The following is a 67154-nucleotide window of genomic DNA, read 5'->3' as shown; positions in this document are numbered from 1 at the left end:
CCTAGAAGCTGACATTCATGATGGAGTGTGGGGCACAGGGACACAGCTCGATTCTTGCCTGCGGTACGGATGAGACAGTGACCTGCTCTCCTCCCCATCACAACTCTAGGTCCTTGCAAGGCTTGGGCCAACTCTCGCCCTCTAAACAAGGGAGTGGCTAGCTCTCCGGGAAAAGGGAGAGGGAAAAGCTACTGTCAAATGCTCAGCAACTGGAACAAGCTGTCCCAGTGGAGATAACAAGTTCTTGTCCTAGGCTGGTACCCCATCTCTGAACAGCATATTGTCTAATTACAGTTCATCACCATGAAGCTCTAAGGACAGCATGACCAGGAATGCCAGTCATTTCGCCTCATAATTCGCCATGCACTCTCTCTTTTAAAGGAGTACTAGGTGGCAGATGGGAATTTAAAAAAGCCTTCCCAGGCCAACAGAAACTAGCCTATCATTTGAACGTTGTGATGGACAATACCCATTGCCCTGTGGCCCGGGCTTGGAACCTATAGGTGAGCTAGGGCCTGCTAGGCTGGCTTGCCAGGGGGCCCAGGACACCAGGAAGTATGAATATCTTGAAAGACCCCAAATCACAAAATAGAGATTATTGAACCCTTTTGTTTGTTCAACTATTCATGGTCCTTACCCAGAGCAGGCCAGTGCTGGGACCCAACATAATGACCCTCTCTAGGACAGCTCAGGTTGGTAGGGGAGATGGATTCAACTTACAAGAGGTGACAAGTTCTAGGAAAGGGGGAAGAAGATGGGGGGGCACCAACCACACAGAGAAGTAGGAGAGGGTGATGAAGAAAAAAGTCCTGGGGTAGTGATTTATTTATTTATTTTTAAAATTTTTTTCTGGGGTAGTGATTTCTAAGTTTATAGAAATGATGGGTAGCAGCATTAAGTCCGTTGATGCAGGGAAGAAACTTCTAGGCTAAGGACACACCACAGGCACTGTTGTGAAACTAAAAAAGCAAACCGTAGTCTAGAAATGAAGCGATTTAGTGTTCTTACAGCACAGACAGTAATGAAAAAGTGGGACTTTGACAGTAGTGAGGGCAGAGAAGTGTGCGTGGGGCTGGTCAGGTAGGACCTCTTAAACCATGCTCAAGTTTGGACAGTATGCAGTCAGCAGGGTGGAATTAAAGAATATTCACAATCAATGTGGTCTTTGAAGTCATCTAGATTAATCCTCATCCCCAACATGAGAATCAACTCCATTTATCCATACAACAGTTTGTGGAGCACCAGACCTGTGCCAGGTTGTGAGCTGGAATGGAGATGACGAATACTCATTCAGTTGTCAGCTTCTAATGGGGGAAGAGAGACAAGTAACCAGGCAATTGTAAAGCCAAGTGAAAAGAGGTCAAACTTGAAGTCTAGTAAAACATGGAAAATTCTGGAAACTGATTCATGACTGAGTGTAAGGCAAAAGGGCATCAGGTCTCTGTGGTAGGCAGAATTCTAAAATGGTCCTCAAGATTCCTACTCCATGGTGTACATGGCTGTATAATCCCTTCGAGTGTGGGCAGAACTTGTGAATATGATGGGTTTTCGCTCTCGTTATGTTACACGGCAAAGGTAAAGGGATTATGCAGACATAATGAATCTCCCTATCAGTTGACTTTGAAGTAGTCAGGAGGGAAATTGGTCTGGGTGGACTTAAATCAGGGACGTCCTTTAAAAGAAGGTGCAGGCCTTACCTGTAGGACAAATTCAAAGCAGCACAGACATTCTCCTGTTCACCTTTAAGAAGTAAACTTCCATGTTGTGGAGAGGGCTACACGGCAGGGACTGTGGAGCAGCCTCCAGGTGTGGAGGGCTTCAGTCCTACACAAGGAACTGAATTTGGCCAACAGTAAGCTTGGAAGAGGACCCTGAGCCTCAGTTGAGATCAGAGTCTTGGCTGACAGCTTGATTTCAGACTGGTGAGACCCAGGGCAAAGGACCCAGCTAACCTACACTTCGATGCGTGAGCTGGGGAAAGATAATTTGTGGTATTTTGTAACACAGCAGGTGACTGAAAATCACACACGCCCAAACAAGCTCAGGCAAAAAGCTTCATTGGCTCACATAACTGAAAAGTTCTTGCCCTTCTGCATCCTCTCTCCCTTCTCTCAGCTGCCCACCTCTTCCTGTTGACTGTTCACCCACAGGTCTTGGTTCATAACAGGGCTCTGTCAGTGCCAGGTCTCAAGTACTTTCTACATCTGACTCTGTGAAATACAGTTGAATTGTCTTTGTCCTGGCATTTCCAAGAAAAGCCTTGACATGTCCCACTGGTTTTCTGTCACCTGCCTCAGCCCGAACCAGTCACCGTGGCCACTATGTGCTGATTGGTTTGGCCTGAGTCTCATGCTCCACCATTGAGCCGGGGTGGAACTCTGTACAAAACTTGGGCTGAGTGTGAGAAAGAGGTGGAGAGCCTAATTTTAGTGATTCCCCTAGGATTCCCAACACACCTCTTTAACTGGTTTGCCTTCAAAGAATCCTGCTTCATGTACAGCATAAAGACCTTATAATAGTGGATTCCCATTTTCTCTCTTCTGTTCTTCATGCGGTTGTCATACACTTTTTTTTTTTTTTTTTTAGATTTTATTCATTTGACACAGAGAGAGACAGTGAGAGAGGGAACACAAGCAGGGGGAGTGGGAGAGGGAGAAGCAGGCTTCCCGCGGAGCAGGGAGCCCGATGCGGGGCTCAATCCCAAGACCCCGGGATCATGACCTGAGCCGAAGTTGGACACCCAACGACTGAGCCACGCCGGTGTCCCTATTACACTTTATTCTTAAATCCCTTCTCTTCTTCTCCCACCCCCAATCCCTACCCTGCACTTGTAGAGAACAACTTAACTACATTCTGTCACCAGCGATTAGTTTGCATTTTCTAGAATTTTATATGGACGGACTCAAACAGTATGTAGGCTTTTTGTCTTTCACTCAGCATAATTATTTTAAAATTAATCCACGTTAATGCATGTACAAGTGTATTCCTTTTATTGCTCAGTATTTCATTGTACAGATATACCACCATTCCCTGTATACTATTTTTAATTTTTACATATGCTATAATTACACAATCTAAAGGATGGCTCCTGAGCCAAGAATGGCTTTAACAATTTTAAATGATTGGGGGGGGGGGAGGCCAAAAGAGTAACTTGTAGCACATAAAAATTATGTGAAATTCAAATCTTAAGAGTCCATAAAGTTTTATTGGACACAGCCATGCTGACACACCTATTGCCTAAGACTGATTTCGTTCCACAGCAGTTGAGTGCTTACAACAGAGATCATAGGACATGCAAAACTTAAATTTACCTGCCCCTTTACAGATTTCCTGACCTCTGTAGACTTATTTTAAGCAATTAAGTTTTAAATTCTACTTCCATTTATTCCATTTCCAGCACTCTTAATTTCGTCGTAGACCCACATTTCTGTCTGGTTTCACATTCCTTCTGCCTAAAGAACTTCCGTTGATATTTCTAGTTGAAACAGAGGTCTTCTGGCAATGTATTCCCTCAGTTTTTCTTTTTCTTCTAAAGACTTTATTTCCCCTTCATTTTCAAAGATATTTTCACTGGGTGTGGGATTCTGGGTTGACATGTTTTCTTCTTTCAGTGCTGGTCACTCCACTGTCTTCTGGCTTGCATCATTTGATAATTTTTTGCTTTCTCTGTAGGTCATTTTTTTCTCTGGGTTGGTCTTTTAAGGTTCTGTTTTAGCATTTTTTTGTTGTTTTAGCATTTTGGATAGGCCTAGTATATACGTATATTTTGTTTGGTGTTCTTTGAGCGTCTTGGATCTATGGCTGTCTGTCCTTAATTTTAGAAAATTCCCAACCTTTATTTCTTCAACTATTTCTTTGCTTGTGTGATTTCATTTGGCCTCTTGTGCTCCAACAACCCTGGGCAGCTGCTCCAACTTCAGCACGGGTCTCAGAAGGAACCACAGGGAACAAACGGGAGTCCGATCAACACAGGAGCCCAGCCCAGCCTCAACCTAAAGCAGAACTGTTTGGCTGAATCCAGTTTAGACAGTTGAACTACAGTTACAGTTGACCTAGAGATTTGTGTGAGGCAGAAGTGTTTTTGGTGAAAGGTTCAGAGAGCCAAAGAGAGAAAGAAAAAATTTATAATGCCTGGCTAGAAAACTGGACATAACAGCTATGCAAAGGCAGGAAGCAGAACTGAGCCAGGAGACATGGGTTCTGACCCCAGATGCAGGCCCTGGTGGCTCAACTGTGCTAAGGCTGGGCCTCTTCCCTAACCGGCTCTAGCAGCCCTTCCTCTGGGAAGGCTTCCTTGACCATTCTCTCTGCCCCAAGAGCTTAGGATTCCTTCCCGCAGACTGAGTTTTTGTGACATTTATCTTTTTTCTTTCAAGATCTTATTTGAGAGAGAGAGAATGAGAGAGAAGCAGGGGGAGCGGCAGAGGGAGCAGAGAAGCAGGCTCCCCATTGAGCAGGGAGCCCGACGCTGGGGACTGATCCCAGGACTGTGGGATCATGACCCGAGCCAAAGGCAGACACTCTGAGCTACCCAGGCGCCCCTGTGACATTTATCTTAACCTCACCTCCCAGCGGCTACTACAGTTAACATGTAGTTTTCTTCCATTTTTTTTTTCTTGGAGGCAGCCTATTTCAGTTTCTACCTTGAAAGGCCCTGAGGCTATCTCCCATCTCTCTGGGGGCATTCAAACCCTAGCCCCTAGCCTCTATGGCCCATCTGTATCTATGCCCAGTGTCTTGGGTGGGGGTCACTGTGACTTTGATATCCAATTACCTTCAGAATGAATTCTTCTGTCACCTGGAAACCTCCATTTCTTTCTTTGAAATTGGCTATTTAAAATAAATTGTTATTTTAGCCAGCATCCTTATGTATTTAGAGCAGGTTAGGTGGCTACCTGCTTAGTCTACCATGTTGACTGGCAATCTGATTTTTCCAGGAACTCTTTTTAGAAACAGTTGCCCATACACATAGTTTTGTTTCTCACTTTTCTATTTGACAAGAACACATTTCCCCTTGGGTTTATGTCTCATCTCTTCCAATCTCCACTGTTTAGCACAGGGCTGGGCTCATGAACACCACCTAGTGTTTGTTGAAGGGCATCTGACATAAACAAATGAACTCTGGAAAGACCAGTCAATAAGGTGAGTGTGTAAGAAACCCTGGGCTGAGGAGGATGGAGCAGAGTGGGTGAGCGGGGAACAGAAGAAGGTGTGCATCAGAGTGTGGGGAACTGTGTGTATGTAAGCTTCTTCACAGGAAATTCACTGTGGAGTTCCGAGAACTTTTCACACAGAAAAAAGCAATGTCGTCCTCCTTCCTTTCTAGGTAAGTCTACAAATGTTTATCTATAGCTGAGACTGACTCACAGGGTGGGATCAGGAAACCACTTACCAGTTGCTGCTTTTCCTTTTTCTTCTTTAGAGAAGGCAAGAAAACTGTCAAAGCAGATGATGCAAGAATGAAGCTGACTCAGAAATACTCAATCCCCTCAGGAACTTCTCCAAGAAGAGGACTGGCCATTTTATTAGCTCCCATCTGGAGGCATTACATTGAGACCACTAAGAATCCCTGGTGATTACGGCCACAGGGAGGCAAATCCACACTGTAATTTGCTACACTGCAAGAATATTTAGTTTTCAGTAGACAAATTAAAAATTCAAAGGAGATAGAGTGATAATCTTAGTGAAATGGGGTGGGAACAGACAAGGCAATGTTGGCGTTCATGCAAATTACAAACGACTTTCATCGTTGAAAATCGGTCACATTTAATGGATGGATTTTTTTTCTTAAAGAAAACACGTTACCATCATCTACTGTGAAATTGAGGGAATGAATGCACCAACCTATGGCATCCCTATACACGTGATGTTCGCTTTCTGCACATGAATCTGCACAACTGTACAATGGAAATGAGCATTTAGTCCAACTATAGTGTGTGCCAGGCACTTTCCAAACACTTATCATTGAATGTGAACCACCACCCTATGAAAACAGGTATTTAGACCCCAATTTTACAGATGAAGAAAGTATTAGAACATCTGGGGCAGAGAGGAAAAGAGGACATGATCAGGAAATAAAGGCAAAGGGAGCTTAACCTGGGCAGTAGGCTCACGGGTGTGTTATAGCCTCAGAGAGGTTAAGTAACTGACCCCAAACCACACACCCAGACAGAACTCTGTTTAGAACCAGGACATCTGCAGTTCTTCTAGGTTACTTCTCTGAAGTGGTTCAATTTAGCACAGAATCATAGTAGGGTACAAAATCTAGAAATAGTACTTGAATACATTGACTCCAGAGCCAGACTATCTTGTGACACTCTCTATACATCTACTTTACTTTGAGAATAGTCTGAATTTCATATTATTATACACAAGTGGTGGAAAGCAGGGCTGTTAGCATCAAAGTCTACTAAATTGGTCAGGCTCATTGCTTAGTCTTCAGCCACTTTTATTTCACCAAGGGCTCATTAAATAAACATTTTCAGTCTGACCCATGACTTTTAATTACAGCTGCAAACTTAAGGGCAAGAGTCTTCTGACCTTGAGATGCTCTTTATGCAATAATACGTACTTCCATTACTTACTGTGGGGGGGGTGTGGGAAGGTGGAAGTGGGAGTGGAGCTGGAATTACCTTTGACTGAGCATCTGTTATGCACCTGGTATGGTGCTAGGCATTTTCCATGTGCTACTCTATTCAATCCTGAGGGATATTGGTGCACTTTAAAAAAAAAAAAAGTTTTTATGAGGATGCACAGATTAGTACGATATATAAGGTCAGCAGGGAGCTTACATGTAGGCGGGGAGAGACAATAATACAATACAAAGCTCAGGTGTTACAAGACAGAGGGGAATGGGAGTAGTGATGGCAGTAGGGGGAAGGAGGCTGAGGGGACTCGAGATTGGGTGAATACCTGCTTGGATCAAGGTTTTTAGACTTGTTTTTTGAGGAGGGAACCAGGGACTACTTTACTTCAAAGCCTTTTGGTTAACTTTTTCCTCAAGCAGGAAAAGGCCCTGGGGAAGACAGCCTCTCTAGCAAGCATGTCCCATGAGGAAAATCAGCCACAGTCCCTGGAGCTGAGGCACAAGGGAGGAGGAGATCACCAGCTGGGGGCAGGCAAGGACTGATGGCTGAGCAAATATTCAACCCAACCCTAATCTTGGGAGAGAATCTGCTGGTGGGAGTCTGTAGGCAGTGGTAAAAAAAACTAGATTCTTCAGGAGATGTTCAAATGGTCAGTTCTAATTATAACCACACTTGACAACAGGTGAGGCAAGATGAAATTTAAAGACTGAGAGGAAATGAAAATTCCCCAATCTGTCAACCAATCTCCAATTTTCTCGACTATTTTAGGACTATGGTAATTAGCCATACCCCGAAGACAATTTTACAAAATAGATTCCTCTGTCTCTAACAGGCCCACTCTAGCAATTTAGTCTTCCTGTCTCATGTATAAAATGGAAATAAAATTAAAGTTCATGAAAAGTTAGGGTTAGAGATTACACAACAGTTCCTCTTAAACCATGTCTCAACTCCCAATATTAATAACAAGTGGATGTCATAAAATAGTACGCAGTGAACATTTAAAGGAAACTAGAAGTCTGAGATAACAGCATTTCCTGATTTCAATTTTTAAAAATTGTGGTTAAATGAGAATGATCAAATGGCAACTCAAGTATATAATCTTGCAGAATTGGCTCATTTGGCACTGAGAAGCAAGTAAACTTTTTCACCTCTTTTACCGGCCCTTTGAACAGTTTGTTTAAGCTACCAAATATGTTCCTATAAGCTCTCCAGAACATCTTGAAGTCAGGACTCTGCAAGTTGCCTCCAGGGCTAAGGTATCTCCAAGGCTGACCGTCCACAGGGCTTACTACCATTCACTCGACACCGATCTTTTCTGCAATTGAACAAAGCCGTCTCTGTGGACCTTTTTATTTAAGCACCAAACTTTCTAAAATCAGTATTAGAGCTAAAAAGGAACTCAGAAGACACCTCACCCAACCTCACCCTGACCGAGCAGAGGACGAGGAGGTCCAGAGAATGGACTGTACCGTGAATCACTTGCAAAGTCAGGACCCAGAACCAATCCTCCATACCAGGGCAATTAGGTTTATCAAGAGCGTAGCAGGTGCCAGATACTTGACATTTACTCTCATTCAATCCCAAGAAAGCAGTGGCCCCATTTTATAGATGATGAAACAGATTCACAAGTTAAGTAACTTGCCAAGTAGCCCAGTAAGTGACAAGGGCAGGAATGAAACCAATCCTGTTTAGCAACACCACCATGCTCTCTTCACTGACTCTTCAGGTCAAAAACTTCCAGACTTCAGTGCTCCTCAACCAATCTTAATCCATCCCATTTCACATCTCCATCAACCCAAAATTAAATTCAAAGCACACGAAAGCTAAGCCATCTATCACACACGGTGTCGGTTGGAGAAGCATACTGCTCAGGCTGCAGGGACATTTCATTTGTTTAAATGTTTTTATTTAAAAAAAATTAAAGACCTTCATGGCACAACTTCTTCCCAGCACAGTTATGTTTTAGTTATACCAATTACAATACAATTACAACCAATAAATCAAGGGGGCGAGGGGGAACTTCTGACTTCAAACTTAAAAAAAAAAGGGGGGGAGCCACTTCAAACAAAGTTAAAAAAATACTTAAAAAACCTTTCAGAGTAATTGCCAACACAACTGTCTTATATTGGCATTCCATTTCCTGCCATCTAATCAATGCAGACACAGGTAGTGCTGAGAAATAAAGTGTCCCAATACAAGGTATACAGATGAGGTAATTTACAACAACACAGAAGTTGTTACTCTGTAAACCCTTGCCCCCCACCCACCCACCCAACTGGGTCTTCTTTTTTTCATGCTTCTGCAGTGACTCCTTAAGTAGCATTTTAAAAACTTCTATTTATTTTAAAAGGTTCTTGGGTGGCATTTCAGAGTCCTCTGCATTCACCTTCCGTCTCTTGCAAGGTCTGATGTGTTTTTAGGAGGTCCAGCTGTCTGCAGCTCCCCACATCAACCTCAGCCACAACATTCTCTGAGCTCTAAGGGTGGGATGTGAAGTCTCGATTTACAACCCTCCTCCCCACCTCAAAAGAAAGAATTCATTAGTCGTAAGTGTCCTGTTCAAATCACAATCCAGTGCAAACGTAATCACAAATTGCATCTCTGGCACATCCGGTGCTTTTAGCTTCTGCACAAATTCAACATGGTAACCCCCACAGCATTCTAGGGCATAAAAGGGTCAAGAACAATAAATATCCACTGTTAAGTGGCCACAAGAAAGAAAATCACCCTGCCACACAGGGTGTGTGTGGCATGTTTTCCCTATGGTTGAGAAGCATTATAAAAGGAGGCTTTAGCTTCCTCTAAAGTTTACCGTTATATTCACGAAAGCCACCACCTTGATCAAGTTACTAGAGCCAAGATGGGTTATAAAGTTAGATAAGTTCATTAAATTCAACTCGTGAAACAATTATGCTTGTCTATGGCGCCCAGGCGAGAAAGGCTTATGATCTATAAAGGTAGGAGAAAGGGGAACTAAGACTTTAGGCCTTCAAATATGTTGGAAGAATTTTTCCTAGTTCCCACAAGCAGCTACTGTAATGAAACAGGAGAAATACAGAGCTGATGGTTTTGCTATTGTGCTTAAAAAACTAGGCTTCCTCAGTGAAGCACCTGATAAACTTAGGTGGTTGGATTACAGTGGAAAATCCACTTTACACACACACAAACACACAAAAACTGGCGACTTTTCCATCCCCAATCCCTGCACTGCTGAGACACAAAATGAGTTTTATGGCAAAGGATCCTTAATCCCCAGAGACGCTTTGGCTTGTGGTGCTTTTTTAAGGCCTCTCTGCCCTGCCCGGTACCATGGGTCGAATGAGGGGATGTATAAAAATGGGGGCCTTGGGAAGCCTCCACGGTACAGGGTTGCAGGCCCCTCAGATGTGAACGTGAGACACCCACCCAGCGAGACCTTTACACAGGGAACTTAAATCTAACCTTGATAAATAAAACCAAACGTTTATTTACACCAAAGAATTCCAACACTGGATCTTTCACATATGAAGGACAAAGTATTATATATATACACACAGCAAAGGGTGGCAGGGCTGTAACAAGAGAGTTTATAGTTTTCCCACAATTACAGGTCTACCATTTCAGTTTCACTGGAGATAGTGGCTCTGCTCCTACCTCTCAGATACATTTACAAGACTGAGGGGCAGGTCTTCTCACTGGATGGCATGTGAAGGAAGGGGAAGAAAGGAAGAAAAGAAGGTAGAAAGCTTAAGATGAAACTCGGCGTGGCCACATCTTCCATTAGCTCTTACAGAGTTGCTAGCATGAAACCTATATAGACAATGTTTTTCTTTTGTAAAAAGCAATAAGTTAAGCCCAGTAACTAACTGAATTCAAAATGGCCAAGTCAAAGAAAACTGAGAAAGAATTTTCCTCCCCCTCCCCCCAGCTATAGAGCACATAGGGAGATGACAGGGGAGAGGGCCAAGGTAAGGAGCCCAGGAGGGAAGGTATTATAATCTTAAACTGAACTGGAATTAAAAGTAGAAGTGAGCTGGATTTAGGGTTAGGTCAATAAGACATGATTCATACTGAACAGACGTTTTCAGGACCTGTCTGCACTTTGGGTAGATTTTCAGCATCTCAATGAAACTAAGACATATTTCCACGAGATTCACCAGGACAACCCCACTGAAGCACTTGGAGTAGTGTGAGAAAAGTGACCAGCAGTACACTGCTCTTGTAGCTTGGGCCCTCCCTTCCTCCTTCCTTCCCACCTCCCTTGAAGAAGCTAAAACATTTTTGTAATCTCTGGAGAAGAGCATGAGATATAAACCCCCCATAGTGTGGGATGGTGGGGGAGCAATGGTGGACATGGGAAGATATCTCCACCCAAATGCAGCAGCCGGGATTGAGGCTGGTTCATCTTTGTTCTTTAGTGATGAGAAACTGAATTTGAAAGGGGGGGAAAATTTTGTCCGTGAAATATTCCACCTGCAGGTAATTTTTCAGGGAATCCCCTGAGTTATGAAAAGTTCGAGTTAAAAAAAAGAAGGAAAAAAAAAAAAGAAAATCAGCCTATTATAATTTTTTTTTTATGACTGAACTACTATAAATCCACAAGCAACGGTTCAGACACGGTGCTTCTGAAGTATTTCACCCCTCCCCGCCAGGCGCAAGCTGCATCAAGGAGAGCGCGGACTCCCCCACCTCTGCTCAGGCATCAGGAGACAGAAGGGGCCATTACTGTTGAGCGCCTGCGGCAGCTGGAACAGGCATCCCAAGGGGGTTGGCCGCAGCAATCACTGGTGAGCCTGCCAGAGGTCCAAGGGGTGAAGGGGTTGGCACTGAAGAAATCCCTAAAAGAAAACAGCTAATAGTGAGCCAGATATCAACCATGGAAATCTTAGTCACCAGTTTTACATAATACCTATTTCAAAAGTGACACAAGTTATTTTTTCTCTCTCTGTAATCTCTACACCCAACATGGGGCTCAAACTTACAACCCCAAACATCAAGAGCTGCAGGCTCTTCTGACTGAGACAAGTCAGGAACTCCACGAGTGCTTTTTCTGAAGGCCTCTACTCGCCCAGATTTTTACACATTAAATCTAATTTCAAATTAAAATTAATTTCTAATCAATTTAGGAGACAGGTAAAGAAATCCAAGCTTGGAGAATTTAAGAAGTCTGTACAAAGGACACAGCGAGTAAGTGGCAACTATGCTTGAATTAAAATTGACGCCTGTCTAGGGCAGAACTATCCAGCCAAACTTTCTGCCCTGTAACCTCTGTTAATACAGTGGTCACTACCCATATGTGGCTACTGAGAACTTGCAATATGGCTAGTGCAACCAAGGAGCCATGTTTTAAATTTTATTCTATTTTAATTAATTTAAATAGTCACATATGGCTAGTCATGGCCCTACTGAAGAGCACAAGGCGGGAGCCAAAGCTCATGCATTCTTATATCATGCTGCCTAGTTAAGCTGGCAGCTTTCAAAATTATCAAGTCATTTTCAGTGAGGAAATGCTAAAATAGTGTTTTAGAATTTATTGCCATTTATTTTTTTCTACTCATCTAATGACCAGAATTACCCTCAATCTGTCCCCCTCAATTATCCAGTTAATTTTCAAATTGTTATATATGTATTTTTTTAAACAGGTAAATATTCACATGGTACAAAATACCAAAGGTTCAGAAGAGTGTATAGTAAAAAATTTCTCTTGCACTTTTGCTTGGCCAACTTATGGTACCATTTTTGGGGTGTATCCTTCCAGAAATATTTTATGCATATACATGAATATAACTGTGTAAGAATGTGCATATAAAAGTCATATATAAGAATGTGATTATATAATTATATATTATGTAACTGTATAAGAATGTGCATATAAAAGTCATATATAAGAATGTGATTATATAATTATATATTACGTAACTGTATAAGAATGTGCATATAAAAGTCATATATAAGAATGTGATTATATAATTATATATTCTTGCCCTGGTCTTGGACATGGTTCTGCATTTTGCTCTTTTCATTTCACATTATTATTTTGGAGTTGGAGCTAAAAAAGAACATGAAACGCTCATTCTTTTCTTTGGCTATACAGCTTTCCACTGAATGGATGTCCCATAATTGATTTAACCAGTTTCCCACTGGGAGCTGTTTTCAATGCTTTGCTATTACAAATAAGCCCTGGATATGTATCATTTTGCCCATAGGCAAGATACCTAGAGGATAAGTTCTAGAAGGTAGCCAGTTCTTAAAAAAACAAAAACAAAACAAAACAACAACAACAAAAAACAATTGTGACAATTCTTTGAGGGTGTCTGAGTAAATATACTCACTACCACAAGTACACCCGCATGGATGTTGCCTACATGTGTAATTCTTAGGGGCTGAGCCTATGTTGGCTTCCTTTACAAAATTGTGTACTCTGTACAAAAACTCGCTCTTAATTCACGATGACTCAACAATAATGAATAATTTCATATAAGCCTTTACAATTTACTAGGCACATTACAGATGCTCTGGAGAACGATTCTTATGCCTATGTATAAACCCCACCTTTACCCCCACCCCTAATTTCTTAATCTTGTTTGTGAGGTTCATGCAACTACTGTCACTCTAAACTATGAGATGAAAGGATCTCTTTTTACTCTTCATGGTTTGTTGGGACTTTCAAGTCCCTCTGTGAAAAATTTTTCGGACTCTGGCCTAGAAGAGACTGTTGATACCATACTCAGTGTCACTAAAGCATACCAGGTGTCAAAAAGCATGCTGAAGCCTGGTGAGGAGACCACACAGGTCAGCAGTCAGGAAGATAATCATTATGGAAAAGAGAAGGGCCACAAGAAACTAGGCCACAAACAGGGAGCAAACCTAAGAATAACAACTGACTTCTACTTTTGTCCCCCCAGGAAAGTTACCAGTGAACTAACCTGACATCATATTGGCGCTGCTGACAGGCGTACTGCCCCCCGGCATGCTAGATGAGCCCATTCGAGCCTGGTCCTTCACAACAGTATCTGGAAAAGACAAAAAGGGTTAGGTTCGTGACACTTGAAGGTAATGGTCTGGGGCCTTAAAGCAGCCATCCTCAATCTTTGTTACTTTATTTATAGTCTATGTTATTCCAGAGGAACGGAAGGTGGCAAGAGCCTTCACCATGAATTAGACAAGTGATATAAAATAGAACTATCCTTCCTGTCAAACTGTGACAGAAGCCAACTCTTAAACCAAACTGGAGGAAGATGTGGTAATTATCCACAGCAGAGCTAATTTAAAACAAAAATGATCTTGTTAGTTTTTTTTTTTTAAGATTTTATTTATTTGACAGAGAGATACAGTGAGAGAGGGAACACAAGCAGGGGGAGTGGGAGAGGGAGAAGCAGGCCTCCTCCCAAGCAGAGCCCGATGTGGGGCTCGATCCCAGGACGCTGGGATCATGACCTGAGCCACCCAGATGCCCCGATCTTGTTAGGTTTTAATGAGACAGTACAATCTATCCTGGCCAAGACAATAATATATTATCAGACTGAACTGCTTTTATTGCCATCCACAGCTCAGCTGTCAAGCATGGTGCAAAACTGGCCAAAGCTACAGGTTTGTGCAGGTTGATGCTATGACCAGACTTCATTCTCCACTTCAATCACCCTGTCAGTTTGCTTCAGGTACAGAAGACTGGGCAAGATTGTAATCAATTCACTACAAAACCATCTCACCACCCCCCAAGGAGCGATCCAACATTGAGGCTAACATCACAGTGAGGATGGTGTGGGACTAAGTGGCATTTACACCCAGGACAGCACAGTTAGCTATGCTCACAAACCTAGGTCATGGTGTTCATATGATAATATGTTCAAGCCTCCTTGGCCTTCTCCAATGAATGAGTGCCAGACAAGGTCAGACAAAGGGCTGCTGTTCTAATCCAACCACTCCAGACTCAAAAAGTGTCACCCACACGGGAAGAAAAGCAGTTTACTTGGGAGTGATCATGTGGCAGACACTCTGTTAGAGAACCAGAAGCCTCCCAACAATTCTGCAAGACAGATGCCATCACTAAGGGCAGCTGGGATTTCAACTGTTGGGCCCAGAGCTTACTTCACAACACATATTCTCCCCCGCCTTGTAGAGTCGGCTGGGTGGGCCTGTACAAGCTTTGCGGACTGGACAGTTGGACTCACAGAAATAGGGGTGCTCCATGGCCTCTCTTGCGGTAAGCCGTGACTGGTGGTCATATCGCAGCAGCTTGTCCAAGAAATCCAAGGCCTCAGGACTGACAAGGTGCTGGTTTTCACTGTGGACAAAGCGTTCCCATCGCTTACGGGAGTGTCTGTAGAGCCAAAGGGGGAATGAGAAATGGACCGAGGGCCACAGAAGCCCAACATTTCACTTCTACATTTTCTTTAGTGGCTAGCCGCCCAGCCACTAGCAAAGAAAGATCAAAGCTCAAGAGAGTAGGTCTTGTACCACTCTGCCACTAGGGAGACAACAAAACTAATTGGAGAGACTGGAAATAGCAGTGTTGCAGAAAAGAGAAATCTGGGTCCTCATGATACTACAAAACGTAATTCAGGTTACTTTACAGGATTAAGTGCTCCTGTGTAGCAAAGAGGTCAGGTGCTGGGTTAATCAGGCCTCTTTCCCACCCCCACACAAATTCCTGACATCTCTACCACTTGGTCAGCAAAAGCCTTTTCATCAGGCAAGTCCACCTCCTCCAGTTAAGTGGTTAATGAGTTTGTATTTTGTCTAGTTCCTATTGTCAGAGTCGACTGTCTGCAAATCAGTCTTGAAGAATGCATTTCCTTTTTCTATTACTCTTAGGGTTTTGTCATTTGGAGAAACAAGCTAAATCAATAGATTTTGATTTTTGACTCAATTGTAACCCTTCTCCTGAAACCTACAATTTGTTCCCTGACAGAATCTGCCAACCATACTCTCTACACTCAGACTCCTGGTAAGTGAATCTGGGAAATGGGCCATTCAGTTCAATGCTTTTACCACAGGCCTACCCATGCAACACCCTGCATCACCAGACCAATGACACACTTGCAGTGTTGGCAAAGAGAATGTAATCTATTTTGAGGATCCGAAGTATCTGTTTACAGCCAAGTGCTTAAGGCACAGAAGCACAGATTTTGACTTACCTGCCCAAGATATCATTGAAACGTGGATCTAATTCAATGTTGTATTTGTCAATATAGTCATATAAATCTTCTGTCCCCAGAACCTTGGCTATCCTCACCAACTAGGATCGAAAAGAGACAAAAACACACACCACAAACACATTACATAATTAAGTCAACCAGCCATAAGTGAATTAACAGAAAAGGGTAGCCATGGTTAAAGGTATGAATGTGAACTCGTCCCAACTTATTTAAAATTTCTGGGTGCCTGAGTGGCTCAGTTGGTTAAGCATCTGCCTTTGGCTCAGGTCATGGTCCCAGAGTCCTGGGATTGAGTCCCGCATCAGGATCCCTGCTCGGCAGGGAGTCTAATTCTTCCTCTACCCCTCCCCACTGCTTGTGATCTCTCTCTCTCTCTCAAATAAATAAAATCTTAAAAAAAAAATTTTTGTGGGGAGCCTGGGTGGCTCAGTCGTTAAGTGGGGGCCTTCAGCTCAGGTCATGATCCCAGTGTCCTGGGATCAAGCCCCACATCGGGCTCCCTGGTTAGCAGGAAGCCTGCTTCTCCTTCGCACACTCCCTGCTTGTGTTCCCTCTCTCGCTCACTCTCTGTCAAATAAATAAATAAAATCTTAAAAAAAAAATTGTGCATGGCAAGAAGGGATTTCCATATAAAAATCCCTAATTATTATCCAATATGAAGGTGCAGGAAAAAAGCAAATGGTCTTATAACTTTGTTCCTTCCCCCTTGAAATGTCTTCCTGGTCAAGCTTTATTTCCCCCACCACACAACCCAACCGAAGATGTCACTTCTTTTGGGAATATGCTCTTGTACATTCAGACCACTTACTCCCACTAACTGCCTTTTGTACCTGTCTACACCTCTACTCTGACATTTATGACTGCAACTTATCTCCTTACATGTTCTCTCCCTTACTGGATAGACTATGAACCATTTGAGAGAAGGGACTATTCTTTTCTTTTTTCCCTGTGTTCCTCAATCCTGCATGGTCCTGACAATAGAGTTACTGATTCAGGTGGTATTCTTTGACTCATTAAAAATGGGCATTGTGCTCGAACAAGGCAACAGTACCTTCCACAAGGTCCTAGAATCATTCCAGGTTCTCTTGAATGAAATGGCCCCTTGATCTTCAAGGGGAAGTGGAGCTAGTATAAAAAAACACCATCTATATTTCTACTGACAAACATCAACTTAATCCATAAAAAAAGACAAAAGGATCATAGAAACACCACATATAAACCAGTATATTGGAAGAAACATTCCCAACATGTTGGGGAAAATAATGAAAGCTCACCACTAGGAGATTCTAAGGTAATGTTCCATTTCTTAAACTACTCTTCTTTTATTTGTATATATGTTTTATAAAACAATTTACATGTGTATTCACAATAAAGCAAGCACCGCACATTAAGAAGAATAGGAGGAAAAACTCTGATTTCAAAAGGCTAAACTGGTAGCTCCCAAAATACCAATCTGAAAATCAGTGTCAGCTTGGCTGAAGAAGTGATAAACTGGAAATTATTCTAGGGGCCCACCCTAAGAGATTCTGAATCAAGGGGTCTCAAGTGGGGGCTGGTCATCTGTATTTTAACAAGATCCATAGTAGTTTGTAATGGGTAGGCAGATCTGGCCATCACTAAGTTAGCCTAGTAGGTTCCCTAATGGGAACAACATTATCACCTGATCATAATTATCATGTCCGTGGAAAAATGGCTCCTTCCGGAAGATCATACTTGCCAGCATACAACCCAAGCTCCACATATCCAAACTATAATCGTACATCTGCATTAAAGTAAAAAAGTCAGTTATCATATATAAAATGAGTGAAGTATCTTTTCAAAATAAAAATTGCTCTTTATGCTTAAAAAAAAAAATACACACACACACACACACACACACACACACACACACACACACACACACACACACACACACACACACACACACACACTACTCCACTGACTCAAAATCCAAAAACCAGTAACACCCTCATGTATTTTCAGTCTTTTTTTCTATGCCCCCACCCTGTTTCAAAACAATCTGTATACTATTTGGAATTGCTTTTCCACTTGCCTAAGGTCCCCAATTATTAGAGCCCATGTAAAATTTTTAATACATAGCATTAATAATGCATAAATGTTCCAAAATTTAATCTTTATCCTATAAGACTGTGTTTTATTTTTTATCACCATTATAAATAATGTTGTATGGAATATTTTTATGCACAGAATGTTTTTTGAATTCAGGCTTATAGTCTCAGGATTCCAGAAAAGCAATTTCTAGGACAGAGTCTGAGCTTTGTAAGGTATCTGATAATAACACTTGGGAGGACCAGTTATGAAAGGTAGTCCCAAGGACTTTGTTTTTGTGAGGAGAAAGAGGGTTTTTTTCCTTTTTTTGGTAAGCAGAAGGTCTCTTTAGAATACAATTTAGGAAAATCATAAGAGAACATTTTTGAGTTTACCTTAATGTTGGTTAAACCTAGCTCACAATTCTCAAACTAGCTCTGGAATTTCTGATTAGAAAAAGTATCTTTGGTGTATCTTTTCTTCAGTTAGATCAAATGCAGATCTAGTCTTACTCTCCTGACATTATGGCAATAAAAATAACATAAATTATGATGGATGAACTGAAGTGATTCATATTTTACACTCATGAAAGGGACAGCCATGTATGTGCATAAATAGCCTACTCAAAGGCACGAAACGACATTTTTCACAGTGAAAATTAAGTGAAAAACACAGGACTGAAATTTTATCTGTCCTTCTTTTCTCACCTGATAGTCTACAAGTAGCTCAGGACCTTTGAAGTATCGGGAAGCAACTCTGACATTATATTCTTGGCCAGGATGGTAAAACTCAGCCAAACCCCAGTCTATTAGTCGTAGCTGAAAGAAAAAAAAAAGAAAGAATAAATCATGAGTAATTTTATCTTTCAAGCTACCCCTCACACTGTCATCAGAGTACTCTTAAAAATACCAGCCATGTCACTCTCTTCAACATTTCCAGTGACTACCTAGTGCATTTAGGATGAAAATCGAACTTCTTGGGGCGCCTGGGTGGCTCAGTGGGTTAAGTGTCTGCCTTCAGCTCAGGTTATGACCCCAGGGTCCTGGGATTGAGCCCCACATTGGGCTCCCTGCTCAGTGGGGAGCCTGCTTCTCCCTCTGTCTCCCCCCACTTATGCTCATGATCTCTCTCAAATAAAACCTTAAAAAAAAAAAAAAATCAAACTTCTTGGCTTGGCATACAGGGTTCTCCATGATCTAGTTCCTGTGCTCCAGCAAGACTTATAGTTCCTAAAAAACACCATCCCAGGGGCGCCCAGGTGGCTCAGTTGGTTAAGCGACTGCCATCGGCTCAGGTCATGATCCTGGAGTCCCGGGATCGAGTCCCGCATCGGGCTCCCTGCTCAGTGAGGAGCCTGCTTCTCCCTCTAATCCTCCCCCGTCTCATGTATTCTCGCTCTCTCAAATAAATAATCTTAAAAAAAAAAAAAAATCCCATTTTGTAATTCTGCATACTTTCTCAAACTGTTCCTCTGACTAGAATGTCTTCCATTGTCTAAGCTAGACCCCTAACTGAACATATCCCCATCTTTTGAGATATTCAGGTTAGCCCTTCAATGAAGTCTTTTCTAAATTAACCAAGTAGAACTAATCCTTTCCTTTAGCCCCCTGAACCTCAAATATATTTAATAGAATCTACAACTCTTTATTGTATATTTGTTTTCCACCTTTTTTTTCTATTATGCACTGTAAGCTCCTTGAGGGAAAAGACTGTGTAATTCACTTATGCAATTTTTACAATTCAACAAAATGCCCAGTATGCAGAAGAAAAATATTTGTGGGGTGCCTGGGTAGCTCAGCCTGCTGGGCATCCAACTCCTGATTTTGGCTTGGATCATAGTCTCAGGGTTGTAGGATTGAGCCCTGCATCAGGCTCCATGCTCAGAACGGAGTCTGCTCGTCCCTCTCCTTCAGCTTCTCCTTCAGCTCCTCCCCCAGCTCTCTCTCATAAATGAATGAATGAATGAATGAATGAATGAATGAATAAATAAAATCCTAAGAAGAATTTGCTGAGTGAATGAAGGGAAAAGCCACACAAACAACTCCTATCAAAATGTATCCACAAAATCAAAAAAGAAGTAGGCAAGCCCAAGAGGCAACCTTATCTGCCCACTGTGCAAAGCACAACAATGATCTGAAGTATGAGCCGTAGGGCCTGAGCAGCGCCTGACACTCTGGCACCAACTCTAAGTTCACTGTTAACTAGGTACATACAGTGTTTTCCCTGTTTCAGTAATGAAGGGAAATGTAACAAAAGGTACAAAAGAAAGCATAACCTTTGTTATGCTTTTTCTTTTTACCCCCTTAACATTAGTGCTTCAGAGCTCCCTTTGACTTTCTTTTCTTATTATCAACAAGTACTCCAGATGACCATTTCTGGTCTGTGGCTTCACAGCACCTCACAGCCTTTTCCACTTATACTCTCTGGCCCATGCCTCCTGACCCCTGACTCTTGCAATCACCTAACAGACACATCAAAACTAATTTTTTTAAATTTTTATTTATTTGAGAGAGAGAGAGAGAGAGAGAACAGGCAGAGGGAGGCGCAGAGGGAGAGGGAGACGCATACTCCCCATAGAGCTGGGAGCCGACTAGGGGCTTAACCTCAGGACCCCGAGATCATGACCTGAGCTGAAGTCAGTTGCTTAACCGACTGAGCCACCGAGGCTCTCCAAAACCAAACCTTAGATTATTCCCTGCAAACCTGCTTCACTCAGCCTCTCCCTTCCCAGTTAAAGGTAATTCTATTCATGCTGTCATTCAGGTAAAACATTTTCACCCTGGATTCTTGTTTCCCATACACTGTACTGCAAATTTGTCAATTGGCTCTACCACACTCTGCCATCACCACCTCCTGTCTGACTTACTGCAATAGCCTTTTTTCCTAACTGGTCTCCTTGCATTCACCCCTGTCCTCTACCGCTGTTCTCTACAGAGCAAAAGCTTTCATTTAAAAACGATCATAAATTCACACAAAGTTGGAGATGTTCTGTATATCCTTCACCCAATTTCCCCTAATGGTAACATGTTGCATAACTACAGTACATTAAAACCAGGTAATCGATATTGGCACAATTCAGACAGACCTTATTTTCCAGTTTTACATGCATGAAGGCATGCAGTTCTGTGCAACTTTATCAATGCGTAGACTCACAGAACTTCCAGAAGATACACAACTGTTTCATCACCACAGATGTCCCTTGTGCTATCCCTTCCCCTTCACTTCCTAACCCCTGGGGCAACCCCTCTGTTGTCAACCTCCAATTTTGTCATTTTGAAAATGGACTCAGTGTAACTTTTTTTTTTAATTTTTTTTTAAAGATTTTATTTATTTATTTGAGAGAGAGAGAATGAGAGATAGAGAGCACGAGAGGGAAGAGGGTCAGAGGGAGAAGCAGACTCCCTGCCGAGCAGGGAGCCCGATGCGGGACTCGATCCCGGGACTCCGGGATCATGACCTGAGCCGAAGGCAGTCGCTTAACCAAGTGAGCCACCCAGGCAGCCCTCAGTGTAACTTTTGACTGCTTTTTTCCCCTCAGCATGAAATCCAACAAGCTGTGCATTATCACTAGTTCATTCTTTCTTTTTTCTCTTTAAAGATTTATGAGAGAGAAAGAGCGCGCTTGCAAGTGGGGGGAAGGGTAGAGGAGGAGAAGCAGACTCCTCGCTGAGCAGGGCTCCCAATGTGGGGCTTGATCCGAGGACCCTGAGATCATGACCGGGGCCGAAAGCAGACACCTAACCGACTGAGCCACCCAGGTGCCCCAATCTGGCATTTTTCAAAATGGCTGTGCCACTCGATGTTCCCATCAGCAATGCATGAGATCAAGTTTCTCTGCATCCTTGCCAGTATGTGGTATGGCCACTTTTTATTTTAATTGTTCTAACAGATATGTAATGAATTTTTTTAAATGTGAGAATATGTCAATTTTCTGCTCAAACCCTGCAAAAAAGCTCTGCATCTTCAGAGAAAAGGCCTGAACAATGATCTTTAAGGTTTTACATGATCTGGTTCTCTTTACCTCTTTGATCTAATTTTGTTCCTCTCCCACCTGTTCATGCTTTCCAGCTCTATCTGTTCCAACATGCCAGGCACATTCTTGCCTCAGGGCCTTTGCACCTGCAATTTCTTCCATCTGGGACACATTTGTTTTTGTGATTACATGGCTGGCTCCTTCCAAGTGTTGTTAAAACGTCACCTTCCCAATGAAACCTTCCCTCTACAACCTTGTTTAAAACCACAGTACCCTCCACCGTTCCCTATTCATGATTTATTTCTCTTCCACATCACTTTTTAAAAAAAAAGATTTTATTTATTTGAGAGTGTGCAAAAACGCACGCACATGTGCAGGAGTTGGAGAGGGGCAGAGGGAGAGGGGACTCCCCACTGAGCACGGAGCCCGAAATGGGTTTGATCTCAGGACTCTGGCATCATGACCTGGGATGAAGGCAGACGCTTAACCAACTGAGCCACCCAGGCGCCCCTCTTCCACAACACTTTTAACTTTCTATCCCACCAGCCTCCCACAAATGCAAGTTTCCTATGGACAAGAATTTTTTTTTGTCTATTTGTCTCACACCTACTACATCTCCAGCCTCTAGAACAATACCTATTACATAGTGTGAATCTAAAAGAATTATTAGCTGATGAATAAATCAACTATGTCTCCAAAGTCTACAATGGATAGCCATCTCTGCCTACAAAAGGTGGGCTTGGTCACCTTAAAAAACTGACTATAAAGCCATGTGGTCAGTGCAGCTCTATTAAAAGCATCTGTAGAGTTCAGGGACCTCATGACACCTGCAACTAAGCAGCAGCATTTTCTGAATATTTTATCTGTATTACAACTGTGTATAGTTAATTCTCACAATAACCTAGTGGCACACAACCCTATTTACATTTTACAAGTTAAGAAAAAGGAAGCAAATGAGAAAGGAGTTTCCTCAAGAGACTAGTTATTTAATAAATGAAACCAGAAGCCAGCTCTCTTGCCCAAAGCTAATGTTTTGCCCACTAATCGGTTTCCTTCCCCCCTTTTTTTCCCAAAGTAAGCTCTAGGCCCAACGTGGGGTTTGAACTCATAACCCCGAGATCAACAGCTGCATGCTCTACCAACTGAGTCACCCAGGGGCCCCAGATGTTTCCTTCTTGAGAGTATTCTTAGGAATATGAATATTGACTTCAACATTCTGATTCATTAATGAGTTCATTCACTTACCAAACATTTATCAAGTGCTTAACAGGTAACAGCGACTGTGATAGATGTTGAAGATGGGCTGATAACTCTATCATACAAATAAATAACACTTGGCAGTCTATCACTTTACCTTTCTGTGCTCATGATCAATCATGACATTATGGGGCTTCACATCTCTGTGCATAATTCCCATGCTGTGACAATAATCCAGGGCCTGTAGGAGGAACAGGTAAGAAAGAAAGAGCTTGCTGAAAAGTGATTTTCTTAAAGTCATCTTTTTCCTCCACAGTTTTCCTTCTAGCCTCACCCCTGGGAGTCAAGGTTAGGACAATCATTCCCACCCTATTCTTCAGACACCTGTTCAAGATCCCATAGTCAAGCAAACTCACAGCCTCTGAACTTCAAGTTCTGTTCCTACACTGTTGTTTCAACTTCCTTTCTGTTCAAAAACATCCAAGGTGTATACCAACTGCATTACTTCCAATCTCTCCCCCCTTACCCAAAGGCTGGATTATTTTCACAAACACAGGCCCCTCAGAAGAAAACTGGTCTGTCCTATAAACCTCTCATTTGAAGAACAGTAATTCTCTAGCAACTAAGAGTCCACAACAGAGGCTGGCAAACCACAGCCCATGGGCCAAATATGGCCTGCTGCCTGTTTTTGTGAATAATGTTTTATTGTTAACACAGCCATACTTATTTGTTTACATATCGTCTCTGGCTGCTTCTCTGTTACCACAGCAGATATGAGTAGTGTGAGAAAGACCCTATGGCCCACAAAGACAAAAATTTTACTGTTTGTCCCCTGTACCTTATTTACGACATCAAATCTGATTTGAAAACCATGTCCAATCTGAAACTAGGGTGAACTGAGCAGCATAACCTTTGGGGTTTGCTAATCCCAGCCTTCAAGCCAGCTGATGTCACTGGCCAAGTTCCTGTCCTTCCTGAAGGGCAACTTGGTTTCTTATGGTTCCCAGGGTTAGACAAGTGTATCCTTAACTTTGTGAGGTCCTACTTGCCACAATACTGCATGAGCCAATGGAAAGATCAAATATCTCTGCTGGCATGGTCTCTTTAGGGCACTACTAAGGTTCAAATGCAGGCTTTATAGCAACCGTCATTTGGTAAGAAACTTTAGCCACCTCGTAGCAATTTTCTCATCTATAAAGCTGATCTTAATGCTTATTAGGAGCAAGACAATTGGTGATCCCACTTTAGAAATCAAAGTCCACTCTCAGTCAGCAATCTCTTTAGAAGAGATTTACATAATCCTTAGGACAATGACCCTTTGAGGGCTGAGTTAGTTTACTGTTTCACTTGTTGAATTTTAAGTATACCAGAAGCTAGCATATCAGAAGTTATTTTTGTAAGTTTTGACAATTTAATTGTAACTTTCAAAGGAGGATGACAGAGAGAACAAATATTTTTTAAAGGGGTCCCAGCTCACTTCTAAATGCCGTTTCCAAAGCATTCTAAATTACATTCCTATTGGACCCTATTCCATAATGTTTACATTACCACACGGGCTCTGATGCTATTAACTTACTAAAACCTTTTATGAGGAGGCCCCCTTCTTTCAACATACTTTTCAAAGGTAACTCACTGGCTTTTCCACAGTTAACTGGACTATTTAAAAGAAGGAAGATCAAACTAAAGATATTTAGTATTCCAGGTTCCCTTACCTTCAGAATCTCATACATGTAAAATCGAATATCATAGTCTGTTAACGTCTGGTACAATTGCTGTTAAAGACAAATGCAACATTTGAGCCATGAAAATAATGCTGATAGGAAGGCAATTTCTCATCTTTGTAGTAATTCAAACCAAGGCTTGGCTCATTTGCCACTGTTCCAAGATCTGTCTGTTCACTGGTCTCTACTTCTCCAACAGAAAATTTGCTTTTTAAAGGAGATACTCTGGGTCTTTATATGTAGAAATGAAGACTTACTTAGACTTGTATCGCTCAAGCTATAATCCACTTCTGGATTTCAATTTATATATGCAACATGCATTGATGTTATACACTTGCTACAGTCTGCTTTTCACTTATCTCCAGACCTTCTCATACAAGGCATTTTGGCAAATATACAAACTCCTTAGTAGGGAACTAACCCATTTTTGGCTTACATAGTTATAGGCACTGTGGATCAGCAGTGCGTATGCAAGATGGCTTGCTGACAAATCAGTCAATTTAACAGAACTATTCCTGTCCCAATTTGAAAGTAAACTCCAAACAACTGTCATGTATCCTTTCCTGGTTCCAAAAAGTTGCAGATTTTTTTTACATCTACATATCATTAAATGGTTAGTGATATCCTCTGACAGTTTTCCTTGAAGTTATTGTTCTGATTCTAAAATAGTTCTTTTTCCTTCTCTCAGTAAAGGATTCACCCATTTATTGATATGTAACATTCTTAATACTGGACTGGTGCAGAGGCCAAGTTAAATACCTTTACAGCTTGTAACCCAAGAGAGTGTCCATATTCCTGTGCTGTATACCTGTTTGGTGTTAAGAACTATTTGAAATAAGTAGGCCACTGGATGGGATGGATGTCAGAGATCTATTGTAGAGGTTTGTATTATACCAGAATTTACACCACCCTTCTCTACCCACCCCCTTTTAAGATCTATAGCCCAGAGTTTCTGAGGAATCCCAAGGTATAAGCAGTCCTTGTTTGTACATACAAAATACCTTCCTTCTTGAATAGTTGTTTTAAAGTGAAATGCCCTACAGCCAGATCCTGACTGAACATGTGCTGTGGCCTTTTATTAGGTTTGATGTCTGTAGAAACTGTCAAATGAATGGTAAAGGTGGTGAGAAGTAAATGTATTGGTAATTAAAAAGAGCATAAAAACAAACGAAAGAGCAAAATATCAAGATGTGGGAAGTGGACACTGCTTGTACAGGAGTTTCTCTACCTTAAAATTTAGCACTGTAAGGATGAAAAGCTCTTTTTAAGCAAGTCAGAAGGAAACTCTTCTAACAGTAACATCACTAAAAGGCTTTCCATGTGGTCTAAAAACCCAACACCTTGAAATGGTTATGTATTATACCTTGAAGTCTGTGTTGTTTACGTGTTCAAAAACCAAGGCAGGGGTTCGTGACTAGGGGAAAGAAAAAGAAAACACACATTAGCAACAACCCTGGCAGCTTTAGTGGGCACAATGTTTGCGGATACTACGTGGTGAATTTGGTAGTCCTTGCCTCAGTAGTAGGAAACCCTCTACTGCTACAAGCCCTCCCCACTCTGATCATCACCACACTTAGGTCATTTTTGGGATGGATTTCAAACAGAAGACATGGAGCTGAAGTCTCACCAGGCTGTAGGCAGCCCGACAATGCGCCCATCGCCCATCGGCATCGGACCTGAGTTTGCAAAATGGATTAACACATTTCAGTTTCCAGTGCTATCAGTCTCTTAGCCTAGAAGAATAAGAAATAGTCTGTGGGTGGAGGTCTCTTTGAAAGAAAGACCCAAGCTAGTTAAATGGTATAACTGATCAAGCACTTTTAAAGCAGGACTTAACGGTTGAGGGGGGAAAATAAAGAGGGCAGTTGTGCTCTGGGTCAAACACCAGCTCAGCCCTGGTGGGCCTTGCCAGCGCCTACTATACTCACCACAGGGTCTTTTACAATGTCTGCCAGTGTGATGATATTGGGACCGCCTCGTAAATTCTCCAAAATCTTTATTTCACGCTTGATTTTCTTCTTCTTTACTGGCTAAAAGGATAAAAGTATATTAGTGAAATTATTTCAGAGTATTTCAATACGTAATGTAATACATAAATGGCTTACTTATGAACTCTTTGAAGGAAGGACATGTGTCAGTCTCATCTCTGAATCCCCTTCTCCTAGCCCTGTGCCAGCTATTCTGCGGTACTTAGCACATGTAGAATTGAAAGGAAAATCTTCATCCCAAAGACCAGACCTCTGCAGAACTAGCATTTAATTCCAGTTGTCAATCTTAGCATGTTAACTTTTTAAAACTATACAAACTAGGAATGTAAATGGTAACACTAAGATCTAGCTTATAAAAATCTCTCTGTCAATCAGGATGAAGAATGGGCTCTTCCCATTCCTTCCTCTAAGTCTATAAACACCCTAGGGGCACCTGGGTGGCTCAGCTGGTTGAACCTCTGACTCTTGGTTTTAACTCAGGTCATGATCTGAGTTGTGAGACTGAGCCCCACGTTGGGCTCCGTGCAAACCGTAGAGTCTGCTGGGATTCTCTCTCTCCCCCTCCAAAATATAATAAATAAATAAAATCTTAAAAGCAGTCAGGACCAACAGCAAGGATGGCCAAACCATCTTTGTGCAGCATAACTTTGTGGGTTAAATGCTGGCTGTGGAGTCAGACTGTGTAAGGTGAATCACACTGTCATTACATGCTGGCTGTGTGCCAACAGCAAATTACATAAGTTCCCTAAGCCTTTCATTATGGTTAAAAATGATCAACAGGAGTACATATATCTGAATATGGCTGGGATATAACCCATAATATCTGTCTAGCTTTATTGCCAATATTCCTATAAATGAACCCCCCTCCCTCCATTTTAAAAAGACCACTCTGCAGAGCCCCTTGAGTATATTTTCCATGTGCCTTTGTCCTCATCCATCATTTTTACATCTATTCGCATACAGACATCCTTTTCATTTTTCTGAGGAGGGCTTTGGTCCAACTGCACTTCCTCCACAAAGCCTTCCTTCTAAGTAGCTAGGGTACTGCTAGTCTATAAGAGATACAATGCAAGCCACATGTGTATTTTAAATGTTCTAGTAACCACATTAAAAAAAGTGAAAAGAAACAGACAAATTTCAATATATTTAACAAAAATGTATCCCAAATCTTACCATTTCAACATGTAAATATAAAAAATTACTAATAAGCAATTTTGTACTAAGCCTTTGAAATTGAGTATATTTTATCCTCAGCATGTCAATTTGCACTAGCCACATTTCAAATGCTCAGTAGCCCCATGTGGCCCATGTATGTAGGTCTTTCCTAGGGTGTCAGTCACCTCAGACTACTGATACACTGCGTATGATTCTTAGAAATTGTTTTAAGTATGTTATCATCTCTTCATCAACATTAGTGGTTACTAAACTTCATGATCAACAGTCACTTGGATTTTTAAATAGACAGTTTCCTAGGTCCCACCTAGAACTGCTGAATCAGAATCTTGAGATTGGAGCTAGAGAGCAATTCTTAGATACTTCCTAGGTTGATACTCCAGGTCTAGGAACTACCAAACCGAATTGTAAACTCTTGTACCGTAACCTCGCCTTAAGTCCTAAGCACGTGGTACAGACACAAGCAAGCAAGTCTTGGATACAGACCATCCTCAAAATCTGGCTTTGTAGCTATGCAGCTTTGGGAAAAGCACTTAAATGTTTCTGAATTTACACTTGCCTTGAAGAACTGTTGTAAACACCACAGTCAGAACAGGGGCCAATTCAAATTAGACAATAAATAGAAACTGTTACTAATAGAGACTCCCACAGTCCACATTTGATTCAATCCACAGCTCTTAGCCTTGCTATCAGAACTCAATACACTCTGACTGGGAAGCAGGCTAATTGGAAGTTTTCTCTTTTTGCTTCAACTATCAGAACTTTAACATCTGCTAGAGTATCTGGGAGATCTTTCTACCTTCCAGGGACTAACCCATCAATCTAGCCTGTTTTCTACTAAATCACTATTTCCCAACTGCCAGTTTTTTGGTGAAAAGCTACTGGTTTATGAAACTTTCCTCCTTAAAATCTATAAACTTACAAAGCTGGTTTGTGATAGACCAGACAGGTGACTTAAACCCTAATTTAATGTGATCAACACAACTATTCTGTTTTAATAAATAGGTGGGAGAGATTAAGAACTTTAAATACAGTTTATGAATGAACTTCACCTATACTTATAACCATCTATATAATTACAGTAAAATATACAGTACAGTTAGGAAAAGACTGAGCTGAAAAAAGTCTTTTCAACTCCCAGCCCCCACTCAAAATACAATTACTCCCAACAACCTAGAAGAAATAAAAATCATGTAACTTTTAAGACTGGAAGGAAATGCAGAGATATTTTCTAGGTGACCACCAATTTAATCTCCCTTTCCAAGTTCACCTCCCCTGTATGGTCACTTGACATCTTCCACATGAAACAGTTCTCACTTGTTTCTTCCTCTTTTCTTATCTTGTGCATTCTAAATCACACTCCCCTCTTCTCCACTCCCACCCACACCTATTCACATCCTCCTTCCCTTCAGGGACTGAAAACAGCTCCTGGGACCTTTTCCTGACCACCACCTTCTTCTCAACTGTGAAACCTACTGTTTGTGCCTTTTATGACTCTAGATAACCTATCACTTTATCATATCCCTTTCCATGTAAGTATCATCCTACAGTTACACAGAAGTTCAGCCTCCAAAGTGTTATTTCTATATATAATTTTTTATTTGATCCTCATATCAACTCTGAGAAAGACAGGGAAAGCAAGATTATCTCATTTGCACAAATGAGCAAACATCTTAAGACAGTTAAAAGGACTACCAAGGTTAATTACTTTTAGAGTTTGGATTAGAATCCACATGTTGTGATATCCAGCCTACTTCTCTTTCTACGTGTGATAAGACAGATAGAAATACTTAAACTTTCTGTTTCCCATACAGGTGTGCCATGGCACCATAGCAAATTCATGGGGGCTCTGTGAAATTTTTAAATTTTGAGGGAAAAATCGATCAATACCCAGTATCTGCCAGATAGAGTACACTACCAACTTGAGATAGTTCATAGTTTCAACATTAGATTGCACTACATTCCTTTTGATGACGTATTTTTGTGAAGCTGGGTTTTTAGCCGCTGCTGTGATAAAAAGCAAACACTGTACAAAAATCAATGTTGAAAAGGAAATGAAGCTTTGGTGTCCAACTTATTCCAACATTTGAGAAACTGTGCAGTGATTGACAGGTGTATGTACATATCCCAATACTAATTAATTATGGTTATATAAGAATAAAATTATATCTTTCTTTCAATCTATGTATGTAACATTTTAAATGGCACCCAAGCTAAAATAAACACTTTGTTATTTGGACTTAGCTACTTAAAAGTTACTTAAACAAGGCGCCTGGGTGGCTCAGATGGTTAAGCGTCTGCCTTCCGCTCAGGTCATGATCCCAGAGTCCTGGGATCGGGTCCCACATTGGGCTCCCTGCTCCTTGGGAGCCTGCTTCTCCCTCTGTCTCTCTGTCTCTCATGAATAAATAAAATCTTTAAAAAAAAAAAAAAGTTACTGAAACAATATGGGTGGCTATCAATTGAGGAAGTCTGGGAACCTCTACTTCTCAGTGTCAAATATATAAAAGTTCCCATGGCAAGGAACTATATGCTAAGTTCCTAGCATCTGATATTGCACAGTACAGTTATAACTAACTTACAAGTTGCATATTGGTAGCCTTTTGGCCAAACCTGGCCTGTAGAGCATTTTTAAAAACTCTTGAGCCAACATTTAACAATCAGAGTAATTTATATATAAATATAAATTTCTACTTTCTTTTTGCAAAGAGTATCAAGTAACACTAGACTTCACTACTGCAAAGCAATTAGCCGGAGCACACACCGCAATACCCATCACTCACATCCCCCAATATGGGCACTTACATCAGACTAGCTGCATTGATGGCATCTGCCTGCCATTTAAAGGCTTTCATTTCTGACTCCTTATCCTTACAGAGAAGAAGTAACAACTTCTTGAAAACAAAAGGATGGACTGTAACTAAAAATCTAGGAAATCAGTATTAGGCAAGACCTAGAAGAGAGAAGATTGAACCTTTACTCCCTTCCTCTATCACAATCTAGCTGTATGACTTGAGTCAAATCACTTATCTTGCTTCAGTTTCCTGATCTGTCAAATAAAGAGAACCTCTTCTAACAATTTCACAGGATACAATAAAGATGTTAAAGCACTCCAAAAACCCTTTCAAATGCTACTTTTAAAAAGGTATTTTTAAAAAATTTTTAAGTACTATTACTTGAAAAAAATCTGAATTCCAAATATCTCTGAAATTATACTCTCTTCTTATACTCACCTTGAGAATTTTAACAACAACTTTTTCATTATTTGTGATGTTGATAGCTTCAAACACTTCACTGTATTTACCCCGGCCTAATTTTCGAACCAGCTGGTAGTCATCTTGATTACTGTAAACAGAAAGACTCAAAGTCACAATGATTTTAAAAGTTCAAACTATAGGGCACTAATTAACTTTAAAAACTCTACTACCAGGAGGAGTAAAAGAAATGAAAGGTACTTCAAATAATCTCTGTACTTTAAAAATTGGGCCATTGATTAAAAATGTGTGTTCCAAGTTCTAGAATTACAAAAACTTAAGCCTTTCATTTATTCTTTCAAATACCAAATTGTTTATATTTCTACTGGCATAGCACACATACCTAGCTTATATTAGGGTTTGTTGTGTTTGTGTCCAACAACAAACAGCTTTCCCTTAGAGAATAATTTTTATATATTCCTGTCCTCTCATGCCTGGCCCAGCAGAAAGTCAATATGTATTGTAAGAATATTTCAATTCGGGCGCACTTTGGAAGCAGCTGATTTTTAATGGGCCTTTTTGCAGATAAGTGGCTTTCAACATATAGGCTTAACCTCCCACTTGCCCTCCAAGGCAAGCCCTGAGAACAGTCCATGTAGTGGAGTTTGCAAATCACACCACAGATCATGAACCATAATAAGGTGTCCCTTCCTCACTTTTACCCATATTCCAGGACTACTAGCATCATCAGAGGTAAAAAATAAGGGAAATGTCAACATTTTCTCCCTGCCTCTGATTACAACGTAGATGACGTTGCTTTAAAGAATGACAAACATGGTCCTTTTCATAAGGTCTAAATTCTATTTACTCCTGCTGGAGACACTGAAAATCCAAATAACAAATTAGCCATCCATTTTCCTCAAGCAGCTAAAAAGAAAGTGAATGAACAGATAAGGCAAAAGGTGCTAAGGACAATGGACAATGTATTAAGGCAGGTCAAGGGGAAGGAAGCTCTTAGTTGTGGTTGAATTCTCCTGTGGGGTGGGCACAGAAAACAAATGCAAGCAAGCAAATAGCACCATGCCAAAAACTCAAAAGGGTTGTTGAGTGTTATTTAAGCACAACTAAGTGCAAAGCACTCAATTTGAAGAGAGTGGTTGAAATTTCCTTAGCAAAACACAGGTATTCCTAGAGTCCAAAGCCTGTGGTATGAGGGGAATTGTTAGAATATCAATTATGACATTTATTGATACCACTGGTTCTTGATGGTATCTTTGAAGCAAACTGCCTCTCTGTGCAGAGGCAATGCACTTACTGTTAAAAATCCTGGTCCCATCAAGCTGACAATACATCCTTATGCCAATTTTGGGAGACTACCTTTAACCACTTACAGGCTATGTACATGTGAACAGACAGAAAATATAGCATATGGGAGCTGTAGCTTTATGTGTTTTCAAATGCTTTCTTTGTATTTCATGTCAAAAGGCTTTTATCACAGTAAGTATGACCTGATCAATTAACTACATACATGCTGGGACAACAGATGCAAACATCCAAAAGAGACCGCACAGAGAATGAGGGGCAAACACAGCTGTTCAGGTAGACTGCAACTGTTCAAAATGGAATTTGGGCTGAATTCCATGTTACACATGGCTAGCCTCGTGATAAGGGCAAATGCTGATAAGGGTTTAATTTTGCTTCTATCATAAAGAGGACGTCTTTGTGAGATCTGTTTCATCCTTCAGTATCATCATGGGACAACATTCTCTGACCTCAAAAATATTTTATGGAAGAGTTTGGTGTTTTTAAAGTCTCTCAAGTATTAATTCTCACCTAACTGTGAAGCCCTTAGCTGAGATGAGCTGACAGGTAACTCTTTGTTATCAGCCTTTTATCCAGAATATATAAGTCCAAGGAAAGAATAAGAGACGGAAATAATTTTTACATGGTAAACCCATCAAAACTCTTAATTTGCCAAAGCAATACCTTGCTTCTCCACTGCAGAAGTAAACACAAATCAGGTTTCAATCTTGAAGTTTATAAATGCACAGTCAGGAAGGATTCCTGATACAAATTACTCAACAAATCCACAAGAGTCAGCCCTTTGAGTGAGGACAGTGAAGTAAAAGGAAACAATTACCCCCACTCCACCACGTGTGACTCATAATCCCAGTACTCTCGGGGTCTGTGTGTATTAACATCTGTGTAAACTCTGGCCCTGCTTGGCACGGGTCCCGACATGTCAGACAGGTTGGCGAACGAAGGTGGACTTGATGTTTGGAGATCTGGTGGTCACTGTGTTCAGAAGCAGCTGGGGGTAAGACCTTGTTTCAGACCTCTTTTCTTTAAACTGCGAACACAAAGTGCATAAAGGCCAAGGAATTATTTTTTAAAAGCATATGAGAAGAAGAAAAAACCATCTTACAATAATGGCCTCAAATATACCTCTGGCTCTTCTACCTGTTAACCAATGACTAGGTCCCAAATGTGTTAACCACAGTGTTTCCTATAACTTGGAAAGAAAATAATAATAATAATAATAAACCCAAGAAACTTACTTAAAATTAAATTGGCCCTAATTGTACTCTGCAAAGTAGCTTGTTACCTCCCCATCTAAAGTCTGGATGTTCTTTATAAGATAGCCTGGAAGGGAAAAATGGCATCAAGGATAGACCCATCAACATTACTACCATTTACGCAATCTACACAAATTACTGGCAAGAACAGCTTTCTACAGCTCAAGTAGAAGTGTTAAAAGGTTCTAGAATAGCGGCAAACCGTCAGGCTGTCTCTAATGGTTGATGAAACCAGGAAGGGAATAAAGACTTGTTCTCATACATCAAAGTTCACTGTCTTTTTATATTGATCCAAATCATTTGGGGAACCTTGCATAATAATCAGCAGATCCTTAATTACCATTTGAAAGACAATTTCATTAAATTTAAAAACAAATAATTTCCTCTTGATTTAATACAGGAGTAAGCTTAATAAAAACTGGTAGAAGACAGTAATACATATTGCCTGACCTAATGCAAAATTTGACATAGAAGGAAAAGTGATGAATTTTAGAAACAAGCTTTCTACCAAATCAGTAAACTAAGTCTACCTAATTGGTAAACTGTGATGTCTTCCTGACCATTCCAATCTATTTATCTCCTTTCAACGATTCCTATAGCATTTGTTGATTCCCTTTACTCTGCATTTAATTAAAAATGTATTGAGTCTCCAGATTTCATAACCTGAGAACACATCACCTATGCAGTTTTCTGGCCTAGATTGTGTAACCTCAACTTAATTACAAGGAAACACTGGACAAACAGAAAACGAGGAAGCCTCTATAAAAAAAAGGGGAGGAGGGATACACTGTACTCAAAAATGTCAATATTAGAAAACAAAAAAGGAAAGCAGGACAGAAGACACACGACTATATACACTGTCCTATTCGTAGGCTGTACCCTGTACTGGAGCAGGGTAAAGGATATAAGCAGCAGGGCGCCTGGGTGGCTCAGTTGGTTAAGCGACTGCCTTCAGCTCAGGTCATGATCCTGGAGTCCCGGGATCGAGTCCCGCATCAGGTTCCCTGCTGAGCGGGGAGTCTGCTTCTCCCTCTGACCCTCCCCCCTCTCATGCTCTATCTCATTCTCTCAAATAAATAAATAAAATATTAAAAAAAAAAAAGGATATAAGCAGCAGCACTACCACACCCACTGCTCTGCAGCAGACAGCCTCTCCTCTGCGGCAGACAGCCTCTCCTCTGCTGTCCTGCCTGCTGCTACTTTGCAGTGTATTCAATCAACTTCTACCTCCTTTAGGGGGCGCCTGGGGGGGTCCAGGGGGTCGAGCGGCTGCCTTCGGCTCAGGTCACGGTCCCACCATCCTGGGATCGAGCCCCGTGTCGGGAATCCCTGCTCAGCGGGGAGCGTGCTTCTCCCTCTCCCTCTGCTGCCCCCACCAGCTGGTGCATGAGCACGCACACGCTCTCACAAATAAAATCTTTAAAAAACAACAAAACAAAAAAACCTTCTATTGCCTTTAAAAACCAAAACACAAAACACCACGCACACCCACACACAAATACTATCAGATCAAATGACAGAACATTTAGATGGTAGATTAGGTGTACACAAGAGTACACTCACAAGCAAATGGGGTAAAATATAAAATATTAAAATAGTAGGGGCGCCTGGGTGGCTCAGTCGGTTAAGCATCTGCCCTCTGCTCAGGTCATGATTTCAGGGATCCTGAGACTGAGCCCCATTGGGATCCCGGCTCAGTGGGGACTCTGCTTCTCCCTCTCCTCTGTCCCTCCCCCCAGTTCCTGCTCTGTCTCAAATGAATGAATAAAATCTTAAAAAAAAATCATAATAGGTAAATCTGAGTAAAGGGGATACAGATGTTCTTTGTACCACTCTCATTTTTGCTGAAACGTGTTATTCTTAAAAACTGTGGTAAAACATAAAATTTACCAATTTAACCATATTTTCTTTAAACAAATACAAAAAAATTAAAGGAGAAGTAACACCCAGCCTTGGAGGGCCAAATCATGGGTGGATATGACATCATAAACCGAGACTTCATTTTTTCCTGGAAATCACCTGAGTCAATGGAAAACATTCCCCAACTCCTATTTACTAGTTTGTGTATCTATCAAGCTATCACCCAGCGTTCCTCTGCTTTCTTAAGGCCTTGGCATTCTCTGTGAAGAGCAGAGCAAGACTATTCACTAATGAAACTCCTGAGATTCTCAAGTACTTGTTTGACTGACCCTTGCAGCTTTGTGCCTCATCAGCTGGGACCTAATTTATGAACTGGTGTACTTGATTCCCCACTGGGAGGACTAGTAGCAGTTTTGCAGCACCTGAAGAGGTGCTTCACTTTACTAACATGCATATCAAACAATCTGTTTATAGTAAGAGAGTTGTTCACATGAATGTCAAATGGTTGGCCTTCAGTACATAGGGAGAAGAAATGGGAGAGTTCTTTAACTGTACTTCAGTAATCTCAGATAAATAAAATGGGGCAAAGAGGGATGGGGGAGAGTGATAGGCTGGGGATAAAGAGGGGGATGCAAAAAGACAAGAAAGGGAAATCATCATAAACATTATTTTATTCAGAAATAGAATTTCACTTGCAACCTCTCTAAATGTGTATGTATATTTATATACAGCCTAACATGAAAGAAAGGGATGGTCTAGATTTCTCAATTATTGGCTGGTTCTCTAATACATTACTTCCTTTGTCCATCCCTTAAATATATGAGCATCTACTATGAAAAAATACTATGCTAGGTCTTGGGAATAAAAGGCAGAACAAACGTGAGACAAATATGCCTTTAAGGTTTTATCTGCAGTTAAGGATAATGGAAACTCATTGAGGAGTTTTAAGCAGGAAAGTTCACTCTGGCTGGGTGTGGGACAAGCAGAAGAATAGATTTAGGGAGGAAGAAGGCTGTTAACAGTAGCATATGCAAGAGCGATGATGAAAGCCTGACCTACGGTGGTAGCAATGGAGGTAAGTGCACAAATTTGAGGAACAAAATTTATGGTATAAAATCAATAGCTCCAGGTGGACTGGATAATGGGGTAAGAAGTGGGAGATGACTTTCAGATTTCTGACTAGAGAGATTAAAAAAAAAGATTTATTTTATCTTAGAGAGCGCATGCATGCGAGAGCGCGCGAACATGAAAGCGGGGGGGTGGGCGGGTAGAGGGAGGAGAGAAGCAGACTGCCCCATTCAGGGCTCAATCCCATGACCCTGAGATCATGACTTGAACCAAAATCAAGAGTTGGACACTTAACCAACTGAGACACCCAGGGTGCCCCTAGAAGGGCTTTTGATACCACTCATGGGGATAGAAAACTTCTGGAAGAGAGCTCATAGGTCAGGTTTTGGACTTAGGTTAAAATGGATGAGACATTAAAATGGATACTGAATAAGCAATTAGATATTGCAAGTCTGGAGCTAAAAGAGCCTCTCAGCTTTAAATGTCTAACCTTCCAGTTCTATGAGGTAGACATTTCTTTCCTTCATCTACAAATAAGAAAAACCCTAAATAAGTTCAGTAGCTTGGCCATGAATATCCAGGAGAGATTTGGGATTCAAAGTCAAGGTGGCTGGCCTACAAGGTTCAAGTGTTTTCACTGCTATTGAACTTATCACTTTGTATCTCATATACAGCAGTCTTCAAATCTTAATTTCCTTATTTCTTAGCTCTCTGAGGTCACGATGCATGTCTGATTTATCTTTTGCCTTTACAGTACCCAGTTCAAGGCTCTGCATCTTGCAGAGTGTTCACTAAATATTATTTGTTGATCAAATCAAGGTTTGTTTATTTTCAAAAAATGAAATGAAAATGAAGTTTGCCTCCAAAAGGTAAGGGCCCCTATTCTGGCCATGTGGTACGCAGCTAGGAGAACCAGAAGACCAGCTGAAGGGTTCTGGAGTAGCTGTCCCCTTTGCACACACATTCTCTCCCAGCATTATAGCTTCCTCTGTTAAATAAAGGGCCACAGTTAAGATTTGTCTTTTTCTCCCCACAAGAGTTAAAACTAAGAGAATACTGGAGAAACCTTATTTTAGCAATTTTTATAAACAGCTTATTTAGAAATTAGGTAAAGTGTCTGAGTCCTAGATATCCTGAAGGTCAATTTTCCTATCCAGTGTTTATAATACAAGGATACCTTAAGAAAATCTGACTTACAGAAAAAGTATTAACTTTCCCAATAATTCCCACTTTAAGTGACCTAACTTCATCCTTACTGCTCTCATGTAATTGCATAAAAGGAGGTTAATGATTTCATATGACTACCTCTACCTAAAAAACCTTCAGACTGACTCTGAAGACATGGCTATATTTTGTTTCTTCAATGCTCAGCCTAACAGAAGCCGATTAATCAAAAATTTTGTCAATAAAATTTTCCCTACTAAAGTCAGACCACACCTACAACTAAAGCCAGCTATACAGGTCTGTTTGACCTATTCTTTAATAAAATGCAAGGGAATGAAAACTCCATCTAACCATAAGGATAAAATGTATACTGCCAAAATCATATTTATCAACATAAATGGAATACAGAACTAATTAATTTCAATAAAAACTCCTCTTGCCCTCCTCAACAAATCTCCCCCTCTAATCTCTTCTACTCCGTGTTTCTGTTTTTCAATCTAGCAACTCAAAAGAAAATTAGAGGCTTAGTAAATGGTCCAATACCAGAAAACTGCATGTCCGATTAATCATTTGTGCCAATGTATTTTTACAGATGAATTCCCTAGTGGAACCAGAAAAGATTATTCTCAAACTTTAAATTTAAAAAGTTAAGTCCAATTTCAAACATTAATACAGTTATATTAGTTCTTTTAACCCTAATGTTTATTAGGGTCTCTATCTTAAAAAAAAAAAAACCCACAAAACTCTCCCATCCCTCGATCAACCACAGTGAATGAACAGCATCTCATAATCATCCAGAGAGGGCAAAGATTTCTAAAGAATGAGGAATTTGCTTACATTGCATGGACTGCATGATTTAAGACTGCTTGTTCAGAGGAAAAGCAGTTGTATAAGGAAAACAACACCTTCTCAGCACTGCTGCAGAGAATGAATTCTTCCTAGCAATCAGGCAGCATAAACTGGCAAGAGAAACAGGATTTATCGAACAAACTCAGAGAGAACGTATCGATACTTGCACCTTGTGAAAGCAAGACAAATCATAGAAACTTGCCTTTTCCCCTTTCTTTCTCTTTTAAAACTCTACACCCAATGTGGGGCTTGAAGCCACAGCCCCGAGACCGAGACTCACACGCTCCACAGACTGAGCCAGCCAGGTGCCCCACCTTTCCCCCTTTCAAAGTGGCACTGCCTAGAAGGCCAAATGAACACAAAAAAACAGTAATTAATACTATCTGAATTACTTGTTTCATGTGTCCATAGTTGCCCTTAATCCCTCATTCTTTCTTCCTTTCAAATCAAAAGCAGAATGTTCACTCAGTAAGCATTTACTAAACAATTATTATGTACCAGGAAATGTGTGCCGATTGCCAGGAAGAGATTCTTTCTCTAGGCCCTGGAGAATAAAGAGAAACCATCTCTGCCCTTGACAAAGAAAACAGTCCATCACAATCTCAAGTGATCAGTGCTTGAAAGAATTAAGTCAGGGTGCTCTGCAGGCACTGAAGGGTATTTAAGTCACCCACCCATCATCATTCATTCAATAAATATTAATGGAGTACCCCAATGTTTGGGGAAAGCTGCCAGGAAAAAAATAACATCAAAGCTTAATTTTGAAGGATGCATAGGAACTATTCAGATGAAAAACAGTAAAACAAGAAATTGTAAAGCACAAGGCTTTAAACCAGTTAAGAATTTTAAAGACCTGTAACATTATACCCTAAAATTACCAAAGGCTGGCACAACTCGTCATCCTCTTTAAGAAGTACATCAGATCAGCAAAACCCTTTTATATCGGATTTGGATAATACTAGTACACTCTACTCGACTGTTACTAATGTGTGCCTTAAAAAAAATTATTAACTCATAACCATTGCAATTTAGATCTCCTTCTCTTCCTTTCTCCACTCATACAGACAAGTTCTACTACAGAGGTCACAAAGCAAAATGCCTAGAAAGGACAAAGAGCTAGGGGGTGTAGATCCATGAAAGTGTACTGGAGCTTCTCAGTTTTCAAAGTAAGAAACCAAGATTTTAGCAGGTAATTTTCCTGTTTTCAGTAATGGTGGGCTAGGGTCAATCTTATTTGGGTCAATCTTCCCACCGAGAACAGCTACAGAACAGATTAAACACAAATACACTCACTCACTCTCACACACATATACACATTCTCATTTTCTGTCTTAAAACAGATAAACAATTATAGCCTACAGCGAAGAGAAAATGAGAACCCAAAGAAGGAAGGAAGCAAAGAAGGAAGCCCAAAGGGTATTTGTTGATCCCTGAAAATTAGAATTTTGTCCTGATGGAAATCAAAGCACAGGGCCCTCACAAGGGGAGAAGCCTAAAAGGAGACCTTCATAATAAGCTGACTTCAGAGGGTTAGAACCTTAGGGTGAGAGTGAATAGGAAGTGGAAGAGCCAGGAAAGAATTACATCCCTATGGAGGGAGTATCAGATATGAAGCTTGTTTTAATGTGGTCCCTGGACCTGTAATGTCCAGATAACTAACATGAGTAAGCTCTCTGTGGAAAAAAAGTACCTTGTTATTATGGGCCTCAAATGATTCCTACAAATAATTTTTCAAATATAATACGCAACCTGTAATCAAAGACAACTAGGTACTGCAGGAAAAGACTACAAGACTGAGAACTGGCAGGAAAAGAACAGAAAAGTCCTACAGAGACTTCTGATCTTATCAAACTCAAAACTCCAAACAACCATGCTGACTGTGCTTACAGAAATGAGAGAGAAGCTTTAGAACATATGTAGGTACAGGATACTCTAGATTTCAAAAAGTAAAAAGAACAAAATAGAACTTTTAAAAAGAAATTGTGAAATGGTTTGATATACTTTTGACCAGGACTACAAGAAAAGGAGAAAATGGGACAGGGCAAAGGCAGTATTTGAAAGAGGTATAACAGCTGAAAATTTCCCAGAAGCAATCAAACACAACCACATTCCAGAAGCCCAACAAATTCCAAAGAAGATAAATAAAAAGAAATCCACAACATACAATAATAAAACAGCAGAAAAATCAAAGCAGAGAAAAGTCAGACTACATTCAAAGAAGCAACTCAGAACAGCTGATTTTCCAAAAGCAACAATGAAGCTTGAAGACAGCTTAATACCTGCAGTGTGCTAAGGAAAAAAATTTGCCAAATTATAATTCTACATCTAGCAAATATCTCTAAATAAAGATGATAAAGAACAATAATCCCATTTGGAAGGTTTGTGTTGAAAGAGGAAAAAAAGAGCAAAATAAGAAAAATGTATGGAAAAGTTTAAGCAAACATTGACCATTAATATTAGACTTTGGTAAAATTGTGGCTCCAACTTATATCATCTATGATGGTATCCACTTATAAAGCAAAAATACCATGTATTTCAAAACTAGAAAGAGGGGGAAAATGGAATGATAAAAAGAACCCCAAAAAAGGTAAGAAAAAAAGAAAAAAGAAAAAAACCCCAGAACATAAGAATATAATGGCTAGGGGCACATGGGTGGCTCAGTCAGGTCATGATCCCGGGCTCCTGGGATCGAGCCCCACATGGGGCTCCCTGCTCAGCAGGAAGCCTGCTTCTCCCTCTCCTACTCCCCCTGCTTGTGTTCCTGCTCTTGCTGTGTCAAATAAATAAACAAACTCTTTAAAAAAACAAAACAAAACAACGTAATGGCTAACCATATTCAATATCAATGAAATAAATTATCTAGGTAAAGATAAAGTCTGTCAGACTAGATTTAAAAAAAGATCCAAATGAACTAGAATAATCAAAACAGTTTTGAAAAAGAAAAATAAAGCTGGAGGAATCACACTAATTTTAAGTTATTTATTACAAAGCCACAGTTATTAAAACAGTGTGGTACTGGCAAAGGGATAAAACATAGATCAGTGGAACAAAATGGGGAATAAAGAGATCCTTAGAGACATGGCCTATTGATTTCTGACAACAGTACAAAGGCAGTTCAATGGAGAAAGGGTCATCTTTTCTGTAAAAGGTTGTGGAACATTTGCACATCCATATGCAAAATCATGTACTTCACCCTAAACCTCACACACCTAAAAAAGAAACAATTAATAATGGACGAATGGTGGATCTAAATATAAAATATAACATTTTCAAACCTTTAGAAGAAAATCTTGTGATCTGGGGACCTGGAATTAGGATTAGGCAGAGGTCGTAAAACATAATGCCAAAAGCATAATAAATAAAATAGAATAAAAATAAAAATTGATAAACTGGACTTCATAAAGTGTTAAAGTATTTCTTCTCTGTGAAAAACACTGTTAAGAGAATGAAAAATAAACCACAGATAGGGAAAATATATTTGTAAATCACATATATGATAAAAGACTTAAATGTGTAAGAAAGAACTGAACAATAAGAAAACCCAATTAATTAACAGGCAAGAGATCTGAACAGACACTTTGCAAAAGAAGATCTATGGAGAAGCCTATGAAAAGATGCACAACATTGTTAGTCATTAGGGAAAGTCAAATTAAAACAAACATGATGGGATGCCTGGGTGGCTCAGTTGGTTAAGCATCTGCTTTCGGCTCAGGTCATGATCCCAGGGTCCTGAGATTGAGCCCTGGGCTCCTTGCTCAGCGGGGAGCCTGCTTCTCCCTCTGCCTGCCGCCCCCACTGCTTGTGTGTGTATGCGCGCGCGTGCACGCTGACTCTTTCTCATAAATAAATAAAATCTTAAAATAAAAATGAGATACACTACAGATCTACTAAAATGGTTAAAATTAAAAAATAAAAACTCAGAATACCGAGGATGCAGAGTAACAGAAACTCAATCCTGATGGGAATGCAACATGGTGTATATATAGCCATCTTGGAAGAGTCTGGCTGTTTCTTATAAAGTTAAACATACACTTACCAATCAAACCAGCATCGCACTCTTAGGTATTTTTTTCAAGTGAACTGAAAACCAATGTTCACACAAAAAACCTGTATGTGAACGTTGATAGCAGCTTTATTCGTAATTGCAGAAAAAACTGATACAACCAAGATGTACAACAGGTGAATGGATACACAAATGGTGGTACAAGCACACAATGGAAAACAAACAACTGATTTGAACAACATGGATCAATCTTAAATATATTTCTTTTGAGTGAAGAAGACAGATCCAAAAAGCTACATACTGGGCTGTATGTGTGTATGGCTGGCTCAGTTGGTAACCCATGACTCTTGATCTTGGGGTTTTAAGTTCAAGCCCCACATTGGATGTAGAGATTTCTTAAAAATAAAACCTTTAAAAACAATGACAAGCTACGTATTGTATACTTCCATTTATAGGACATTCTAGAAAAGGCAAACCATAAAGACAGAGAACAGATGAGTGATTGCCCCATGGCAATGAAATGTTCTGTGTAATACTGTAGAGGTGGATTTGTTACTCTAAGCATTGTCAAAACCCATAGAACTGTACACAACGAAGAGTGAATATTACTGAATGAAAATTCCTAGCTCTGTCCACTGACAGCACCCAGAAACGGTGTCAACGAGTAGCAATGACAATAACCAGTGCCCACATCCTGGCTTCTCAGTAATTTTCTCCAATAAAAGGAATGACAGCTCCTTGGAGAAATGGCTGATTCTAGAATGGGGCAGGAAAAATACAAGATAGCCTGGCAAATCTTGTAGTCAAAAGGACATGGGAGCCAACTGGAAAGAGCATCAACTGCCAAAGCTTGAACAATCCGAGTAATAACGATGGAATTAGATTGTGACCCTAAAGGTAAAATAAATATCAGTGAGTCCACACTAAATAATTCTGAAAATCTTCCCTACATAAGAATTCCAACTTACACTAATACATGCAAAAAGAAATAGAAAATTTCCGTTAGACCAGCAACAGTAATTGCTATAGCCAAGATCCACTGACAGATGCTAAACTTGGTGAGTAAAACTTTTAGGAGAAACAGGATTATCTGCATAGCCTCTAAGAATCTCCTCCAATCCTCATTAATTACTCTGGTGGTTTAACATAGTCCACAAATGGGGTGCCTGGGTGGCTCAGTCTTTGGGTGTCTGCCTTCGGCTCGGGTCGTGATCCCAGGGTCCTGGGATCAAGCCCCGCATCGAGCTCCCTGCTCCGCAGGAAGTCTGCTTCTCTCTCTCCCACTCCCCCTGCTTGTGTTTCCTCTCTCGCTGTGTCTCTCTCTGTCAAATGAATAAATAAAAAATCTTAAAAAAAAAAAAAACATAGTCCACAAATTATTTGGTATGCCTCCCTCGAGGAGGTGGAACTTCATGTTCTTCCCCTTGAAATCGGGTTGGACTTAGGAAAGCCCTTCTAATGAATAAGTATGTAAAGGGAGAAATAATAATTTTAGAGTGGAGAAACCTGGAAACACAACCTAAACATCACTAAAGATAAATTACATTGACATCATATACCCTTGATGGAATCTGATGAGAAAGACATGTCACCTGTGGTATTCTCAAAAATTCATAACCACAATCTAATCATGAGAAAACATCAGTCAAACCTAAATTGAAGGGCATTCGATAATCTCACCAGTCTTTTTCAAAAGTGTCAGTCTTTCTTGAAAATCAAGGAAAGACTGAAAAATTATCACAGACTGGAGGAGACTAAGGAGACATGGTGGCTAATGTAATGTGGTATGTTTCCTGGATTGGATCCTGGAACAGAAAAAGCACATAACTGGTGAAATCCAAATAAAGTCCATTTTAGTTTAGTTAACAGTATTGTATTAGTGTTTATTTCTTAGTTTTAATCAAGTGTCATGGTTATGTGAAGTGTTAACACTAGGGGAAACTGGGTGAAGAGCATATGAGGACTCTACACAACTCTTCTGTAAATCTAAAATTACTTAAAAATTAAAAGTTAAATATTGAAAATACTTGGTGCTAGGGAGGATGTGGAACAACTGAACACTCTCACACATGCTGATGGGAATGCAACATGGTATAGCTGTTCTGGAAAACAATTCGGCAGTTTCTTACAAAGTTACATTTTTCACATGAACGAGCAATCCCACTCATAGATGTTCATAAAAGCCCATACCTGTATATTTACAGCAGCTCTATTCATAATCACCAAAGAATGTTATTAAGTAAATGGATAAACTGTGGTCCATCCATACTACTCAGCAATAAAAAGGAACTAACCATTGATTCAACTTCAATGAATCTCAAAAGCAACATGCTGTTTAAAAAAAGCCAGTTTCAAAATAATATATATTGTTTGATTCCACTTATATAACATTTCTGAAAAAATAAAACTATAGTAACTGAGAACAGAATAGTGGCTGCCAGAGAATAGGGGTGGGAGGCTGGGTGTGACTACTGAGGGTACATGAAGGAGATGATACAATTGCTCTGTCTTGGTTGTGATGGTGGCTACCTGAATCTCTTGTGTGTGTTAAAATCCACTGAACTGTGCACACAAAAAGGAACCAATATTACTTACATTAATTTTAAAAATAAAAATTTTAAGGGGGAAATTATCATATGCTCTATCCTAAAACATGGGATAATTAAACATAGGATAACACAATTAACTTCATGCCAGTAAATCTGACATTCCTAGAGGAAAAACTTAACCAAAACTAACATAAGAAGAAATGAAAACCTGAGTAGTCCCATAACCAGTTCAATCAGTACTGTAACTGGGTATCAGTGTACAACCTCTGCTCTATTCTAATGTCTTTCTACTGTACAGATTAACATTTCTAACACTTTTAAAAAGTTTTAAACTTTTAAAACATTAAGCAAATGAGTATTGACCATGCTTTTCCTTCTCTGTGACTTTAATTTTATGACCTCCAATAATGCTTGCTAGGGGAAACTTTACTCACCCTTCAATAATTAGCCCAGTTTTGCATCCATGATAAAGCCTTTCTATACCTCTCCAAGATGAGCCAAGTGCTCCTCTATGGGACCAAAGCACTCCCATATACTCATTACATTATCAATTGTTTTGTTTATGCCATTCTCTCTCCTCAATAGATTATAAACCCAAGGACCTAAACTGTAATTTATTTATCTTGGTATATGCCCTGTATTTATCACAGTGCCTAGCACAGGGATGTGTTCCATAAATGTTTGACAGACTCTTAAGGTAATAATATACAATATTTTGGTAAAAATCAATCTGGCTTGCATATGGACCTGCTCATGTTCAAAATCGAGAAAAGCACTTTGGCTGTATGATGGATATTTTTGATCTGCAGCTAATTTTAAAGATGTTCTTTGGTCTTACATGTAAAGCGCATCCATCACCAACACAAGAGGTAAAACAGTCATACTATTATTTCATATGAGATATGAAACCAGTCAATATGTGTGAGAGATATTTCTTTGGAGCCACAAGCTTTTATTTTTATTTTTTTATTTGAGAGAGAGACGAAGAGCATGAGTGGGAGTGCAGAGGGAAAGGGAGAAGCAGACTCCCCACTTAGCAGGGAGCCCAACATGGGGCTCCATCCATGACCCAGAGATCATGAACCTGAGCTGAAGGCAGACACTTACCTGACTGAGCCACCCAGGTGCCCCCTGGAGCTACAAGCTTTTATGAGGCTATGTGATTTACCCATGTGTACAGCACAGGGCCTGACAATCCATGATAGAGCCACAGAAAGTTATTACTGAAAGACATAAAGTCTGGATTTATAATGCACCATGAGGTTATAGAAAGAATGGGAACACTGGAACCCCTGAGACAAAATATGACCTTGGCTCTGTCATTTAACTTACCAGATTATAGTGAGGAAACTGCAGAATATAAGGATTAATACCCACTCCTACTCTTTACTATCATGGAGGTTACAGAGGGGACAACCATACTTCCTGTAGGTGACCAATAAGCAGTAAACAAAAGGGTAGGTTGTTCTAAACTTGCCAACAATAGAAAACAGGCTGGAACTTAGGGCAGCAAACACTGGCTGGATTCCAACTCTAATGATATGTGAAAGCCCATGGAGGGTCAATGACTGCTTCTTAGGATTTATATTTACCACTTTTAAACCTAACAAGTCCAAGACATAGGTATTATCTTCCCCATTTTACAGAAGGCAAATTGGAGTAATCTCTATAAGGTCACAGAGATGTGGTGATTTACTGTCTAGATTCACAGCCTACTCATTCTGTTCTACAGCAAACACTGTCCCATTTGGCTCACAACAGTATTTTTTTTTTTCAATTTTAAAAACTCATATAAAATCCACATGACCTAGAACTCACTCTTTTCAAGAGCACAACTCAGTGGTTTTTAGTATATTCCCAACGTGCAACCATCACCACTGATTCTAGAACATTTCTATCACATCGAAAAGAAACCCAATACTCCATAGCAGCCATTCCTAATGCTCCACCTCTCCCTGCCAATGTGTTTTCTATCTATGGATTTGCCTATCCTGGACATTTCATATAAATGGAATCAATCACACAGTGTGACCTTGTGTGTCTGGTTTCCTTCATTTAGTATGTTTTCAAGGTTCATCCATGTTGTGGTTTCTGTCATAGCAGTTCATGCCTTTATACAGCTAAATCCACTGGATGGTTGTACTACATCTTGTTTATCCATCAGCTGATAAAACATTTTCGCTGTTTCCTCTCCTTGGCCACTATGAACAATGCTGCTATGAACATTCATGTACAAGTTTTTCACACAGTGTTTTTAAAAAGTGAATCAGCTATGGGGCCTCTGAGTTGCACAGTCGGTTCAGTATCTAACTCTTGGTTTTGGCTCAGGTCACAATCTCAGGGCTGTAAGATCAAGCCCGAGCTGGACTCCCCGCTCAGCATGGAGTCCGCTTCCCCTTCTCCCTCTCCCCCAACTCACGCGTTGCACACTTGCTCTTGCTCTAAAATAAGTAAATAAAGTTTAAAGTGAACCAGCTATCAAGCTGAATTATATATTAAAATTTTTCATTATAAATATTTAAGTGTGACTTAGCTGCCAACACTAAAAACAAAAAAAATTAACCTTCAATTTCTCAAAAGAAGAAAAAGTAGGTAGGTCTGTCAGATAACAATTCTGTATTCCTACACTGATAAAAATCATTTCAATCGGCTAACCTGTGTTATCCAACAATGGGGCTCTAGAACCCACCCACTGGAGATGCCATAGGTAAACCTGGCTATTCATTTATCTTACTGGTCTGACTCCTGTAGGTATTTGGGTTAGCAATCCCTGCTCTATACTAAATACATATGTAAGATTAGAAAGTAAATTAATTAATACTACCTATCTTACAAAGGTAAATGGGGGAAATGTGGGCAAAGAAAATATCCAGCATTACATGCAGTGGCAAGCACATTTAAGTTCTCAATTTAAGACTATTCAGAATTCACAATATACCTTTTGCCAGTTAAGAAATGCAGAATCAAACATGGATTTACAGAAAAATTCTAATGGTCAAGACCCTTCCTCTGCACTCCAACAGCAGTCTTTGTTTACTCCTTCCATCTAGCATGGTCACTGTACTGTCACACATCCGTCTCTCTAGCTAGACAAAATTCCAAGGGTAGAGAACAGTGCCTCTGTACCCTCAGGAGTCTATCACAGAAGATGCATATGGTCCAGAATTGTTTGTTGAAAGAATAATACTGTGACAAACGATAAATCAGGCAAATGTTACAGTGCTAAAAATAATGAAAAGGGGAAATTATTATTTGGGCTACATAAATTATAGCATTAAAAATGGAGTCCATCAAAGAGATCAGATGTCCATGAAATGTCCCTGTAAATATATACAGAATGGCCTGTGCAGGTACATTTTTCGAAGAAAAGGTCTGTAGCTTCTGCTACAGACCCAGAGGAATCTGTAAACCCCAGCTGAATTAAAAATCCCATTTTTAACATTGTAAAATATCCACCTTAAAAGGTTAACTTGATAATTTACATAAATATTAAACACTTAAATTTCTCAAACGATATTTTTTTTTAAAGATTTTATTTGTTGGGGTACCTGGGTGGCTCAGTCATTGGGCGTCTACCCTCGGCTCAGGTCCTGATCCCAGGGTCTTGGGATCAAGTCCCGCATCAGGCTCCCTGCTTGGCGGGAAGCCTGCTTCTCCCTCTCCCACTCCCCCCGGCTTGTGTTCCCTCTCTCGCTGTCTCTGTCTGTCAAATAAATAAATAAAATCTTAAAAAAAATTTTTTTTGTTTATTTGAGAGAGAGAGAGAGAGCACAAGAGGGGGTAGGGTCAGAGGGAGAAGCAGGCTTCCCACGAAGCAGGGAGCCCGATGTGGGACTCGATCCCAGGACTCTGGGATCATGACCTGAGCTGAAGGCAGTTGCTTAACCAACTGAGCCACCCAGGCACGCTCTCAAACAATATTAAACAATTTGTTTCTCAAACAAATATTAAACAGTTAAATTTCTCTTTCCTGAAGGGATAGAGGAAAACAATGTATCCTAGGCTTCAATTTATGTTCTAGCATGAGAAGGAAGCTTGACAAATGATTAACAAAATGTCAGCTTCAGAAAAGATACAGTGGCATTCAGAGTCACTCAGGTGAAGACAACTGTTTTAAGCATGGGTACTTTAGTTTTTGCTTCACTGTATAAAAAAATAACCTGAATTTCTTCACAAGTGTCTAAACTTGAATCATTTATAGTCTTATTTTTTTTTAAGATTTTATTTATTGAAAGAGAGTGAGCGTGTGCAAGTGGGCAGGGAGATGGGGGAAGGAGAGATAATCTTAAGCGGACTCCAGGCTGAGCCCAGAGCTCCATCTCACGACCCTGAGATCATGACCTGAGTTGAAATCAAGAGCTAGACACTTAAAGGACCGAGCCACCCACATGCCCCTATAGTCTTACTTTTTAAAGTATCTCTCTCTTTTTCTTAAAGGATTTTATTTTCAAGCAATCTCCATATCCAATATGGGACTCAAACTTATAATCCTAAGAGTCACATGCTCTACCGACTAAGCCAGCCACACACCCCTAAAATATCTCTCTCAAATTATATGGGGAAAGAGAATTACTTGAGGGTCTGAGAGATACTTTAAAATGGTCTTTTCTAAATTTAAAGCCAAGATTATTTTAAGATTTGTGGCCTTTTGCATCTTAAAACTGTTAAAAAAAAAAAAGTTACCAAACTTTCTAAATCAGTGCTTACTGCCTTTTTAAAAGTCAAAACACCAAGAGAAAATAGTATTTGTATGGTATACTGGGATGAGTGATCAAGACTTTTGGACCCAAGGTCATTGGCTTGGATGCCCTGTAGCCTGCACAAACGGCTAGAGGGTTGAGGGGACCAGTACCTTAGCCCATCTGTAACTCCCGCTGATGTAGTACATTGGCTGAAAAATCCTGGTTTAAATATACAGAGATCACAAGCTGAAATTGCTAAAATCCGTGCAGTAGATTGAAAAACCTATTTCATAACTCCCCTTGTTTCAAGGGATATGCATGTAGTCATCTTTTGAGCTTTCTAGTCCAGATACACCATTAATGAACAATGATTTCTTCTGAGAGACCATCTATTTGGATGGAGGTAATTGGCACAAAAAAACAAAACACAAAACAACAAATACAAACTAAACCTCGCAACCCTAACGTGGAAGAATAAGCCAAAAGAAAACAGGTTAATGGAAAAACATGAATGTAATATTAAATGAGATTACCTTTCTCCCTCCACTCTATAATGATTCTACTTTCTTGTCTCAAGGTCATGAACAATATTCTCTCTCACCTATCAAACTAATGCCATGTAAGTCGTGGTGTTTTATTTTTAAATTGGGGAAAAAATATACAGGTTAAAAGGTTAACAATTAGCTCCTTGACCCCTTAACCAACTCTGACCTTCAAATCCCAAGACTCCAAGTACACTCTGAATAAGCAAGAAAACTACCCATTTAAAGCCAACAGTGTTCAGTTTCTTCTGGTCCTGTTAAGGGTCCAAATTTGCAATATACATATTCACAATAAACCTGATTAACTCACAAAGTTATTGCTTACATAAACCTGCAGAATATTTAAGACATTACAACCCAAACACATTACTGGGCCTCCTGTCTTTACTTCCATCTACAAAATTTACAACAGTCCTGTTTTAAAAGGCAATACACTCAAGCTTTACCATAAAACAAAGGAATATGGAATAACAAAAAACATTAGCATTTGGGCTCTCTGTGTGTATTTCATTTCTCTACCTTTAAGCCAGAAAAGGAATCAAAGTGTCAATGTTATGTAAATAACGGCAACAGTTGGAGATCTTCCAATGAAGGGAAGTATGATAAGGAAAGCCAAGCAGTTTGACTTGAAATAACACAGCTCTACCTCAAACACCTGACAGAAGATTGAAGTCTAGTACTGTCTCCAATAATACAGAATATAATAAATCATGGGTCTTCATCTGTGTATCATTTTATCAGGCAACACAATCAAAATAAAGTCATAATCTAAAACTTAATTCCAATGGCCACGACCCTCTGGAACACAAAGACAGAAAACTTCATTTGAGATCTAGAGTAATCTAAAGTGTAATCTAGCATTTATGTATGTAATAACTACTGCTTTCCATTTGAATGCCTCTTATAAGCCAGGCATGGGAGGAAATGTAAACTTCCATTTTATTTATTTATTTTTTATTTTAAAAAAGTTTTTATTTACTTATTTGACAGAGAGAGACACAGCAAGAGAGGGAACACAAGCAGAGGGAGTGGGAGAGGGAGAAGCAGGCTTCCCGCTGAGCAGATAACCAGATACAGGGCTCCATCCCAGGACCCTGGGATCATCACCTGAGCTGAAGGCAGACACTTAACGACTGAGCCACCTAGGCGCCCCATAAACTCCCATTTTAGAAATAAACAGGTGCAGGGGCGCCTGGGTGGCTCAGTCCATTCAGCCTTGGACTCTTGATTTCAGCTCAGGTTGTGAGATCGAGCCCTGCATCCAGCTGCTTGAGATTCTCTCCTTCTCCCACTGCCCCTCCCCCACATGCATAGACACACTCTCTCTTTCTCCCTCTCTAAAATAAGTCTTTATAAAAAATAATAATAAACAGGTTCAGAGGTACCTGGGTGACTCAGCTGGTTAAGTGCCCGACTCTTGATTTCCATTCAGGTCATGATCTCAGGGTTGTGAAACTGAGCCCCACGTTGGGCATGGAACCTGCTTAACATTCTCCCTCTCCCCCTCCCACCGCCCCACACCTAGCACTGTGTGTGTGAGAGAGAGGGGGAGAGAGAGAAAGAACGAACGAACAAACGGACAAGAAAGGGAGGAAGAGGAAGAAAGAGGTTCAGAGGTTAAATGACCTGCCAAAGATCAAAGGATTACTAAATGATGGAGGCCAGACTTGAATACTAGTCTGTTTAGGATTCAAAGCCTAAACAGGTTATTTTCACTATTTCCCTAATTCTGCACACTAATTCAATTAACAGCCTACCATTAATATTACAACGAAATGGGTTGCTTTAAATGTGGAGGCAAGATGAAGGGTGGGGATGTGAGTTTCAACAATCAGGAGTCTTCATCAGTCTCTTATCTGAATGGGCTGGCTACAGGCCACAATGGTATAAAAATTGGGTTTTAAAAGATGGAAGACCAGGGCAACTGGGTGGCTCAGTTGCATAAGCATCTGCCTTCAGCTCTAGGTCATGATCTCAGGGTCTTGAGATAGAGCCCCCCGTGTGGGCTCCCTGCTCAGCGGGGAGTCTGCTTCTACCTCTCCCTCAGCACCACCCCCCCAAACCGGCTTGTGCTCTCTCTCCCTCAAACAAGTAAATAAGATTAAAAAAAAAAAAAAAAAGACCGATTTCAAAGCAGGCGATTATTTGTATTCAGTCTATATAGTCACAAATACACAGAATGCTTTATCATTTTAAAGTACTGATAGGGTGCCTGGGTGGCTCAGATGGTTAAGCGTCTGCCTTCGGCTCAGGTCATGAGCCCAGGGTCCTCGGATCGAGTCCTGCCATCAGGCTCCCTGCTCCTTGGGAGCCTGCTTCTCCCTCTGCCTCTCTCTCTCTCTCTCTGTCTCTCATGAATAAATAAATAAAACCTTTAAAAAAAAAATAAAGTACTGATAAAGATAGGTTCATGCTCCACCTACAGGGTGTCTGATTTAAGAATACAGAGCAAACAAGAAAGTTAGTGGATTACCTGAGAAAACAGGACATAAAGATGTTAATACAGGAAAAACTTCTTCAAACATATTCCTAACACATAATAACCAAACACCAGTAAACTATGATCAAAGAACCACTGGGAATAAGACCTCTAATCCAGGTCCACACGGCTCTAGGTGAGCAAACGAACTTTCCCTGTGTCTGAGACGGGAAGATTCACTTCTCTATCTAGAACAGAACCTTAGATTCACCAAGACTAGATAACCACTCTGGCAAGGTACACTGTACTTGAGCAACTGAGGCAATCTACATTGGGTGTAACTTATACTGACCCACCCCTAACGAGCACCAATTCAGTAGCTCACACTCACCCAGCAGGACACACCAGAAACAGGAAGTACAGGTCAAAAGGCCTCATTAAAAAATAAGAACTCCTGGCAGCAGAAAATGAAAATAAAGAGTAGCAGCACTGCAAAGAACACATTGTCTCCACTACAGCAAAGAGAAAGAATTCATGTTAGTCAGGCACCCAGCATTTTATAAAATGAAAATTTCATCCTCACAGTAACCCTGAGAAAACATTAGCTGGTGCTTTAGTTATTAATCCTCACAAGAACACTCTGAGGCAAGTACTACTACTATCCTCATTGTACAGATGAAGAAACTGAAGGTTAATAAACTGTCCACGGGGGGCACCTGGGTGGCTCAGTCGTTAAGTGTCTGCCTTCGGCTCAGGTCATGATCCCAGCCAGGGTCCTGGGACGGAGCTCTGTCCCTGCTCAGCAGGAAGCCTGCTTCTCCCTCTCCCACTCCCCCTGCTTGTGTTCCCTCTCTTGCTGTGTCTCTCTCTGTCAAATAAATAAATAAAATAAAAATAAATTGTCCGTGGTAGCTGCTATCCCAATTGGAAAGATGGCAAAATCCAGGCTTAAGAGGGTTAAGTAACCTCCCTATTTGGTCACTTCGCTCCAAAGCCGGAGTTCTTTCCAACTATCCTGTTTGCCCACCCCCTGCAATCTCAGTTAAAGAACTCCATTAAAAATGAGAAATTCCCAGTCCCTCCCCTACAGATTTCTGTAGCTGTTTCAGAAACCATACCTCAGATACAAAGCCTCCCCGCCACCAAAAGATACAAAGCCAATAGGAGTTTTCATAAGAAAACATCTCAGAAAGCTACTAAGTTGTGGAATGATACATGATTATAAAATGTCATTTAATTATAAGCTTGGGGACAGGGACTATCTAAGAGATCCTTAGCACAGCACCTACCAGGTATGTAGTAGGCACTCAGGGTCTGTTGAACAAGTAACATCTTTTGACTGGTTAGAAATTCAATTTTTAAAGGAAAATAACTTATCCATTCATTTTTAACAGGGTTGCTTTCTTAAAATTTACAGCACATTAATGAGATAGCTAAATTGAGAAATGGCCATTAGCGCATTAGTCATAACTTCAGAAAAATTCCAAGTGTTCACTTTTCCAAGCAGATTAAAATGTTTCAGCTAATAAAAACCTGTCAGAAAAATCCATGAGACCAAAAAGTATAAAAAGAAAAAAGTGGCCAAAATAAAGGCATTTAAAATGTGACACATATAAATTATAAAAGATTATTTTAAACGTACCCTGGTATTTAACTCTAAAACCCTCACATCAGATAACCCAATATTTTCTATGCAAGAAAACATTATCACCACTAATGTAAAAAAAGCCTGCCCACCATAGCAACTGTTGCTAAGGAGGCTTCTCATATCTAAAGCTGAAAGACACAGGATTTGTAGAAACCAATGAAATACCACTCCTAGCATGATACTGTGAATTCTTTCACCTTAAACTTTTAAAAAGACTCAATATTTCTATGTGGGGGGAAAAATGTGTGTTGGTCAACAACTAGGTCTGCTGAAATCTACCCTAGAGAATACTAAATATTTAAGAAAAACTACCAATTATCTATAACCCAATGTAAATATATCCTTTGTTAAAATGACAGCAGTTCCTTTTCCTTAATCCTGGAGGAATTTCTTTATTTGAAAAGCTAGCTGGCCCAGATTTCTATTAAGAAACAACTAAATGATCTACTACTTTTGAAATTACTCATTTTAGGAGTTCAAAGACATGTAGGTGTACACATACACTAATTCTCTTGGGAAACAAACTTGGCCCAGGTCATCCAATGAATTGTGATAGACCAAGGATCAAATCCATTTCTCATTTTTTTAAAAATATTTTATTTTTAAGCAATCTCTATACCCAACCTGGGGCTTGAACTCACAACCCCGAGATTAAGAGTTGCATGCTCCACTGACTAAGCCAGCCAGGCGCCCCAATCAGTTTTTCATTCTAAATCAAGTATCACAGGGCGCCTGGGTGGCTCAGTAGTTGGGCATCTGCCTTTGGCTCAGGTCATGATCCCAGGGTCCTGGGATTAAGCCCCGCATTGGGCTCCCTGCTCAGCAGGAAGCCTGCTTCTCCCTCTCCCACTCCCCCCCCACTCCCAGAGAGTGTTCCCTCTCTCGCTGTCAAATAAATAAATAAATAAATAAATAAATAAATAAAATCTTTACAAAAATCAATCAAATATCACAAACATTATTACCTTAAAGTGCTAAGACCTTACCTTACACCTAATCCAACAAGTCATATCATTTGTCAGTTTCTAAACTTATACAAATTGACTGTATTATGCAGAGGTTGTCATACAGTTGCCAAAACAACTATCGTAAATGTTGTAACAGTTAACATCTATCTCTGGGGCCCTTCATATGGTAGGTACTGTGCTAAATCTGTTACATCCACTATGGCGATCCTCACAATGACTCCATGAGGAAAGTGAGGCACAGAGAGAGAATCCGTCCAAGGTAAAACCTAGAAAAAGGGCAAGGCAAGGGTGCACAGGGAATATGGTTCAAAGGCCATGAATCTCCACTGCCTGGACCAGCATTCTAGGCCAGCTCTAGGGCTGATTCTTGGTTGAGCCACTTAACCTTCGTGTGGCCCAATTTCCTTTATTCTAAACCCTAAAGTCAAAAATACAGTCTTGAAGTCCTTCATACCCTGAAATGTTCTAATTTTATAATCATCTTTCTATTCAGGTAACTAACTCAAAAAGAATTGGACTTCTTTCCTCCAACCTCTGAAGTCCTCACTAAAGTTGAGAGTCCACATTTTATTAATCTAATCAATAGGATACTATTGTAGAACAAAACCAAACAGCCTTTCTTAAAAGCTAGAACTCCATTCTGCAATTATAATTCCCAAATCTGACTCTTAACCTCAAATGATAATGACAGGGAGAAAAGACCTTACAACTCTGGATTGGGGTAGGAGGTGTAAAAAGAACAGACTACTGTACACAGGTGGTTATCAATTCACAAAAAAAGAGCACCCATTTCCATCTCCTCTAAAAAGTTGGAAATAAGTCTTTAAAGGGTTCTCATATAAACTCACTGCTTCATTCAACCAATAAAAAGTAATGAAGAAATTATGTCATTAATCCAAGACATTTATTATAGGCATGGGAAAATCACCAATTTATAGGATAAATCCTACCAAGATGGCTTAGAACTCTAGAATCTACATTTTACCAAGCTAGTCATCTAGCCAATTCAAATTGCACTTAAGTCCATTGCATGGACTTACCATAAATTTCACAGGGGTTCACTCCATTAGTCAGATTCATATCCACAACTGACAGTAACAGGGTATTTAAACTCCAAGGAAAAAAGGCATAGGTTCCACTCAACACAATTACTCTGTGAAGTCTTCTAGGACCAAATCACTTTGCAAAATAATCTTTGCTACTTTTGTTCTCTAGAAAATAATCTCCCCAAATTTCGTAAATAAAATCACCAAAACCCCCTCTATTAGTTGCTATAACAAACTACCACAAATATAAAACAACACAAACTTATTATCTCACAGTTTCTATAGGCCAGAAGTCAGGTGGGCTTGGCTGGGTCTTCTGCTTAGGGTCCTGCAAGACCAAAAATCAAGGTGTCCACCCTGCTCTCTTCCTTGTTGGAAATTCCAGGGAGAAATCTGCTTCCAGGCTCATTTAGATCATTGGCCAAGTTTAGTTTCTTGGGTTGTATGACTGATGCCTCCATTTCCTTGCTGGCTGTCAGGCAGGGCTGCCCACATGCTTTCCATGAAGCCCCCCTCCAGCAATGGCAGGTTGAGTGCCTCTCATGTTTCAAATCTGACTTGTTCTGCCCATCTCTCTGACTCCAGCTGGAGAAAGTTCTCTGCCTTCATGTTAGATTGGACCCATTCAGAAAATCCAGGATAATCTTCCTATCTTAAAATACTTAAACCATAATTACATTTGCAAAGTCCCTTTTGCCACATAGTGTTAATATTCGGATTCCAGAGATGGGGGGGGCAGGGTATCATCTTATCTACCACAGCCCACCGTCTGACCTCCAGAGATTCACATCTCTCCCAAATGCAAAATGCATCCATCCCACAACCTAAGGTCTCGTTCCATTATAACATCAACTCAAGTCTAAAAATCTCACCTAAAGCTCATCAATTAAAAAGTCCCAGATCTCATCTTCTAAATCAGGTGTAGATGAGGCTCTCGGCATAATACAGTAAGTACAACTGATGGGGCACAATTCCTGAAAACAAAAGTTATCTGCTCCTAATACACAATGGTGGGACAGGCACAGGGCAGCAGTTAAAGACATTCCAGTTCCAACAAAAAAAATGGAAGAGAAAACAGATCCATTGGTCCAAAGCAGTTTCAAAATCTGGGCAAACTCTGTTCCATTTCAAAGTAAGGGCAAAATCCTCTGTAGCTTTCAGGCCCACCTCTCTGTGCTCTTGGTTCCACCCTCTGAGTCACCCACCTTTTTTTAATGAAAAGCAGCATACTCACACCTGAGTTTTACCAGCCTGTTTCCTGCCTAGAATTTGGGGGTATTTTAATAGCCCTCTTTAACTTTCTACTGTCTTTTTCAATCCAAGCTAGCATTGTTTCTGATAGTATAAAATCCTCAAGGACCTCATGGACTTACCATAAATCTCACAGGGGTTCACTCCATTAGTCAGATTCATATCCACAAATACACCAGACTGCACCTTCAACACTTTGCTTGGAAATCTCCTCTGTTGGATAGCCAGGTTCATCACTTACCAGTTCTCTTTTCCACTAACCACAGGATACAATTCTAAACTTATTTGCCACTATGTAACGAAGATTCTCTTTCCTCCAGTTTCCAGTGCCTATGTCATTGCCACCTGGCCCTAACTTGCAGTCAACATCCGTATTTCTCCAATCTGTTCCAGGCCTTTTCTATCATACTCCTCAATTTTTTTCTGGCTTTCATCCACTTCCACGTTTTTTGGGTAACAGTATCCCACTCCAGGTACCAAAAATCTATACTAGTGTTTTACGGCTGCCGTAACAAATTACAACAAACAGGAGCGGCTTAAAACAACAGAAATTCATTATCTCAGTTTCTGTGGGTCAGATGATGTTAGGTGGGCGTGGCTATGTCTTCTGCTTAGGGTCTCACAAGGCCAAAATAAAGGAATATTCCTTGCTGGAAACTCTGGGGGAAGAATCCACTTCCAAGCTCATTCAGGTTGTTGGTCAAACTCAGTTTCTTGTGGTTGTAGGACTGAGGTCTCCATTTCCTTGCTGGTTGTCAGCTGGGACTGGTCTCTGCTACTAGAGGCTGCCCGTATTCCTTCTCATGCTTTCTATGTGGCCCCCTTTAGCAACAGCAAATGGAGTCCCTTCATGACTGGAATCTCTGATTTCACCCTTCTCCCCTTCTCTTGACTCCAAAGTGGAGAAAGCTCTCTGCTTTCAAGGGCAGGTGTGATTAGGTTGGGCCTACCCACCAAATGCAGAATAGTCTTCCTATTTTAAGATTCTTAACCCTAACAAGATCTGTAAAGTGCCTTTTACCATGTAACATATTTACAGATTCTGGGAATTAAAGTATAGACATCTTTTTTGGGAGGGGTGGCATTCGGTCGACTACAAACCCAAACCCTATGTAGGGCTTTAAACTCAGTTCCTAAAGAAAATTTCCCCTTTCTCCAAAGGAGTATGTGAAGTAAAGGTATCTGTTCATAGTAAAATCAAAGACTCACCCTGTAACAGTGGCTAGGCAACAAGATAACTAAAAATACACTGTGGGAAAGAAGCTGCCACTTATTTTATCCCCAAACAGCAAGGCAATAAACCCATTACATAGAGGTAACCCAATGTTCCCCTTAAATGTGTGCTTCTCTTCTCTGTTTTATTCCATACAAGAGAACATAACTGGGCATGTCTGTTTTTTTTTTTTTTTTTAAAAACAAAAGTCACCCCAGGGTGACCTAACTTTGTAAGCAGTTGATAAGTCAATCTAAACAAATTTCAAATCTTTTCATTCTTTCTTGAAGTCATGTACCCTCCCCCAATGGCACATGAAAGTCAAGTATTTCAAAGTCACACAAGGATAAACCTGCCCAGATAAAACAGCAGGTGAAGTTTTTAAAATGACTTGAGGAAGATCAAGTTATTGGTCCTGGTCTTTCAGCCAAAGGTCCACCAAGCCAATTAAGTCAATTGACTTACAACAAACAAGAAACTGCAACAATTACTACAAAGGTAATATTCTCCAGTCTTGCCTACTGTTAGATTCTTGACCACAAATTCTACGGAGAACACAGGAAGCCCAAATATACCAGCTAGTCCCTTTAATCTATCAAGCGCTTACTACCTGTCAGGCACTGCGGTAAGCACTTGACACAAATTATCTTATTTACTGCTCACCATATTGTATAATCTAGGAAATACTGCCCCCACTCTACAGATAGGAAAACCAAGGTTTACAAAGATTAGGACACACAGCTAAGCAGTAATGGCATGATATTTGAGAACCCAAGCACTCTGGTTCTTTACCACTAGCCTGTATTGCCACTCCTTAGATGTAATGCAGTCTCCCAACTCCTAGAAAAATCTTCCCTTTCCAGTTTTCTTTTCATGTCCTCTCCCCACGCCCCCTTCTAATAGGACTCAGCAGCTGAAAGGTAATCAAATCTTCCCAAATTAATTTACCACCTTCTTTTCAGAACTCTTCCTTTCCCACCATGGCAATAGTCAAGAAGCAACTTCTTCCGACCCTGACTTGGCTTTCCAAAAAACAAACTACTGAAGCTCCACCCATCACCTGCCTAGACTAGAAATGTTCCAGCGCTACAAAATAACAAACAACAAAAACACCAAAACCAAAATAAAACTCGTACTCTTTCAAAAGGTTACAAACTTAACATGTATACTGTTGGCCAAGCTTTCATTCTACATACTTCTCTTCCACCCAGGCTCCCAACTAACCCTTAACTCCAACTCCACCCATTCTGCCCCACTTCGTGGTCCCCTCCCCCTTTCTCCCCAGCGACCTCGCCCGGGGTTCCCTCTCCCTTGCACCCCAGTCTGCAGGTGGGAAGCCCGCCTGGCCCAGAGGGACCCTTAGAAGGCCCCCACTCCAGCTGCTCCGCTCCGCGAGAAGGTTCACCCCACCCTACCCAGCAGGCACCACTCCCCTAGGCACCCTCCCCCAGCATCCCCTAGTGGCCCCACCCCTCAAGCTCCCTTCCCCCTCCGGCGACCCCTTCCTCCAAGTTGCCCCCTTAGTCCCCGCCCCAGTCCAGCCCTCTCCCCCGCAATAAGCGGGACTCCCGAAAGCCACTTCCCACCCTCACATCAGCCTCTGCCCACGAAGCCTCACTCCCCGTCCTGAAGGGTGGCCCCAGGCCTCCCCGATGGGCTGCAGGGGCCTCGGCTGGTGTGTGTGTGGGGGGGGGGTAGGGGAAGGCGACGGGCCGCTCCGGACTCCTCTGGGAGTGCGAGGGGAGACCGCGCCCCGTTGTCCCATCCTGGGCCCACCTCCACACCCAACGACCTCGCCTGGTGGCTCCCACCGTACCTGTAGTGGAAGCGGCAGCGGCGGTGGCCGCTCTCCCCTCTCCTCACACAGACAATATGGCGGCGGCGGAGGAGGAGACACACGGCTCGGCCGCCAGCCGCAGGGACCAGAGCGAGGCTGCAGCCGCCACTGCCGGAAGCGGAAACCCCCTTCCTACCAGGAGGCGGGGCGGGACCGCTTCCGATTCCACCCCCAGTGGGATCTGGCTGAGTGCGGCCATACTGGGATGTGCTATTGTATCCCTGCAGGTGCAGTTCCGAACTGGGGGGCAAAATGGAAGAAATTCTCAATGTAAAGCATAATAAAGAGATTTGCAATTATTAAGGGCATTTTATTTTAGTACCTGTTAAGAACTGACGAGGTAGAGAAGAACCTCCCATAGGTTTACAATTGGTTTGCCCCAAGCTAAGATGGCGGTCCCCATGTTTCCTGCACTTCACCCAGCTGACCGGTCCGGCCGGCCTTTCTTGAAGCATGCGCGACCCGCAGGGCTGTAAAGCGAAGCATTTTGGGAGATGGAGTCTCTTGCTCGGACCCCTCGACTAGGGTTAGGGTTCCAGCAGCACATTTGCTCTGCTCAAACTTTGAGTTCGCAACAAACGAACGAAAGTTGAACCCTCGGAGTGGTGTGGCGCCGGAGTCGAGGAAGTAATGATCCAAGCCCTGTAGAGACTGAGACTCAATTCTTGTCTCCTACGGGAGTCCTATTTAGAACTGCCCGTCTAGAATAAAGTGTTTTCTTCCTTCGGTCTGCCCCTCCTCCCCCTCCCCCGGCCCAGACAACCTCCCCAGAGCAGCCACAGGGCACTTTATATCTTGCCAACCTGATGGTGGCGTCCTTATGGATAAAAATCTTCCAGGGCTCTCCTTTGTGCACCGAAGATAGCCTTAGTCCTTCTCTTGACATCCAAATTCTTAGATAAATTGGACAGCCCGCTCACCCCCATTTCTAGCCTCCTATTGTGCCCCTCCCCTCTCATATTTCTGATGCTTCTACCTACTAAAACTGCCAACTATTCCTGGAGCTTATTTGTGTTGCCTCCCTGCCTTCGCGCTGGCGGTTACTTCTGTTACTGTCACCCCCTGAACTGGCTAACTTCGTATGTCCATTGAATTAATTCGGGGGTCCTTTCTTCTGGGACTCTTCCCTCCTTTGAGCTTTCCCAGACATAGGCACCGTCATTCAGCAGCCTTGACTGGTCCCTAGTCCGCCTCCCCCATCAGACTGTGAGCCCCCAGTGGACAGGGCTGGGTCTGATGATCACTGTCCTCTCCGCAGGCCCTGCTAAAAACTGGTGTGTTACTGAGAGGAATTCAAGTGTTAGCCTCACCTCTAGTGGGGCAGAGGTGTGAGGGCTGGAACAAGGGTGAGGAGGTTGGGTTATTTTGGTACCAGCTATTATCCCTGAGCTGCCTCAGAATAGCTGCCTGGCCCAGGAATGGGCCTTCCCACCCTCTCCAGCCCCCCTTTCACAGTTTGTCAGCTTACTGGCATCTCTGCTCCCAAAGGGGCAATTTCCTTCCCTATATGATGGGGGTGGCCCCGCAACTGCAGACAGACAGCAATGACCGCAAGGAGGTGGCCTTGAGTTTTCTGGGCTTATCTGCCAGACAGGTCTGCAGCATTTGACCCCAGGGGCTGGGAATCTACAGTAATGGCTGTCTGAGTGCTCGAAGGTGGGTCAACCCTCTTCTCTGGGCCTGTTTCCCCACCTGTGGACTGAGGAGGTTCGACAAGATGATCCCAAGGTTTTCATGAAGACCTTTTTAAGGAAATGACTGGCCTTCCGCTTGGCTCTTGGATCTTGTTTGTTTGTTTGTTGAGCCAGCTGTCATGGCTCCTTTGTTCACATTTATCCAGTTCACAGCTATTAATCAGTTGCTATGAGCTGGACACGGTGCTAAGTGCTGGGGTTGGGATATGAGCAAGACCGACACCAATTCCTTGTGGAACTCACTTTCTAAAGTGAGAAACAAATAATACGTGGGTAAACAAATAAATAAACAACATAGTTTCAGGTAGCAGTAAGTGCTATGAAGGAAAAAGATAAATAGCTATGGAAAAGACTAAAAGGGGGAGCACTTTAGCTTGAGTGGTTCAGAAATTCTATAAAGAAAAAGCGTTTTTATTTATTATTTATTTATTTATTTTAAAGATTTTATTCATTCATTTGACAGAGAGAGAGAGAGAGAGAGACAGCGAGAGAGGGAACACAAGCAGGGGGAGTGGGAGAGGGAGAAGCAGGCTTCCCGCTGAGCAGGGAGCCTGATATGGGGCTCGATGTGGGGCTCGATGTGGGGCTCGATGTGGGGCTCGATGTGGGGCTCGATCCCAGGACCCTGGGATCATGACCTGAGCTGAAGGCAGACGTTTAATGACTGAGCCACCCAGGCGCCCCAAGAAAAAGCGTTTTTTTTTTTTCAAAGATTTTATTTATCTATTTGAGACAGAGAGAATGAGAGAGAGGGAAAGCACATGAGAGGGGGGAGGGTCCGAGGGAGAAGCAGACTCCCCGCCGAGCAGGGAGCCCGATGCGGGACTCGATCCCGGGACTCCAGGATCATGACCTGAGCTGAAGGCAGTCGCTTAGCCAACTGAGCCACCCAGGCGCCCAGAAAAAGCGTTTTTAAAACGTCCTTCAGTTTGTCTCTCACCTCTGTCTTCTTCTATTTGGTTTTTACGTTTACTGTTTCTCACCCCTTTTCTTGACACTGCTCCAGCCGGGTCCCTTATCAGTTCTGGCCTGAAGTTTTGTAACTACCTCGGGGAGCCCCTCCCTCTCCCACATGTCCTGCACACACACACTGCCACTGGAAGAAAGTTTATTAACCACTATGTTCCTTTCTTGCTCAAGAGTTTTCAGTGGCATTTCATTGCCTTCAGGCAAAGTCCAAATCCCTTGGCCTGGCATCCATGACATTTGTAAACTTGACTCTAACTTGGTTGGATTCCAGCTCTGTCATTTACTAGTACTATAACCTTGGACAACTTATTTGATCTCTCTGAGCCCTAGTTTCCTCATCTGTTTAAAAAGAAAGAAAGAGGGGCGCCTGGGTGGCTCAGTCAGTTTAGCACCTGACTTTGTGTTTTGATGTTGAGTTTGTCTTAAACTTTAAATTGTATGTTTTCATGACCTCTATCCCTTTTGAGTGACAGCTAAACAGCTAGGAGGAGAATATTCTGTGCTGTTTAGGGAACCTAGAGCTTCTATCCAAAGCCCCAGCATCAAACAGGCTGGTGTGGAACAGTGGAAGAAACACACAACAGAATGTCACGTGGAGCCAAGCCCCACAGAGCCCAGCCGAGATCAGCCAAACCTCAAAGACTGCAGATGAGAGAGGGAGAAATCAATATTTGTTGCTGTAAGCCACAGACTTCGGGGGTGGTTTGTTATGCAACATTATTATAGTAATAGCTAACTGATAGACCCAGTTCACTGGGCTCTTGTCAGGATTAAACGACTGAATACAGTAAAGCCCTTAAAAATATGCTGACACCCTAGGGTGCAGTCAACATGAGTGGTTATGACTGGGGTGTACCTGTGAACAAAACGAAGTCCTCGCTTTCACGACCTCATGTTCCATGGAGAGATGTATGGCACGTCGGATGGTGATGAGCTCTGTGGAGAAAATCAGGCAGGGAAGGGAGAGAGGAGTGCTGTGGTACTGCTTTGTAGAGGTGGTCAATGGAAGCCTCACCGGGAAGGTGGTTCTTGAGCACACAGCGGGAAGAGGTGAGGCAGGGAGGCGTAAGGGCAGAGGGAACCGGGTGGGTAAAGGCTGTGGACAGGACTGCTGTCTGATGGGTGGAAGGGATAGCCTGTGGATAGGGTGGCTGAGCTGAGCAAGCAAAGGGAAGATGATGTCAGGGAGACTCCCCTGGCGCTGGGCCATGCACAGCCTTGTGCATCATGATCAGGACTCTGGCTTTTGCTCTGAGTGAGGTGGGGGATGTTGAAGGGTTTTGACCAGAGGACAGGCCCAGCTTTGCATTTCTACGGGATTTCATGGGCAGCGGAGTATAGAATAAATGGAACGGGAGGGAGGGCTGAAGCAGGGAGATCAGGTCAGAGGCCACGGCCACAATCCAGACAAAAGATGGCTATGGTTTGAATCAAAGTTAGGCTCTGGGCTTATTCTGAAAGTAAACCCAGAAGAACAGGTTGGGGATGGGGTTTTGAGATAGAAAGGAATTGAGGGTGGTTCCAAGGCTTTGGGTCAGAGGAATTGAAAGAGGGCATTTGCCACTAACTGAGGTGGCAAATGTTTGAGGTACCCATCAGACCTCCAAGTGGGGATGCCTAGTTAGAAGTTGCCTGCATGAATCTGAGCCCAGGAGAGAAGTCTAGGCAGGAGATGTACTTTTGTCACGTTATGGACTGAATTACATCTCCCCAAAATTCCTATGTTGAAGCCCTAACCCCCAATGTACTGTATTTGTAAATAAAACCTTTAGGAAGGTAGTTAAGGTTAAATGAGGCCATAAGGGTGGGGCCCTAATCCGGTAGGACCGGTGTCCTTGTAAGGAGAGGAAGAAACCTCAGAGCGCATTCCCTCTCTCTCTCTCTTTCTCGTTCCCTCTCTCCCTCTCCCTAGCTCTCTCTCTGTCTCTGAGTGTGCACAGAGGAAAGGCCATGTGAGGACATGAGGAGAAGGCAGCCAGCCAGCAAGAGAGTTCTCACCAGAAACCAACTCTACTGGCACCTTGAGCTTCCAGAACCAGGAGAAATACAAAATAAATTTCTATTGTTAAGCCACTCAGCCTGTGGTTTCTTGTTCTGGCAGCCCAAGTAGACTAATACAGGAGTCCTCATTGTAGAAATAGCTTTGAAAGCCATAAGACTGGGTGAGATCTCCAAGGAAGTGAACAGAGAGAAGAGAAGAAGATGGAGGACTGAGCCTTGGGGCATTTGGCATTAGGGGGAAAGGAACCAACAAAGGGGTTTCAGAGGGAGCAGCCAGGGGCAGACGTCCTGAGAGCCAAGTCAGGAAAACACTTCAAGGCAGGGAGAATTGTTGGTGTGTCTCAAATGCTGCTGAGAGGTCAAGGAAGACGAGACCCGAGAACTGAGAGCAGATTTAGCAAAGTAGAGGGCATCGTGACTTTGACAGGAAAGAGTTTAGGTAGAATGGTGGGAGCCCAAGGGAGTGGGATTTAGAGAGAGCAGAAGAAAATTTAAATGCATACATACAGGAAGAGAGAAAGATAGAAAGAAAGGAAGGGAGGGAGGGAAAACTCTTAAAAAAAAAAAAGATTTTATTTTTAAGTAATCTCTGCACCCAACGTGGGCCTCAAACACACAACCCCAAGATCAAGAGTTGCATGCTCTACCAACTGAGCCAGCCAGGTGCCATCATGTAAGTAAGGGGAGCCCAGTGCATGGCGGCTTCTATGCTACATTGTCCAGCCACATTCCACTGCAGGGGAACAAGCACAGAGGGACAGAGCGTTGGCGTCAACCAGTGGGTATTTAGCCAGAGAGGGGCAGGGGTACCTGGGGGGCGGCGCAGTGCATGGGAATAATGATGCCCATGGCCTTTAACCGGTGAGGAGGGAAGTGAGGACATGAGGGAAAAGGTGGTAGGCTCCATGGATCAGAGGTCCCATTGGGACCGAAGGATTGCAGGGTTTAGAGTACCGGAGAGAATGAGCTGGAAGGATAGGAGGCAATCGTCATCCAGCAGGTTGCTTGAAATTGAGATACTGGAAGGGGTACATGTAACAAACATAACAGGCCGACTGCCCTGGACCGCCATGGTGGAAAGGCCACATGTTGGTGTCCTTGGCCATCAGGCAGCCATTGGACCTTCAAATAACCACAGGCCTGGCCAACATCTGCCTGCAACAAAGCAGGAAGTGCTCAGCTGTTCCTTTCCCAAATTCCTGCCTCACAACAGCGAGGGGGAAAAAATAGTTGTGTGAAGCCGCTAAATCCTGGAGTGATTCGTGCTGCAGCAATAGAAACGGGACAGAATTGCCAGTTCCACTGGAGTTTCAACAGCGTATCGCGTCCTAATGCCCTAAGGTTTGGGTTTTCTGTAATGAGGTCACTTCTCCACCTCTCCCGTTTGGTAGCTGGGGACAGGAAGGTTCGGAGAGGTTTAGTGACTTGCCTCCACTTGCACAGCTAGGCGGTGTGGCTCAGAGCTTTGTTCTGTGCTATGCTGTCCCCAGTGCATAACACGGTGTCTGGAACATGTAGGCTCATGCTGAACAGGGAATTGAATTGTGCCTGGGATTCCCTCTGCCTTCTTGGATGTCTTCGTCCACTTGGTGGAGATGAGCCATTCCCTCTCCTATGAGTGGCCTTTCATGCCTGCAGTCTGCCATTCAGCAGGCTTTCCTGAGCACCTCCTCTGGGGCAGATACTTCTAGGTTCTCAGTTCACAGCAGGAAACAAGTCAGTGTCCCTGGCCAGGCGGAGCTCAATCAAGTGGGGAGAAGATAATCAGACAAATCTACCATTGCAAACTGGGATTC

General features: G+C 41.6%; 1 protein-coding gene across 1 annotated transcript; it reads right to left on the bottom strand.

Annotated features, from left to right (window-relative positions):
• Nucleotides 1-10029: 10029 nt before the first annotated feature.
• CSNK2A1 (casein kinase 2 alpha 1) lies at nt 10030-60797 on the bottom strand. The gene is made up of 13 exons (XM_028118630.2): nt 60674-60797; nt 33160-33369; nt 31059-31170; nt 26593-26694; nt 26028-26078; nt 24656-24715; nt 23101-23184; nt 18481-18591; nt 17385-17486; nt 15704-15804; nt 14738-14886; nt 13493-13579; nt 10030-11404 (listed from the first exon to the last, which is right to left on the bottom strand). The coding sequence occupies exons 2-13, from the start codon at nt 33258-33260 to the stop codon at nt 11289-11291; spliced, it is 1176 nt and encodes a 391-aa protein (XP_027974431.2). The 5' UTR covers nt 33261-33369; nt 60674-60797; the 3' UTR covers nt 10030-11288.
• Between the last annotated feature and the right edge of the window lie 6357 nt (nt 60798-67154).

This window comes from Eumetopias jubatus, unplaced genomic scaffold (genome assembly GCF_037043125.1).
Source record: "Eumetopias jubatus isolate StellerSeaLion01/CBP00866 unplaced genomic scaffold, mEumJub1_p1.0 scaffold_9, whole genome shotgun sequence".
NCBI lineage: Eukaryota > Metazoa > Chordata > Mammalia > Carnivora > Otariidae > Eumetopias > Eumetopias jubatus.
This window is presented reverse-complemented; position numbering and strand designations above follow the sequence as displayed.

What these genes read in the sequence shown, in the direction of transcription:
- CSNK2A1 (XM_028118630.2), bottom strand. Translation starts at nt 33,260, where the DNA reads ATGTCGGGACCCGTGCCAAGCAGGGCCAGAGTTTACACAGATGTTAAT. An exon ending in ACATTGTAAAAGACCCTGTG is followed by an intron (nt 26,079 to 26,592) that starts GTGAGTATAGTA and finishes TCTTTCCCCTAG; the next exon opens with TCACGAACCCCTGCCTTGGT. An exon ending in TTCAATGATATCTTGGGCAG is followed by an intron (nt 14,887 to 15,703) that starts GTAAGTCAAAAT and finishes TTGGCTCTACAG; the next exon opens with ACACTCCCGTAAGCGATGGG.